Here is a 72,089-nt window from a genome sequence, read left to right as displayed (position 1 = left end):
ATCAGTCTGTTGGTTGATTTTATCTCCTATTAATGTATTCCAATTATTTGTGCTATTATTATAGTTATAAATATAACATCAGTATCACTGTCAGAATCAGAATTTGTTTCATAATCCATATTACTATTTAACCAATCATTGTCTATATCTCTTATGCTATAACCTTTATCATAATCTATATCTTCATAGTCCATGTTTCTTATTAGTGTGTGCCTGGCCTAAGTGTGAACAAGCAAACAAATGATGAACTGATAAACGTATTTATTCTATTTCCAAACAATTAATCATTACTAGTGAAACTATTACTAACCACCGGTATCCTTGCTATCGGGACCACCTCCTCAGGAAACTCCATTGCAGGACCACCCAAACACACGCCTGTTCATCGGCTAACAAAAAACGGGTTGACCAACGTGAAACTATGGTTTGCCAATGAGTCTTGAGGCTGACCAATGTTAACAAGGAACAAGTTGTGGCTATGCAGTAATATATGTTCCAAGTAATTTCTTAATTGCTTATGGTATCAGAGCCATGGATGGTAGATATATGAGTTTTATTTCTTTGCAATTAAGAAATTACTAGGAACATATATTACTGCATAGCCACAACTTGCTCCTTGTTAACGTTGGTCAGCCTTAAGACTCATTAGCAAACGATAGTTTGCGTTGGTTATCCCGTTTTTTGTTTGCCAACAGACAGGAATGTGTTTGAGTGGTCTTGCAATAGAGTTTCCTGAGGAGGTGGTCCCGATAGCAAGGATACCAGTGGCTAGTAATAGTTCTGCCAATAATTATTAATTGCTTGGAAATAGAATAAATATGTTTATCAGCTCATCATTTGTTTGCTTGTTCACACTTAGTTTAGGCACACACTAATAAGAAACATGGACTATGATGATATAGATTATGATGAAAGATATAGCATAAGAGATATAGACAATGATTGGTTAAATAATAATATGAATTATGAAATAGATTCTAATTCCGACAGTGATACTGATGATTATAACTATAATTACTATAATAGTAACACAAATAATTGGAATACATTAATTGGAGATGAAATCAACCGATAGACTCATAGACACAATAATAGTTTTTTAGATATAATTAATAAAAAATTAGAATCTTTAGAAAATATTGAAAGATCCATTATAGTAGAAAGAAAAAATGATTTTTTTTTTGGACCTCTATGAAAAAATGAAAGTTTTAAATTCAAAAAGAGAGAGAATTTGAACCTTATCATAGATCTCCTTTAACAAAGATCATGACAGATAATTGGCATAATAAAAGGAATAGTGTAATAGAAAAATGGCATATAAATAGTAGAAAAGATGATAGAGAATTAAAAACAATTCTGATAGAAAATAAACAAAATAGCTTTATAGAAATAATGCAATATAAAGAAGACAACAAGAAATACTTTGATAAAAGAAAAGACTATGGTCACATAGTGAAAGTAAGAAGTTCTATAGAAAGCCAAGAAAATGATAATAGAAAAGATGACATAATAGAAACAATACAAAAGAATCCTAGTGCTATAATACAAAAGAAGAAGCTAGATATAATTGATGAAGACAAAGAAGAGAAAGATAATAGTTCCAAGAAGAGTAATAGTTTAAAGGAAGAAATTGATGAAAGACTAAAATCAATTGAAAGAACAATGATATATACCCAAAATGATAGTTTAGTAGAATTGGCTAAAAAGATAGAAATGTTAAATTCACCTTTAGATATAGACAGAAAAAAAAGATATAACAATTTTAAATAATACAGAGTTATCAAATAATGAGAAAATTGACAGACATGTTAGAAATACTATTTATCATAAATGTAAATAATGTGGACATACTAAAAAACAATGTGATAGACATAATAAAATTGTTAAACAAATCAGTAAATTAAAATTTGAGAAAGATGTAATGAATGAATCAATGGAAATGTTTGATGTTAAGCAGAAAGAGATAAACCAAGTAAAGAAAAAGGAAGAACTAAAATCAACCAACCCACTTAAAGCCAATAAAAGAAAAAGAAAACAAAAAGACATAATAATGAAATTGATAGATAATCTACTCAATCACCTAAAAGATAAAAAAAACTATTTACTAAATTTGAAAGATTCCATAGATATACCTATTGCTTGTATTAAGTGTAGGAAATATGGATACCATGCTATGGATTGTGAAAAAGGAGAAAAAGCTAAGAAAGGAAAAGATAAGAAAGAAAAGACAAAAAAGAAACAAGATGGCGTAGATATAAAACAGTAACTCTACAAGACTTAATGACAGAAGCAAAAATAATAAAACAAGTAATAAAAGAAATTAAAAAAGATAATTCCATAGACATGGATGATCAAAATATTGCAGAAAACTTGAAAGATTTTCCTAAATCATTAACAAATTCTCCTGTAACAGGCATAATGATGGCAGACTCCCCTGATCCTCCTACAAATAAAGAGGTTACAGATGTTAATGTTTCAAATAATAATAAAATTGATAGCAATAGATAGAATTTATTGAGTTTAATTGACAGAGTAATTTTTCAAAAATGGCATACAGAAATCACTCTAGTGATTAATAAAGAGTTTTCTTTGACAAAAATTGCTTTAATAGACTCAGATATTAACATGAATAGTATACAAGAAAGATTAAAACCTTCCAAATATTATGGAAAATCTTTTGAAAGATTAATTCAGGCCAATGGAGAAGAGTTAATTAATTATAAATTACTTAATGTTTACATTTGTAATAAAGGTATATGTTTTGAAGTCATTAAAGACCTTTCTTCCAAAGTTGTTTTAAGAAATTCCTTTATGGTCATGACTAATGTACCTTTTAATTTCATCTTACCCTTAATCCCAAAAGAAATTGATTTCCTCAATAATGTTACTATCTTAAAAGATACTAATAAAGAAAGAATCTATAGAACTAAAAGAAGTTTGTCATCTTTAAAGACAGAAATATCACTTGATGACCAATTGATAGAAAATGACAAAAAGAAATTTAAACAAGACAAAGAGACAGAGTTTTGTTTTAATTCTCCCATTGCTTTTTTCTATAAGCATCGACATATAGTCCAACCACCTTGTGAAAAGAATTTAGTGGAAAAGACAAAGACATGAAAGATGGAACTATGCTATCTTTTAGCCAATATGAATGGATTGACAATTTGATAGATGTACCAAACAAAATAATAATAGATAACATACTTACACCCTTTATAGTATCCTCAAATGCTAATATAATAGATGTTTTATTAAAAGAAGTTTTAATAAAAGAAGCCTTGACAGATTCTCCATTATTGATCATTAAAGAAAACATTAATTGTGCTAATTTCTTCAACAAAGACAAATTTAATTTCTTCACGGGAAAAGTTAATTATAAGCTTTTGACAGATTTTCCCCAGACAATTACAGTAGTTGATGAAAGACTTTATAGAGAAGCTTTATTTCACATATTCTCGCAGAATGAGATATATAGTAATACATACATGGATAGAATCATGGTAGATATTGACATTTTTTTGAATTCCACTCACTTTGACAGACTTCATCATGACTACTCTAATACCACTACTACTCAGCAAGAGCACAAAGGTGTATAGAGAAAAGTTTATTTTATTATATACACTTTTGTACGGGGTTGGGCCCCAGGCCCCACAGGCCTCGGGCCTAAGCCTTGCGACACGTTATATGAACCTGTTCCCATTTTGGGCCTTTAGCCTTGATCCAGACACCTCAGGGCCCAATCTGGGCCCTAAAGTTGAAATAAGTTTGTGCTGGCTTAAATGCCCCAAGCAAACCCCTCCTGACCGTCTTTAAATTGGTCGGGGGTATCATTGCTCAGAGATACCCTATACTTGGTTGCCTGGTAGTGCCTTCGGGGATATCGCTACTGGGTAGGCTTTTGGGGGTGGGAATTAGTTCCAATACCACTACCACATTTCCACCAAAAAACCCACCTAGAGATGATGGAATTAGACCCCTATTCGCACTAGTATGGGGGAGTAATCATAACACCTCCACTTGTCTAAAGCTATAAATAGGAGGATTAAGGGAGACGAGGGGGCTGGAAAAATTCTGGAGAGAAAAAATGAAGAAGAGAAGAGTGACTAAACTAAGAGAGAAAATGAGCGATTCTGTGAGGTAAAGAGAAGGGTTTAAGGAAACAAGAGTGCATTTGGGTCACCGAGCATAGGACCACCCATAGTAGGAAACCCAAAGCCCACAATACAAGATTATGAGCCCAATAACCATATTTTGGATATGCACAATTGGCATTGTTTGTGGGAAATCTCCTACGAAGCTGTGGTTTTGCGGGGATGTGCATGAGAAAATGTCCACTGGTCAATCAAGGAGTTATTCTGAAAGTGGCTCTAGGAGGTCTTCTCGGGGATCCACATGGTGGGGAAGAAGGCAGAAACGGCGCGAAGATAGGAAGTATGAGGAAGAAGGGCAGTTTGGCATTGGAGAAAGGTCGTTTCAAACGTACTGGATAATGTCTGGTGCTTCAGGGCGCAATCGTTTCAACAGAAGGGATGAAGAGCTTGAGTGAAGGGATGAAGAACTTGAACGTCTATGTAGGTTGGTTAGGTATTTGGAGTTGGAAGCAAGAGGTAGGCATTGGAAAAGGGACCATGAGGAGCGAGGAGAAGGATCGGCTAATGTGGGAGGTCGCTATGGAGCAGGGTCCCACCAATTCAGATCTCATCGACACCGAGACCGCTCACGGGAATATGTAGATCGGGACTCGATTTCCCTGGAGGAGTGACGGCGTTGGAATGCTGCCATGGACACTATGAGCCACGCATTACATCGAGTTGCCCGATCACCATTCTTGAGGGACATTGAAGAGGCCCCAATGCTAAGTAGATTCACACAACCACCGTTCAACTCTTATAATGGAAAGACGAACCTGGTAGAGCACGTAAGCCATTATGTTCAAATGATGTACTTACACATTCATAATGATGCACTAATGTGTAAGGTATTACTTTCGAGTCTTAGGCCTACTGCTCAGAGGTGGTTCAATGGATTAAGGAAAGGCTTAATTCACAGTTTCTTTGAGCTAATTCAAGAGTTTGGGGTTAGGTTTATGACTTGCAGCCGAGTTCTGCAACCCATAGATGCCTTGCTGTCAATGAAAATGGGGGCCGAGGAAACCCTCCGAAGCGATGCTAACTAGTATTGGGAACTGTACAACAAGATTGGCAGGGGCAATGAAAAAATTATGGCAAGTACCTTTCGACTTGGAGTGCCCGAGGAATCCAAATTGCGAGAGTCATTGACAAGGAGGCCCCTCGAGGATATGATGCAGTTGATGAGGCGAATTGAAGAATATAAACGGTTGGAGGACGATTGGATACAGAGCAAAGGTAAGGCCTCGGTCATAAATTAGCCTCGGTCATAAATTAGCCTCGGCAGAGCGGTTTTCACTTAAGGTCCTGGAAAGATTTGAGGATCTAGGGGCCAGGCATGCAAATAAGGGAGGTGAATGTGACACTCAATGAGCCGGTGTATAGGATTGTGCATCGGATTAAAAATGAGCCACATTTTTAGTGGCCAAACAAGATTGGGAGAGACTCGTCAAGGAGAAATCAGAAACTATATTGTACTTACCATAAAGAAAAGGGACATACCACCGAACAGTGTAGGGTGTTAAGAGATCATTTAGAGCAGTTGGTGAAAGCGGGATACTTGAAAGAATTTGTGGTGGACCCTAGGAATCAGGAAGTTGGGCAGGGTGCTCGATCTTGAGGAAATCCTCTCCTACCCCCACTGGGAGTAATAGAAGTTATCCACGCAGCTTCAAGGGGTGTTGGCCATGGTGCCAATGGAAAGTTGTATGGGTAAGTAACCTTTTGAGAAGAAGTTGAAGTATACTTGGGAGCCTATTTCCTTTAATGATGATGATTTGGAAGGCACGATTCAACCACACGACGATGCTTTGGTGGTTACAACCCATATAAATGGTTTCAAAGAAAAGAAGGTATTGATAGATCAGGGGAGTGGTGCCGAGGTGATATATCCCGACCTGTATAGAGGACTTGGCCTGAAGAAGGAAGATCTATCCAAGTACGATACACCCCTGATAGGGTTTGATGGCTAGATGGTGACCCAAAAAGGCAAATTTCACTTCCCGTGAATATGGAAGGTAAGGAGGTGACAATGACATTCATAGTGGTCGCTTCGTTTTCTCTATACATGGTGATCCTAGGAAGGCCATGGATTCATACAATTGGGGTAGTACTGTCCACCCTGCATGTGAAAGTAAAATTCCACTCGGAGCAGGGTATTGCCATAGTAACGGGTAACCAGCAAGTGGCCAGGCAGTGCTTGGTAGCCGCAATTGGCCAAGGAATCAAACGAAAGGAGTCAACTGAGGAGGCTTCCTTATAGCAACTACGAGAACCCCAAGAGGAAGCGGGGACTAGCTGTGCTGAGGACTTAGTAAGAGTAAGGATATTACCAGATGATGATAGGAGTTTTCTGATAGGAGCAAGTGTGGAGGACAAAGAGAAGGTAGAGATGCTGCTGCTCCTTGTGCAGAATGTAAATATGTCCACTTGAAGCCCGTATGAGGTGCCTAGGGTGGACCTCGAATTCATAGTTCACAAGCTCAACATAGACCCTTTATACCCTCCCAAGAAGCAGAAGCCGAAGAGATCGGTCAGGCAAGAGGCTAAAAGATTAAAGGAAGCTCAGGCTATAAAGGAGATATTTTTTTCGCAATGACTTGCAAATACTGTGGTAGTAAAAAAGAAGAATGGCAAATGAAGGGATTGTGTTAACTTCATCAACCTGAACTGAGCATGTCTAAAGGTTCTGTTTCCAATGCCGAAGATTGATTAGTTGGTAAATGCCAGCTATGGACACCCGAGGATGAGCTTTCTAGACGCTTTTCAGGGCTATCATCAAATTGCTTTGGTTGCCGAGGATTAGGAGAAGACGGCGTTTTTTTTTTCACTTGACTCTAACTATTAGTATACTGTGATGCCATTTGGGTTGAAAAATGCTGGGGCCACATATCAACGGATGATGACGAGAATGTTTAGAGTTAAGATTGGGTGCATAGTCGAGGTCTACATTGATGATATCGTAGTGAAAAGCAAACGGGAGATGCATCATATTGGTGATTTCAAAGAGGTACTCAAAGTACTTCGATGGCATAAGCTGTGCCTCAATGTCGATAAGTGTGCCTTCAGAGTTGGGGCTGGCAAGTTCCTAGGGTATTTGATTAGTAACCGAGGAATAAAAGTCAACCCCGATCAGATTAAAGTAGTAAAACGCCAACCACCGAGCAATCCAAAGGAAGTTCAAGTACTGACCGGTATGTTAGCTGCCCTTAACTGGTTTATTTCCAAATTTGTCGATTGATGCCGTCCGTTTTACCAGCTTCGAATAAAATGGAAGGGATTCCAATGGTACGAAGAGTGTGAAAGGGCTTTCTGGGGTTTAAAGGAATATTTGACGCGAGCCCCTATGCTAGCAGCCCCAGAGCCTGGAAAGGACTTATACATGTACCTCTCGGTGTTTAAACATGCAGTGAGTGTCGTGTTACTAAGAGATCGGGGTATGCAACAACCTATATACTATATTAGCAAAACCTTGGTCGATGCCGACACGAGGTATTTGCCTTTAGAGAAGTTGGTGTTGGCATTAATTCATGCCCTGAGGAAGCTACCCCACTACATTTAGGATCATACTGTTTACGTATTGACCGAGTATCCTCTACAGTTGTTATTGAAGAGATCTGATTTCACGGGAAGAATAGCTAAGTAGGGAACTTGGCTAGACTATTTTGATATTAGGTACAGGCTTAGATACTCAGTGAAGGGTTAGGTCCTCACCGATTTCGTGCAGAGTTTCCACGAAGGGGGGGGGAAGGAGATGGTTTGCCCAGTAAAGGTAATCCTATGGAAGGTATTTGTGGACGGTGCATCCAGTGCATTAGGAGCCGGGGCTGGGATCATAGTCATCACCCCAGAAAGAATAAAGCTGGAGCATTCCTTTAGGTTAGTCTTTAAGGCCTCTAATAACGAAGCTGAGTATGAGGTTTTGCTGGCCGAATTGAGAGTTGTTTTAGATCTAGGTGCTAAAGAAGTAGAGGTTTATTAGGACTCTTGGCAAGTGGTCAACCAGGAGCAGTGAAGCTTTGAGGCCAAGGATCTCCGAATGATGGAATACTTACAGTTGGTGAAACAAACTATGGACTGCTTTCTGAATATTAGGGTGGTTCAGGTAGCGAGGGGGCAAAACCGGCACGCTGACTCTTTGGCCATATCGGTGTCATCATCAGCTGAGGAAATTCCTCGATTAATAAAAGTGGAGTTGGTAGTAAAATCGAGTTTCAATGTAAGAGTGGGTGTTTCGTTAGTGACAACGGTTGAACCATGTTGGATGGATCTGATCATCGACTTTTTAGTTGAGGATCAAGTGCTTGCTAATGAGAAGGAAGCACAAAAAATACTTCGAACAGTTGCTCGATATTGGTTATCAGCTGATCATAAGCTGTATCGAAGATCTTTTGACGGGCCTTACTTATAGTGTTTGCACCCCAGTAAGATTGAAGAACTCTTGGCTGAGCTATATGAGGGAGTGTGCGGCAGTCACGTAAGGGGATGTTCATTAGCTTACTAAGAAATGACTTAGGGATTTTGGTGGACGCGAATGTAAGGGGATGCTACTGAATATGCATGGAAATGTGAGCAGTGTCAGAAGCATGCCCTACTGATCCACAAACTGGCAGGGAGCTTAAATCCCATTAGTAGCCCTTGGCCCTTTGCATAGTGGGGGCTGGATATTGTTTGTCCATTCCCCTGAGCTATAGGAAACTGAAGGTTTGTTCTAGTAGCAGTAGATTATTTCACCAAGTGGGTGGAGGCAAAGGCATTGGCGAACATCTGGGATGTGGATGTTAATAAGTTTGTGTGGAGAAACATAGTGACGAGGTTCGGGGTACTAGAGTCCTTAGTGTTAGACAACGGGTTGCAGTTCGACAGCAGAGCTTTCCGTTAGTTTTATGGCAATTTTGGCATCACAAACCAGTATTCTACCCCGACATATACACAGAGCAACAGCCAAGCCAAGGCTACCAACAAAGCCATTATGAGCGGGTTGAAGAGGAGATTAGACGACGCTAAGGGCAGGTGGGCAAAGGAGTTGCCTAATGTTCTGTGGGTATATCAAACAACTCCGAGGAGGTCCACAGAAGAAACTCCGTTCTCTCTAACATACGGAGCAGAAGCAATTATACTGGCAGAAATAAACTTGTGCAGTACCCGGGTTTCAGGATTCAACCTCGCCAAGAATTTAGAGTTAATGCTGAAATAGTTGAACTTGTTGGAAGAGCACTGGGAATCAACGACTATATGGTTGGTAGAATATCAGCAAAAACTTGCCTGGAGATAAAACAAGGACGTGAGGAGAAGGGAGTTTGGAGCCAGAGATCTGGTACTTCGGAAGGTAGTAGGGAATATGAGAGATATCAACGCAGGGAAGTTAGCACCAACTTGGGAGGGACCATACAAAGTCACTGCCATTGCGGGTGCAAAGGCGTATTATTTGGAAGATTTTGATGAAAGTCCACTTCTCCGACCATGGAATGCCCACAATTTGAAAAAAAATTTATCACTGATTATTTGTACGCAGGGGTACAGATTGAGTGTAATGTTATATGTGCGTATTGTTAATTAATATGAAAGTGATGTTTATCTATTTAGGTGTATTTTTACTTATAATTTCATCGTTGTTAACTCATTAGAACCAGTCAACAAACATGAGGACTAAGGCAAATTATTTTAAGGACAGAAACCTATTCCTAGTTCGATCTTCACCACTAGACAGGTGGAAACCTAATATCAATTTCTACACAAGGATAGAAGCCTATTCTCGGTTCGATCTTCATCACTGGGCAGGTGAAAACCTACTGTCAAATTTTACACAAGGATAAAAACCTATTTTCGGTTCGATCTCCATCACCGGGTAGGTGGAAACCTACTGTCAAATTTTACATAAGGACAAAAGCCTATTCCCGGTTTGATCTTCATCACCGAGCAGGTGGAAACCTATTGTCAAATTTTACACAAGGATAGAAGCCTGTTCTCGGTTCAATCTTCATCACCGGGCAGATGGAAACCTAATGACAAAATTTTATACAAGGACAGAAGCCTGTTCTCGATTTGATCTTCATCACTGGGTAGGTGGAAACCTACTTTCAAATTTTACACAAGGACAGAAACCTATTCCTAGTTCGATCATCATCACTTGGCAGGTTGAAACCTAGTGTCAAAATTTTATATAAGGAAAGCAGCCTGAATCGGTTTGATCTTCATCATCGGGCAAGTGGAAACCTTATGCTGAATTTTTCCAAGGATATAAACCTATTCCCCAGTACGATTCTAATCATTCGGCAGGTGGGGCTTGTGTCAAGTTGTTTGAAGGATTGAAACCAATTTTTCGGGTCCAATCTTAGTCAACGTATGAAAAATTTTCCTAACAATGGCCTTACACTATATTTTCCTAAACAATGGAAAATTCTGTTCTCGGCTAGGCTAAATCACTTGGGATTCATTTTTATTAAACAAGTCAACGTATGTAAAATTCAATTTTTATTGCCAAGGAGTCAAGTCCTTTCAGATATAGACAAGCTCTTCCTGACTAGTCCTCGTCACTATGCATGTAAAGACATACTCTATCTTTTCAAAGACAAGTGAGAGAGTAGTCTTTATTACCTGACAAAAACAATTCTCAATTAGGCTACTCGATCATTAGGCGAGAAAAAGTAAAGCATGGAGAAAACAATAGGATAGAATAGCAACGTAAATAAAAGCAAAAGCTCAATGCCAATATGACATATATAGCTAAAGCAAGCATTTAGTCGCCACATTCGGGTGACTAATTAAATAAAGCAAATAGGACTAAAGGTCAAACCATTGTTCTATCACCACAACCCAGTGACTATAGGCAAATTGAGCAAATAAAAGGAAAAATCAAACAAAAGTAAAGACAAAAGTAGGTTAACAAGTTGACTATCAAACTGAAGGGTCGCTGGGCAGGAGATGGACTGCATCCTTGGCTCGCTATTCTGGAACGTCCTCGGTTGGCTGGTTGGTGGGAGGTTGCTAGGCTTGTGCATCTTCAGTAGCATTGATGCTGGTGACCTTCAGATCAGCGGCCTCTACATGGGTGTCAATCGTGCGCACTAGCTCCATCATGCTAGGGGTGTCCTTTTCATCAGTAGCATCACCTTGACTCTGAAAGGAGGGAAGAGGAGCCAGGTATGGAATCTGCTCTGGGTTCCTCAAGGGGGAACCTTCAGCCAGTCCCATTGCTTGAAAGGCTATCAGCTACCCCTCACCAAACCCATGAAGTCGGGCTTGCTGGACAGTAGGCTTTACAGAGTTTTCAACATCCACGAAGCCCTCATTGTACCACTTATCCTCACAGTTTTCAAGGGACACCTTTAAGTCAGCAACCTCGTCAGCTTGGGCCAAATTTAGGCTATTTGCCTTTGCCAATTTTAGCTCCGCACTCCCTAGTCTGGCCTTTACCTTGGTCAACTTCTTCTCCGCAACCAGCTAGGCTTTCTTAGCTAACTGTGCCCTCTTCTCTGCAGTCTCAGCAGCTAACTGACAATGCCGCAACAAAAAGTATAAGGGCAAAGGGAATACACAAGCATCAAAACTAACAGAGAGAAATGGATAGAAAGTTACCGCTATAGTGTGCCATTGCAACCGCTTGGCCAGCGACTCCTCAATCTCGTTTGAGAAAAATTGAATATCTTTAGGCAATAGGAGGCCCTCCACCAAGCTCTAGGCAACTCGCCCCTCATCGCCCTTTGCTCTTGTCCTCACGCTAGTGAATGTGAGCAAAGGCTTGTCACCGAGTTTGAAGGTGACCAGTCACCATGCCTCAGGTCGAGAGGAGGACGCCACGTTTGTCCCGACCTGGGCTGTTGGCCGGGAATCACCAGCTGGCTCTCGGATCATTATCTCGCTGGTTACTCGAGGAGGGGTCTCGAAGGAGCATCACTCAAGACCCTAGGTGGTTGATCAGCGACACGTTGTTTCTTTTTAGCACGGCCACCAGGAGAGGGGAAGGAGTCTGATCCTTACCTTGGGGATGTTGGGGCTGACTGGCTGGACAAGTGCCAGGCAAAAACCAGTCAATTGTCATTTCTCACCTTTTCACCATTTCTTTACCTTGAGCGGCTTTCGCGTCCGAGGAATTGACCAACTCGGCTGCTGCTGGCTCGACTACTTGAACAGGGGCTTCGGGTTCAATGGGACATGGACCCTACGATTTTGGGACGGAAGCTCAGCTGAAGTGTCCCTTCTTAGTGCTAGTTCATCCGCGGTTGTGTATCGAGGGCCAAGGTCACAGACTTTGCCTATAGTTAGCTGTGGGGGAAGAAAGTTGGTGTGCCGCACGTTGATGTACGACAAGAATGAGCTATCCACTAATAAAGCCAGCCCTAAAGGCTACCAAGTTGTATAGACAGGAATGCAGATGAGAATGAGCTGCGATGCTCGGAGCTGTCTGTTAGAGTTCACAAATATCTCGGACCGAAGCATGAAGTTTAGATCTGATGTCTGACCTGAACCTTTTCCTGTCTACATCAAAATAATAAAAAAGCTGGTTAGTGCCTATTTGAGCAAATCAATCACAAGTAAAACACGATTAAAGAGTAAAAGATGTTCAGTACTGACCAACATCATGTGGCGAGAGTAGGCAGGGGAGTTCATTGGCAAGCTAGTTGCCACTCACCCAAACATATTCCCCCATGGATTTTCGGTTAGAATCGGGAAGGCATGATATAAGCCTTACCCGTAGATCCCTAACTTTTAAATAATAGTTAGACCTAATATTGCCACACAAATTGTACATGAAATTTATGTCGTGGTGGTTCAATTGTAACCCGTATATCTGGTTTAATCTACTAACACAACTAACAACTTGGTAAAAATTAGGAGGAAACTGATCAGGGCATTAACCATAGAACCTAAGGGTACTAAGTAAAAGAGGGTCCACTAGGAACCTAACCCCTCCCTCTATGATAGCCATAAAGGGGAAAAATGCTGTGTTAGACCCAGAATGACGGTGAATGGCGATGTCACCCTCATGACAATACATCACCTCCACGTCCCCAGGGATATTAAAGACCTCCCTAATGTTAGCTAGAGACGCCTCAGAAGACAAAAGATGGGAAAACCCCATTCTTATACTCTAAAGCAAAGGCAAAATTGAAAGAAGAAGAAAAGAGTAAAGAAATTCACTCTAGGCTCTAAAGAGTAGGGGATCTTGATCAAAGGATTTAAGCATGTGAGAGGAGTGCTCAGCAGAGAGAGATTTTGGAGAGTTAGAAAGCAAAAAGTGATTTGAAGGAGGAACAGGAAGTATTTATAGGATAGGAGCATTTAATGAAGTGGAGAGGCGGGAAAACCCTTTTAGATCCTTTTTTGTAACCCTTACATGCGCAACCTCGATTTATGAACCATCAGGTTATGATAGCGGTTGATCCTAACAGCCTGGCGTAGTGCCCCTTTTTAGAGTGCATTAATGACCATCCCATCCGTTTAGTGACTGACACCTAAGCGTCTCGAGGAAATCTCAGGCACATGCCTTTCTTGATTCATGCCAAGGAACTAGACATGAATTAAGGGGGGCTATTATATGGGGCTGGGCCCTAGGCCCTATGGGCTTCGGGCCCAAGCCTCGCGACATGATATAAGAACCTGTCTCCATTTTGGGCCTTTAGACTCAATCTAGACACCTTGGGTTCCAAAGCTGAAAGAAGACATCATTGGCTTGAATGCCCAAAGCAAACCCCTCTCGATCGTCTATAACCTGGTTGGGGGTATTGTTGCTCGGAGATACCTTATACTCGGTTGCCCGGAAGTGCCTTTAGGGATGTCGCTACTAGGCGGGCTTTTGGGGGTGGGAATCAATTCCAATGTCATTACCACCTTTCCATCAGAAAACCCACCTAAAGATGATGGAATTGGACCCCCATTCACACTAGTAAAGGGGATTAATCATAACACTTCCACTTATCTAAGGTTATAAATAGGATGATTAAGGGAGAAGAGGGGGTGGAAAAATTCTAGAGAGAAAAAACAAAGAAGAGAAGAGTGACTAAACTAAGAGAGAAAATGAGCGATTCTGTGAGGTAAAGAGAAGGGTTTAAGGAAATAGGAGTGCATTTGGGTCACCAAGCATAGGACCACCCATAGTAGGAAACCTAAATCCCACAATACAAATAGATTGTGAGCCTAAGTAGAGGTTGAGCCCAATAACCATATTTTGGGTACGCATAATTGGCGTCATCTGTGGGAAATCGCCTATGAAGCTGTGGTTCTGTCGGACGTGCATGGGAAAATGTTCGGTAGTCAATCAGGGAGTTATGCTAAAAGTGGCTTTGGGAGGTCTTCTTAAAGATCCACTTGGCGGGAAAGAAGGTAGAAGGGACACGAAGATAGGGAGTATGAGGAAGAAGGGCAGTCTGGCCTTGAAGAAAGGTCGTTTCAAATGTACTGGACAATGTTTGGTGCTTTAGGGCACAATCGTTTCAATAGAAGGGATGAAGAGCTCGAGCGAAAGGACGAGGAACTTGAATGTCTACGTAGGTTGGTGAGGGATTTGGAGTTGGAAGCGAGAGGTAGGTGTCGAAGAAGGGACCATAAGGAGCGAGGAGAAGGATCGGCTAGTGTAGGAGGTCACTATGGAGCAGGGTCCCACCATTTCAGATCTCATCAACACCAGGACCACTCAGGGGAACATGCAGACCAAAACTCGATTTCCCTAGAGGAGCGATGACATCGGAATGCTGCCACGGACACTATGAGCCACGGATTATACCGAATTGCTCGATCACCATTCCGAATGCTAAGCAGATTCACACAGCCACTATTCAACTCTTATGATGGAAAGACGGACTCGGTAGAGCACGTAAGCCATTATGTTCAAATGATGTACTTACACACTCATAACGATGCACTAATGTGTAAGGTATTTCCTTCAAGTCTCGGGCCTATCGTTTTGAGGTGGTTTAATGGATGAAGGAAAGACTGAATTCACAGTTTCTTCGAGCTGATTCAAGAGTTTGGGGTCAAGTTTATAACCTGCAGCCGAGTTCCACAACCCACAAATGCCTTTTTATCAATGAAAATGGGGGTCAGGGAAACCCTCTGTAGCTATGCTAATTGATATTAGGAACTATACAATAAGATTGGCGGGAGCAACGAAAAATTGTGGCAAGTACCTTTCAACTTGGACTACCCGAGGATTTTGAATTGTAAGTCATTGACAAGGAGGCCCCTCGAGGATATGAGGCAGTTGATGAGGCGAATTAAAGAATATAAATGGTTGGAGGATGACTGGCTACAGAGTAAGGGTGAGGCCTCAGTCATAAATCAGTCTTAGCAAAGTGGTTTTCAGTCAAGGTCTTGGAAAGATTTGAGGATCTAGGGGCGGGGCGCGTAAACGGAGGAGGTGAATGTGACATTCAAGGAGCCGGTGCATAGGATCATGGATCGAATTAAAAATGAGCCATATTTTTGGTGGCCAAACAAGATGGGGAGAGACCCATTGAGGAGAAATTAGAACTTATGTTGTACTTACCATAAAGATAAGGGACATACCACTGAACAGTGCAGGGTGTTAGGAGATCATTTAGAGTAGTTGGTGTAGGCGGGATACTTGAAAGAATTCATGATGGACCCTAGGAATCAGGAAGCCGGGCAGGGTGCTTGACCTTGAGGGAATCCTCTCCCACCCTCACTGGGAGTAATAAAAGTCATCTATGCAGCTCCAGGGGGTGCTCAGGTGTCCAAGAGGAAGGTGGTGTTGGCCGTGGTACCGGAGGAAAGTTGCATGGGTGAGAAGCCCTCCAAGAAGAAGTTGAAGTATACTCAAGAGCCCATTGCCTGATGATGGCTTGGAGGGCACGATTCAACCACATGACGATGCTTTGGTGGTTACAACCCAGATAAATGGTTTCATAGAAAAGAAGGTACTGATAGATCAGGGGAGTGGTGTCGAGGTGATGTATCCTGACCTGTATAAGGGACTTGGCTTAAAGAAGGAAGATCTATCTAAGTACAATACGCCCCTGATGGGGTTTGATGGCCGGATAGTGATCCAGAAGGGCGGATTTTGCTTCCCGTGAATATGGAAGACAAGGAGGTGACGGTAACATTCATAGTGGTCACTTTGTTTTATCCGTACATGGCGATCCTAGGAAGGCCATGGATTCATACAATAGGGGTAGTACTATCCACCCTGCATGTGAAGGTAAAATTTCACACGGAGCAGGGTATTGCTATAGTGAGGGGTAACTAGCAAGTGGCCAGGCAATGCTTGGTAGCCGCAATTGGCCAAGGAATCAAACAAAAGGAGTTAACCGAGGAGGCTCCCTTATAGCAACTATAGGAACCCCAAAAGGAAGCGGGGGCTAGATATGTCGAGGACTTAGTAAGAGTAAGGATATTGCTGGATGATGACAAGAGTTTTCTAATAGGAGTAAATGTGGAGGACAAAGAGAAGATAGAGATGCTGCTGTTCCTTATGCAAAATGTAAACGTGTTCACTTAGAGCTCGTATGAGGTGCCTAGGGTGCACCCCGAATTCATAGTTCATAAGCTCAACGTGGACCCTTTATACCCTCTCAAGAAGCAGAAGTCGAGGAGATCAAGTAAGGAGCATGTCGAACTTGTCAAGCAAAAGGCTAAGAGATTGATGGAAGTTGGGGTTATAAAGGAGATATATTTTTTCGGAGTGGCTTGCAAATACTATGGTAGTAAAAAAGAAGAATAGCAAATGGAGGGATTGTGTTAACTTCATCGACCTAAACTGAGCATGTCCAAACGATTCATTTCCTATGTTGAAGATTGATCAGCTGGTAGATGCTAGCTATAGACACCTGAGGATGAACTTTCTGGACGCTTTTCAGGGCTATCATTAGATCACCTTGGTTGCCGAGGATCAGGAGAAGATGACGTTTGTTTCACCTGACACTAACTATCATTAAATTGTGATGCCATTTGGGTTTAAGAATTCTGGGGCCACATATCAATGGATGATGAGGAGAATGTTCAAAGGTAAGATTGGGCATACAGTCGAGGTCTACATTGATGATATGGTGGTAAAAAGCAAATGGGAGATATAACATAGTGGCTATCTCAAAGAGGTGTTCGAAGTACTTTGACGGTACAAGCTATGCCTCAATGTCGATAAGTGTGCTTTCAGAGTGGGGGCTGGCACGTTCCTAGGGTATTTGATCAGTAACCGAGGAATAGAAGTTAACCCTGATCAGATTGAAGTAGTAAAATGCCAACCACCGAGCAATCCAAAGGAAGTTCAAGTACTGACCAGTATGTTAGCTGCCCTTAACTGGTTTATTTCCAAATTTACCGATCGGTGATGTCCATTTTACCAGCTTATAAAAAAATGGAAGGGATTCCAATGGAACGAAAAGTGTGAAAGGGCTTTCTAGGGTTTAAAGGAATATTTGACGCGGGCCTTTATACTGACAGCCCTAGAGCCTGAAGCGCACTTATACATGTACTTCTTAGTGTTCGAAGATGCAATAAGTGGCACTTATATGAGGTATTTGCCTTTGGAGACGTTGGTGTTGGCATTAGTTCATGCCATGAGGAAGCTACCCCACTACTTTCAGGCTCATATCGTTTACGTATTGACCAAGTATCCTCTACAGTCGTTATTAAAGAGATCTAATTTCACGGGAAGAATAGCTAGATGGGGAATTTGGCTGGACTCTTTTGATATTAGGTACATGCTTAGAAGCTCGGTGAAGGGTTAGGTCCTTATTGATTTCATTGCAGAGTTTTCCCCAAAGAGGGGGAAAGAGATGGTTTGCCCAGTAGAGGTAATCCCAAGGAAGGTATTTATGGGCAGTGCATCCAGCGCATTAGGAGCCAGGGCTAGGTCATAGTCTTCACCCTAAAAGGAATAAAACTGGAGCATTCCTTTAGGTTAGGCTTTAAGGACTCTAATAATGAAGCCGAGTATGAGGCCCTGCTGGCTGGATTGAAAGTTGTTTTAGATCTAGGTGCTAAAAATGTAGAGGTTTACTCAGACTCTCGGCTAGTGGTCAATCAGGTGCAGGGAAGCTTTGAAGCCAAGGATCCTCGAATGATGGAATACTTACATTTAGTGAAACAAAATATGGACTGCTTTCTAAATGTTAGGGTGGTTCAGGTAGCGAGGGGGTAGAATTGGCACGCTAACTCTTTGGCCATATTGGCATCATCATTAATCGAGGAAATTCCTCAATTAATAAAAGTGGAGTTGGTAGCAGATTCGAGTTTCAATGTAGGAGTAGGTGTTTCGTTGGTGACAACGATTGAACCATGTTGGATGGATCCGATCATCGACTTTCTAGCTGAGGATCGAGTGCCTGCTAATGAGAAGGAAGCAGAAAAAGTATGCCAGATAGTTGCTTGGTATTGGTTATTAGCTGATCGTAAGTTGTATCAAAGATCTTTTGACGGGCCCTACTTACAGTGTTTGCACCCCAATAAGATTGAAGAACTCCTGGCCGAGCTATATGAAGGGGACGTTTATTAACTCACCGAGCAATGACTTAGGGATTTTGGTGGCCACGAATGCAAGGGGATACTGAATATGCCCGAAAATGTAAGTAGCGTCAGATGCATGCCTTGATGATCCACCAACTGGCAAGGAGCTTAAATCCCATTAGTAGCCCTTGGCCTTTTGCGCAGTGGGGGCTAGATATTATTGGTGCATTCCCCCAGGTTACATGAAACTGAAGGTTTGTTCTAGTAGCCGTAGATTATTTCACCAAGTGGGCGGGGGTAGAGGCATTGGTGAACATTCAGGATGTGGATGTTAAGAAGTTTGTATGGAGAAACATAGTGATGAGGTTCGGGGTACCAGAGTCCTCAGTGTCAGACAATGGGTTGCAATTCGACTGCAAAGCTTTTCGTGAATTTTGTGGCAGTCTTGGCATCACAAACTGGTATTCTACCCCGGCATATCCACAGAGCAATAGCCAAGCTGAGGCTACCAACAAAGCTATTGTGAATGGGATGAAGAAGAGATTAGACAGCGCTAAGGGCAAGTGGGCAGAGGAGTTGCCTAATATTCTGTGGGCATACCGAACAACTCTGAAGAGGTCCACGGTAGAAAATCTGTTCTCTCGAACATACGGAGTGGAAGTAGTTATACTGGCAGAAATAAACTTGTGCAATGCCCGGGTTTTAGGATTCATCCCCACCGAGAATTTGGAGTTACTACTGAAACAGTTAAACTTGTTAGAAGAGCACCGGGAATCATCGACTATACGATTGGAAGAATATTAGCAAAAACTTGCCTGGAGATACAATAAGGACGTGAGGAGAAGGGAACTTGGAGCCGAATATTTGGTACTTCGAAAGGTAGTGGCGAATGCGAGATATGTCAACACAGGGAAGTTAGCACCAACTTAGGAGGGACCATAGAGAGTAACTGCCATTGCGGGCTCAAGGGCATATTATTTGGAAGATTTGGATGAAAGACCACTTCCCCGGTCATGGAATGCCCACAATTTGATGAAATTTTACCACTGAAGCTGTCAGGCATGAGGCTAAGAGATTAGAGGAAGCTGGGGCTATAAAGTAGATATTTTTTTCGGAGTGGCTTGCGAATACCGTGGTAGTAAAAAAGAAGAATGACAAATGGAGGGATTGTGTTAACTTCACCGATTTGAACTAAGATGTCCAAAGGATCTGTTTCCTATGCCGAGAGATACAGAAACTGTTACTCGCTACCCAAAGGAATCCACCCAAGGGATAAGTGATAATTTAGACGAAATCCATCTTCTGAAAAAACACAAGGTATTTTTAAATTTAAAATTATAGTTTGATTTTTATTTGATTCATCCAAAAGGGTTAAATAGAGCTTGGAACAACCCCCCCAAGCATAGGAAAACAAAAATAATAATAAATACATTCACTTAAACTGACCAAAGTCTAATACAACTCTTGGGAACTTAGAAACACAATAAAGTATTTGTCTGTCTAGGAGAAATATGATAGGCCAAAAACGTATTGACCCATTGTGATGAATTAATTGATTAATTAGCCAAGTTTAATTAATTAATCAAATTAACATGCAAACGCGTGGTAGCACAAATAAATCACCAATTAAACTAAGTATGCAGCAGAAAATAAATTGACATGATGATTTATTTACAAATAGGGAAAACTTACACGGCAAAAACCCCATTGGGTGATTTTAAGGTCACCATTTTTGAAATTCTACTATTATCACAACAAGCGATTACAAGTAAAGGAATTCCAGTATCTTATACCAACTTACATTTGAATTCTTACCACAATACTCAATTGTACTTGTTCTGTAGTGACAATTTCTCCTTTTGATGCACGGCTCCCAGTATGTGACTAACCAATTACGCAGATCCCAGTATACGACTTCAATCACCAACTAGAGAAGGTTGTTGTCTGCAAAGTTTTTCAATTCATCCACAATGAAGATCAAGAAGATGCTTGGTTAAAACCCTATGCGCACAAACATAGCAACTTCTTCACAAGAACGATGAACTAGGACGAAACTCTGTCTCAGGTCATAATTTGCTTGAACAAACTTTGTTCAACACTTGTGCAATTTGTGTCCTTTTTGACGGCCCTTAAAATAATCATTTTATATGTTTAGGGTTGTGAGAAAAGAAAACTCAAACACATAATCATGGATTAGAGTTAAAACAGATCTGAAATTCTATTTTTCATAAACCTCGACAGATGCCTATCTGTCGAGTTGTTGTTGAATAACTGTCAAGCCACGGGGCTGGAACAGCTTCTTAAGCTCGATAGATGACTAGTTGTCGAGGTTTAATGACAGACACTTCTTTAGATTGAATCTTGGACAGACTTACACATCTTCAATACTTGATCTTTAAACACAGTTTCTTAAAGTATTAAACACATCCTAGATCTATCCAAATACAAGTAAAGTGCATTTTGTCAAAGGATTAGCCAATTACATAAAATAGTGACATATGTTCCTAACAAGTGAATTACATATATTCTAAAAATCTCCCCCTTTGGCAATCCATGACAAAACAACAACAAATAAATGAACATATGAGAGAAGTCATAAATCACTTAACTCATACTCACTTGTTAACTACAATAAAATCTATCCTAACATAAACACTTAGAAAATTTTGCAAGAAGAGAGTTCATGGAAAGTAGACTTTGACAACTTGTATTTCTAAAACACTTTAAATAAAACTCATCAACACATGTAAGGATAGGTAAAAAAAACATACATGAACATATAAAGAAGATAAGTACAATGTATGTCTATAATGGTCACAAGACCCAATGTACAATAAATAAATGTATCTAAAGTAAAGAAAAGAAAAAGAACAAGTAATCCTCACGACATCCCTTAAAGTATCAACACTCCCCTTAACAAAAATATCCTATACTAACTCTCCCTCTGAGAATGACTACTTTCATATCCAAAATGACAAAAGGTAAGAGTGTCAAGTAAACATTTCATCATAAAGCTAGCATCTCCATCATCATCAGAAGCATCATCGTCGTCGTCATCATCATCATCATCCTTAGCCTTAGAATCAGAAGCCACTGGAGGAGGTGGTGGAGAAGCCTCAGAAGCGAAGCCACCCAAGCTTGACCCTTTAATAAACTCTTAAATTAAGTATGGTCTATCAACATATAGTGGAGATTGGCCTACAAGCCAGGCGGGTCTGGTTGCCTAATACCTTCGCATTCTCGTACCATAACTCCAGACCCAATGTTTGGTGCGTAGACCCATGTAAGAGGCCCAAAATGGCCAATTTGGTTCTTGGACATAAACAAGGTGGTGACTCCCAAATGTTTGCATCTGGTCTATTCGGTTGAGGCATACTCCTAAAGGGCAGAACCACGTGTGTGTCCTACAAGAGGATGGTTGTGTAGACTTTCATCAATGATTTAAAATTTTGGTTCCTGGATTCATAAACATGTGGGAACTCATTTCTTGTCTCTACTTTAAAGACACCCGTGTACTCCTAAGCTAGTGTTGAATTTAAGTTCAAACCGTATTAAGGGAAATTGAGTATTGCTTACCCTGCTCGCATAATAGTGAAAGCCAACACGGCTACACGAAAAAAAGGGGTATAGTCCACGACGCTCACATGAACATTAATGATTTCATGTTGGCTTCTTAATTTAACATGAGACGTCACAAAGGTTAATATATCACATTTAACATTCAAATCACTTCGATGACAAAATTGATTATACCATGTAAGGGAATTTCACAATAAAGCCATCAACCCATTCCATCTATCTTGCCATGTAAGGCAATTTCACCATTAGGTCACCAATCCTTTTTCCAAATGAGTATAACTCAGGGCAAGGAATGCAAATTGTCATCGGGCAATGAAAGATTCATAGAGGTCAAATGAAACAACAAAAAATTTCCATTCTATTGATAAAAAACAAATGGTGCAGTCCTGTAGGATTCAATTAAAGGGCAATGAAAAATAAATAAAGAGAAGAGGAGTTCCTAATTGAGGTAGCACATGCCACTTTGAAGTTGGCGTACGCCACTCTTATTCAAACAAAATGAGAACATTGCATCAATAAACAAAGAACTTGGAGAATTGATTTGAAGGTAGCTTCTGTCGGTGCCAAGTAGCATATGCCTATCAAATCAGTGTACACTACCTTGGATAGCAAGTATAGAAAACACAAAATTGTATTTTTTTTTTTTAATCAATTCAAATGACTAAATTAAGTGCTTTTTGGGTGCATTGGACATATATATATATATATATATATATATTTTTTTTTTTTTTTGAACGAAAGGTAGAGAATTTTATTAAAACCATGCTAAGTTTATACAGGTAATGCCAAACTGATTTGTTTGGGTTTGTGGGAGATACTGCCCACATCTCAAGCGTATCTCCATGAATTACAATAAAGAGAAAAAAAAAAAAAATATCCGCTAGACATTGAAATGTATGGCTTGCTTGCTCACACTTGCTGCGCTGCCATGAGTGTTTGGTACTCAGTTATCAAACCTGTAGCTCTCTCCATGATAGATCGTGGCTCTTGCTGAATGTGCTCAAAGTAATATTTTTTCCTTGAATTCCATATGGAACATGCCGTGACTGCCCATCTATCCAGATTTGCACTCTCCAGAATGTGCTGCAGATGTTTGAAGAGGAGGAAGAAGTCCTCTGCCTCATTGCTGCATTTCTGAACTCGTCCCCGGATCAGTGCCCACACATTCCTTGCAAATGGGCAAGACCAGAGTACATGTGTTATGGTTTCAAGTTCGTTGTGACAAAACTCATAGGTTGCTTCGATTTGCATTTTCTTTCTAAGTAGGTTGTCCCTTTGTTGGCAGAAAATTTGAGCATGCTCTCCATAGAAAGGTCTGAACCTTTGGTGGGACGTTGAGCTTCTGGATTTTCCCCATGTTGCACCAGTGACTCGAGCCGAGGAAGGCCTTTCTGATGTTTTCAGTTGTAGAGCTACCTAGTAGGCTATTTTCACCGTGAATCTTCGAGTCTTATTCTCCACCCAAGTTAGGGAGTCTTGTGAATCCAGTTGGTTAAGGGGAATAGCTAGAATTTTTACACATGTCCGTGGGGTGTAGGTAGCGATTATTTTACCTCGGTCCCATTGTCTTGTGCTCTGATTTATCAAGTCACATACCTTCATATCCCCATCGGGCTCGTTTAAGAAGATTGGTGTATTTGGTAGCCATTTGTGTGATGTAACACCTACTATTTAGCCATCACCCACTTGCCATGTAGACCTTTCCCATATCATATCTCTTGTTGCCAAGTGTAGGACATATGTGATTCACTTGTTAGGAACATATGTCACTATTTTATGTAGTTGGCTAATCCTTTGACAAAACGCACTTTACTTGTATTTGGGTAGATCTAGGATGTGTTTGATGCTTCAAGGAACAAGAGTTCAAGTCTAGTATTGAAGCCATGCAAATCTGTCCAAGAAATAAGTGAAGAAGTGCTGATTTTTTTAAAGCTCAATAGCTGCTCGACACCTCTCGACAGCTAGACTATCTATCGAGCTCTTCAGCTATTTTTTATTGCAATCTTGACACCTTTCGACAGCTGGTGGATCGATCGAGAAAGCTCCTATCCCTTCGATAGCTTCTCGATGCCTTTCGATCGATCAAACTTTATGAAATTCAGATTTCCAGATCTAATTTTCGGCCCATGCTTATGTATTTGTGTAGGGTTTCTTTTCTCACAACCCTAGACCTATATAAGGCTTATTTTAGAGGCCATCACATAAAAGAATACAAGGAGAACATATGCAAAAGGTGACCGATGCTTATTCTCTCTGAAAGAAGCTATTGCGTCTTTTGCGCCTTAGGGTTTTGTAACCAAATGCTTCTTGATCTTCATTGCTGATGAATTGAAGAATTTTGCAGCCAACATCTTCTTCAAGTTGGTGTGTTCGTCATGTACTGAGAGCTGTGCATCTTCGATTAGTCACTTACTAGGATTCGTGCAAAAAGGGTGGCATTCATATATTGAAGATTTCAAAGGTTCTGAAGCGGTAGAAAGTTTCTGCTGTAAGTTCATCTACGGGGATTGTAGAGTCTAGGGACAAAGGTTTTGTACTAGATCTAAAACTTCTCTTTACTATAGTAGATTGCTTTTCGGGAAAGTTTTCTCCCAAGTTTTTCACTGTGAAACTAGTTTGTTTCATTAGTTTTTCTGGGTCATCATATCTTGCCTTTTTTTTTTTTCGCTGCATGATTTTGACATGATATTGATGTTTGTTTATTTTAACAAGTTTTATTCATAATAAATATAATTAACAACTTGGGTTTAAAACTTGTTAATTCTATCAACCAGAGTCTAAATTTCCCAGCACCAGGAGAGATCGCCAAACATATGATGGATTCGACCCCAGTTCTGCCATCAAGAAGCTGCAGTTTGGGAAGTATCTTGTCTTGTATAACCTATAGAATAGTGATTGATTATGGTGGATGAGCCTCCATGCCTGCTTAGCTAGCATTGCCAAATTGAATGTTGAGATGTCTCTAAACCCCATTCCTCCCTTTTTCTTTTGTATACACAATTTTTGACAATTTATCCAATGGATCTTCCACTCATCCTTTGTTGCCCTCACCAATAGTTTGACAGTAGCAAGTTGATTTTGTCACATATGGCCTTGGGAAGTTTGAATAAGCTTATGGAATAGGTTGGTATGGCTTTGGCCATGGTCTTGATTAAGATCCCTTGACTTGCTTTAGATATGAACTTCTCTTCCCACCCATTACCCTCTTGGTTATTTTTTCTTGAAGCTCTTTAAAGGTGTTAACCTTTGATTTTCCACTTGCCATCAGTAGCCCAAGGTATTTCTAACAATCAGACATAATTCTTGCCCCCAGCATCTACTTTTTGTCTATTAATTACTTAGCCTGAAGCTGCTTTATAAGTCCCCAAAATGTTAAGTAATCTTTGGCACTCCTCTACAATGACCTGACAAAATAAGAGGCTATCATCAGTAAACAAGAGGTGAGAAATACATACCTTATGTTGGCTAGATTTTATACCTCTCAAATAGTGGGTCTCTTCATCTTTTCTTATCATGGCAAATAGACCTTCAGCACAAAACATGAACAAATATGGAGAGAGTGGGTCTCCTTGTCTAAGACCTCTTATCGAGGAAATGTAGCCACATGTTCCCCATTTATTAGGACTAAATACGAGGCAGTAGTGATTGTCTTTATTGCCAAATGCACCCACTAGTGTCAAATCCCAGCTTAAGCCATAATTTGTTGCAGAAAGCCCTATTCCACCCGATCATATGCTTTGCTGATGTCGAGCTTGACAGCCATTTAACCCATCTTTCCTTTCCTTCTATTCCTAATCTTGTGTGACAACTCATATGCTACAGTAGTATTATCAGTAATAAGACAATTAGGCACAAAAGCATTTTGGTCATCAGAGATCACCAAAGGGAGTACATGTTTCAACCTATTGGCTAGTACCTTTGACACTATTCTAGAAAACACATTACCAAAACTTATAGGCCTAAAATCAGACATGTGTTTTTGCTCATTAATTTTTAGGACTAATACAATATGGGTAAAATTCATCTTATGCAACATGTGACCAGAATTTAAAACTGAAAGAACAGCTACTGTAACATCTTGACCGATTATATGCAAAAATTTTTGGAAAAAAAAAGGGGGACATACCATCAAGTCCAGGAGATTTTGATGGGTGCATCTGGAATAGGGCTTGCTTCACTTCCTTTAGGCTATACCTTTGGAGTAAGGTATTGTTTATTGTTGGAGTAACAAGGTGATCCACCAAGTTCAACACCCCACTATAATCTACCAGGTTGGATGTTGTAAACAAATCTTGAAAGTATTGCTCAGCTTTTTTTGCTATTTGGTCCTCGGATGTGCAGTATTCCCCGGTTTGAGAAGTGATCCCGAAGATGTGATTTTTCCGAATATGTTGGTTGAATCTTTGATGGAAGAACTTTATATTTTTGTCACCCGTTGGTAACCATATGGATCTTGATCTCTGACGCCGAAAAAGTTCATCTTGGTTGAGCAGTGTATTAGTGTCGTTTTTTAGTGTTTTGATTGTTGGTAGATTTTCTATGTCATTTTGTAGGGATAAAGCCTCCAACGCCGACTACTTTTCCTGAATTTTTGTTTTAAAATTCCCAAAAATATTACGACTCCATTGAACCAATTCAAGCCTACACCTTTTAAACTTTGTAAAAAGCTGAAACATAGGGTTGCCAGCCACATTCTCGGCTTCCCATGCTCCACGGACCAGCCCCTTACAATCTAAATGGTAAGCCCACTTTTCTTTAAACCTCATTGGTATTTTTTTCTTCCTGCAATTTTGGTTCAGTTGTGACAAATTGAGGAGCATCGGATTGTGGTCTAAATAAGTAGATTGGATGTTGATGACCTTTGCATGTGGGAAGAGCTCTGTCCATTCTGAGCTTGCACATGCCCTATCTAATCGTTCTTGAACAAAAGCATCCCTCAGTCGTCCATTGTTCCATGTAAAAATATTGCCTTGAAAGCCCAAGTCTAATAGACCACAATGGAGGAAAACTGACTAAAACTCCATCATTGGCTGTTGTTCTTTTGGTAAGCGTCCCTACTTCTCGGAGGAGTGTAAGACCTTATTAAAATCAGCACAACATAACCATGGGATAGAGAATCTTGTATGTAGGCGTTTAAGGAGTTGGCATGATTCCTGTTTCCATTGCTCCTCCAGCCATCCATAGAAGCCTGTCAATCTCCATGGGGGGTTTGAGTTGTTGAATATGAAGGCATCAATATGATTCAGTGAGTAGGTTTGTATGTGCAAGTCCACTTCCTCCTTCCATAATAATGCCAATCCGCCTCTCCTTTGTATACTTGGTACTATGCAACGATAAGGTAAATCAGCTTGGATTTGTTGCATCTCTTCCACTAATTGTTTCATTTCCATCAAAAACAACATCTTGGGATCTCTTTCCCTCACAAGATGAGAGAGTACACCGATTGCACTTTGGTTCCCAAGCCCCTGGTTGTTCCAACATAAGAGATTCATTGGGCTTGGCGGGGTTGGTCTATAGCCTCTGCCATTAGAAATTGTTTGACATTTGCAATAGCCAGAGTTTTGCTCCACTTTCCCCTTGAGTTGATTGTCTTAGTGATTTCAGATTTATCGGGCAACACTCTCCTCTTTGAGTTGCTGGAAACAAAGTCCCTAAGGTTGTTCGTCATGTGAGGTTTTTATGTTCTCTCTTTTCCATGTGCTTCCTCCCCCTTCACATGCGATGATTTTTTTTCCTTGGTCATGTGATATCCCAAATGGCTTTTTAATTATTTCGGGTGGGGTGCTTTGGGAAGGAGACAGACTCAAGATTTTCCCCCCACTTAATTCGCTCCTTAATGATTTGGCCTCGATCAATAATTGGGGATCCGTTGTCCAATTGTTTGCACCGTTTGCACTGTTACTGAATTTGGCATTGAATGCGCAATTATTAGGGTGTTTTGGCCTTTGTGTTATTTGAAACGGCTCCCTCTCGCTGCTGGGTTTCTCTGGTAAAGCTTCAGGTCTCGGTGCTTGCCACAGTTTAAAGCCTTTCCTCGTAGTACTCTCTTCCTTTCTCTAATGACCTGCCTTCAACCATTTGCTGTACGATAATTCTTCTTGAGACATATCTCTTGGTTTTGAGCATTCCTTTGTTTTGTGGTCGAAGAATCCATAGTGGAAACACAATCCAACCAAGCATTCATATTTGAATCTGATATCTTATCTCCTTCTCAACTTGAAACCAAACCCCCCCTACGGATTGTTTTGTCCAAGGGGATCTTTATATGAATTTTGATAAAACAAGCTTGTTCCGACATGAATGTGGTATCAACTTCCACCACCTTCCCTATCCCCTTCCCAATATCTTTGCTAGTCTCTTTTGTGATAAGGTCAAATGGTAAGCCCCAAATCTGAATCCGTATTGAAAGTGTGTGAAATTTCACCGGGATAGCTGTCATATCTCTCTCCCATCTTTGGAGTAGCAAAGGATACTTATCGAAACTCCACAGTACATTATTCATGACCCATTTCATCTAGCTCTCTAATGTAAATTTAAATTGAAACAAATCATCCCCTAACGTCGATTATCCTCAAATTTGACCCCATTTTCCAAACTGCCCTGAGCATTGACTTGGTAGCCCTTTGGTTGTACAGTGGAGTTATGAGAAAGCGTCCTAAAAGACTTATGGCTTGTTTGGAAGTTTAGAGAAGGAGGAGAGTAGAGGGGAGTAGAGGGAAGGGGAGTAGTGGGGAGGAGAGTAGAGGAGAATGATTCACCTCTACTTTATTTGGATGTTTTTAAAATTAGTAAGGGAGAAGGGAGTAATTAGCCATTCCCCTTGTGTAATTTTGTTAATATAATAAGGGTAAATTAGGTAATTTACTTGGTCAATAGTTTATGTACTCTACTCCCCCTCCAAATCTCTCTATTTTGGGGGAATTAAAATTGGGGGGCTAGAGGGAGTCCAAACCCCTCCAAACTCCTCCAAACCCCTCCCCCTCATTCTTTAAAAAACTTCCAAACAAGGTAATTGCATTACTCTCCCTCCCTCTACTCTACTCCCCTTCTTTTTTTAAACATCCAAACATGCCATTAGGGAGCATTCTTCCAAGATTTCCTTCCTTTAGGTAGCCCTGACCTGACAAACTTCGCCCTCCTCCTTCATCATTAATCCGTTGTAATCTTTTAATGAAGTCCCCATCCATATCGAAGAGAGTGAAGCTAGAATAAAGCAAGGAAATATCTCCCAACAGATAGATGAAAAACTCACCGTAAGTGACAGGAAAAGCTTACCTTAAGAGAAAATAAGGTTTAGTGATCATTCTAGCCAGCTATCTAACTATATTAAATTAAAAGAAATAGTAAAACATGTAATAAACAATTCATAGCATTCAAAGAAACTCTTGGAATGGACTTGATGGGGATATTTATAGGCTTATAAGAGAAAATAAGGTTTAGTGATCATTCTAGCCAGCTGTCTAACTATACTAGTTGACTAGATCAATCACCAAAATGGAAGATAAAGATTTTTCTGGTTTTGTCAGTGTGGCATACACCACCCTCACTCTAGCATACTTTGATATGTGAATGGCGTACGCTACTTTAGAGCGTTTACCACAAATCAGCTAAGAATGAGCTTTGATCTTGCAATATGAATAGTTGGGCTTCATCAAATGATGCCAATTATTTTGGTGAAGATCGGATGTTTCTTCCTTATCAAGATCGGGGACTTTGAGAATAGGCTAGAAGAGAATAAGGTGTCTACCCCCAGACACTTAGAGGCTGTTTGGCCAGCTTTTTTTGGTCACTCAATTTTCGTCACTCAATTTCCATCACTCATCACTCATCACTCATCACCCATCACTCAATACCCGTTTGGCACATCACTGAAATGCAATTACTCAACATTTTTCACACTATTTTGTGGGCCCAGCTCTGTCACCCACTGCAGCTTTTTTTTTTCTTTTTTTTTTTTAACTGGGTTCTGTGAATTTCCCAATGAAAAAAAATAAAAAAGAGGAAGAAACCAGGGATCGTGAACCCAGGTGGAAAAAAAAAAAAAAGAAAGAAAGAAGAAGGAAGAACAGGGATGATGAACCCAGGTGAAAAAAAAAAAAAAACCCAAAAAAAACCCAGCCAACGGAAACTGTGAAAGAAGAAGAAAAAAGGGCCAAACTCAGAAAGTGAAAAGAGAAGAAAAGAAGAAAAAAAAAAAAGAAAAAGAACCAGACCCAAAAAGTGAAAAGAAAAGAAAAGAAAAGAAGAAAAAAAAAGAAGAAGAAGAAGGAGAAGAAGAGGAGCAGACACCCAGCCCGTGAAAGACAAAAAGGAAAGAAAAAAAAAAAAAAAAGAAGAGAAAGAGGGAGCAAAAATCTGACTGTGGGCCCGGTTATGTGATGTTATTTACAAGTTTGCTATTGAAAACTGAAAACTGAAAACTGAAAACAGCCAAAAGCTGTTTTCAGTTTCCATAACTCATAACTCAAAAAGTAGAGAATTGAGTATTGGAAACAGAGTTATGGAAATAGAGTATTGGTGCAGGCAAACGAGTATTTTGCTATGGGTCCCACCATTTTTGAGAATTGAGTTATAAAAACTGAGAATTGAGTCATGAAAACACCCAATCCAAACAGCCTCTTAACAAGTGGGAGGTACTAGCCAGGCTCATGGCCTTATTCTCCCACTTGTCAAAGATAGTGGTAGGATCCTGACCAAGGCTACCATATGATCTAAAGAAGGAGAATACATGCATAAGATAAGTACAAGGAAAACATGAATTAAGGATCGACATGTTGATGCTACACTAGGGGTGATGAAAAAAAGGATTGGGATACAAACTTGGTCAACAATAAGGGAGTCCAGATGTGGTCACACAAACTCGTAGATTTTGATGTTCATGATTGCCCATTATTGAAAAGACAACATATAGGATAAAGATACAAATTAAGATTTGGTGCAATAGCTACCATGCAATACCACTCTTGATGGCCAAGATTAAAAGAAAAAAAAGTTACTTTTAATATAAACTCTTGGATCAATACTTTTGACTTTTAACCATTCGATTCAAATCCTAAAGATACGTTAGTAATACAAAATATATGCATAGTAGATGAATTGGTTGGGGATGGCGTCGAGCATTCAAATTTGGAAGGATATATAGCTATTGTCTCATACTGTTGTTGACACCCCATTTTGCAACCCACATTTAACCTCGTATGGAGGGTAAAATAGTAATTTCAACTTGGAGATAAGCATTTTAATTTGTGGCCATTAGATCCTTAATTTCATTTCATCAAAGTGATCTTAATATTTTAATGATCAAATTGATTGGTCATAAGCTTCAATCGAACTACCAGATTGAAAGTTATCATTAAATCAAGTTTTAATGACTAAGATGTACTATCACAAATTGAGTCCGACTATATGTGATTATGAACAACTGTTTCCAATTTGTTAAATAATAATTAATTTGAAATTGATGACGTGTCATAATTTGATTGGCTAGGACTATTTCTTATGGTAAGGTTGCACATACTTAATTAATTAGATAATTAAACATTAATTATTTAACGAGTAATTTGTGAAATTATCTTTTTAATTACGGTAAATTTGGAACTGATTAAGTCTGAAATGGAAGTAATTGGAGCCTATTAATGTTAATTGAAAACTAATTTGAAGCCTATTAATGTTAATTATGCTGAAACTATTTTCCAACAAATGACCTTTATTCACCATTTCATTGATATCTCTCAAAATATTTTGAATTTGTGAGTAAGGTTAATTTTGCTAAACATCTAGGGCTTCCATTTGAGCACAAGAATAATGCAATTTCGATCAAAATTGAGAGATTATTTTTTGAAATTAGCTCTGAAAACTGTTATAATAGCTATGGAAAAAACTGAGGTTTTAAACATTTTACTTACTCATCATTCCCACCAACTTCTAAATTTAATACACTAGTTTTTTCTAAGTACTGAAATAGGATCTAGGTTCATGATTCTCTTTGCTTCTTTGTCAACCCTCATTAAATACCATTCCATTCATATTTTCTCTACCATTGCTATATAAACCGTCTCTCTCCTCTATTCCAAAGCACATAGATTTACTCTCTCTTCTTCTCTCTTGAGTTCTAGTAAAGTAGAATAGTCTTGTCATATCTTGGTCTTTCTGTGACTTAAGGTATTTAGTGAGACTCACTCTCCCTCTCCTAATTGTTCTTTTTCTGTTCCAACCTTAGAACATTCGCTAAGAGCCTCCTCCTCCACTATGTGGATCTTGTATAGAGGTATAATTTCTCTCCATAACTTGTTTTTTATGTTTCTATGATGAGAATTTAAGATTAAAGCATGCCAGTAATTATTTAAAATCCTTGAATATGTTTAAATATGCTTGATATTCTTAAATGCTCATAAGCCTTTTTCATATGTTTTTGGTTATTCATTACATGTTTATGCATGACACTAACTTTGATCTTAAATCCACATCCAAAATATGATAAACATGTTAGTTTTATAATTACCTCAAATTCTTGAATCTAGAATATCACCATTCATACACATTCACTAAAATTTATTTTTCAATCAAAATGCAATGATTAATAAATGGAATTGGAGTTTATCACATGCACACACATTAAATTCAATATGCAAATTGATTGATAACATATTAGATGATATGATATGCATGTTGGCCATTATAGTTTAGAAGACTGGTTTCACTAAACAAGGTGCATGGGTGCCTAATACTTTCCTACCTTGTAACATAGCCTTCGAACTTAGATCAAGGGTTAATAAATTAATACTTATCCATGTAATTTTTAATTTCTAGATTGTAACTAGGAAACAAAGTCATTTACTTTATCTTAGATTGTATGTAGGACCAAAGCCATGTAATTTCCTATAATCAATGTAAATTTAGTTTCAAATTAATAAAATAATGAATTTTTCAATTACGATTTTCTTAATTTTTTCAATAATTAAATAAGCGGTGTCTCCATTGTAAAACCCTTAATCTAAAGGAGAAAATATAATCAATCGAACCTCTATTTTGAGAGACAATAACACAACCCACCCATTTATGTGAGTTTGGCCAAATTCTAAAACGGGCCAGGGGCGTGGTCTCTCATAATTGTCTAGAAAATAGTTTTCCCCATGCAGATGACTGCTTGAGGATATGGAGATTGCCATGCTCGTAGATTTTGAGACAATCTCTTAAAAGGAGATTCTAATTGATGAGAAATTCCTTCCCTACGAGGTTGAACTAATTAAACTTATTTCTCTTAGTCACTATAATGCCTAGTAGGAATTGATATGGACTTGAACAGTGCATGGAAGCTATATAGTGCGTAGTGCCTATCAAATGCAAGTGGAAACCCCAGTATTGGAAAGACGTAGCATAAGCACCTCCGAGGGATATCATAGTCTTCTATGGCGTTGGGTGTGATCTGCAAAAGTGCCAAATCATATTTAAGTGTTCATGTGGTGGGGATTGCATAATATTCTACCCATGAAAATGAATGGATTCTCCAAATGCATTATCCCAAAATATTCATACAATATTGTGGGGAGGAAGCAAAGATAGTCATAGTTACCATATTGTTGTGTCACGAGCCAAGGATATATGGAGTACGACCAAGTTGGGAAAGCTTAGGGATATTAAAGGACCGTTTGTAGATGTGGCTAGCTAGATAATGGACCATCTAAATAAGCAAAGCATTGAATTATTTTTTGTATGACTCCGTGGTTGTTATGGGATTGGAGAAATGAATTTGCGGTTTAAGGGGGAAACCATTAGGATCTCTCAAGTATCACATGACAAGCAAGAGATATGGTGAGGGAGTTTGAGGATTCATAATCATGTTCTCAACTGAGTGGCACTGCAACTTTGCCATTTACAAAATTGGGATGGGTCACTCTAGCTAGATTACCTTACAAGAAAAATGTGACTTGGGCAAAGCATCTAAACTTCATACTCATCTAGCTCAAGATTTTCATTTACGACTCAAGTTGCAAATGTATCGGTGCATATCAGTAGGAGCAGTGAGGATATATGCTGCTATGTATTCGAATGGCCCTTGAGTTTTCCTAAGAGGCTAGGACTTAGGCTTGTGATAGGTAAAGGCTGATTGCTACTCCCATGCAATCATAACGACCTTTAAGTTGGCGAACCAACTTTGAAGGGGGTTAGGCCATATTCTATTTGACATCAAAGTCTTAGTTGAGTGTTTTAAAACCCAAACACTTCCAGTGTTGCTATAGAAATTGTAATAATGCAGCATTAGCTCTTGCTCAAGATGCAAGGCACTATATTGATTCAAAGGTAAGGGTGACAATTTTTACCCAAACCAATTAACTCCCCATGACCCATTTAATTTGGGTAAGTTTTGATCCAACCTAATTAAAAATTTGGGTTAAATGGGTAAATACCTATTGAGTAATCTAATTAAATGAGTCTAAAAACCCACTAGGTAACCCATATTTATTTATTTTCACCCCTTAATGTTAATAAGGAAAAAAAAATGTCTACCCCTAAGAACCTAAACACATCTTCCAGGTACCCTTCCCTCTCCAAAGAGAAAATCTAAACCTTAACTAGAAAATTTCTTATTGATTTTCTTGAGTTTTCTTTTCATTTTTCCTGCTACCAAGCATATCCTAAGATTGTCTAGTTTCTTTAAGACGAACTGTCTATATTGTGCTATAAGATTGCCGAGATTCGCTTCTTGATCTTTAAGCATGGCTAAGGTGATGGTGTTGCAGACTATTGAGGTCCAAAATATAATAAGAAGCCAGGCCCATAAAAGAAAGAAAGACCTAACCTATAGAAATGAAAAAAGGAAGAAGGCTTGACGCTTAAAATGAAAAAGGGGGAGCCTAGCCTATAAGAAGAATAAAATAAGTCTTGGGCTTTGGATAAAGAGGATGAAGGAGGCTTGGCCCAAGGGCTTAAGGAAGTCATTATACCTAAGGAAGTCCAAAGGAAGAAGTGGGATCTAGGCCCAAGTTGCATAGGATCCACTACCCTTAGAGAGTAGGTCCTTAAGGAGAGCCGGAGGATGTCAACCAGGATGTGGACAACTCAGGATATGGCATGCTCATTTAAAAAGGAGCATGAAGGTCGAAGAAGGTCCTGTCAACATCAGTTTCCCACAACCCAAAAGAGAGTGATAGAGACAGATGGTGATTTCGGGGCTAACACCTGTTGAAGGAACCTAGGACCTTGGGCAAGGTAGAAAAGGTGAACCAAGAAGGAAGATGGCTAGGAGCCTTTTCGGCTACACCATTAGCAAGAAGGAATTTGCCTCATTTTAGGGAAAGAAATGAATTGTGAGAAGTCAACATCAAAGTTTCAGAACTTTGAGGTGTCCCTTTTAAGGTTTTGGACGAAGAACAAGAAGTTTTGACCTTAGAGAAGAATTTGGATTTACTAAAAAAAAATCTCCTGTAAGAGGAAAGTCAGCAGGTAGGCTTTTAGCTATCAATCCCTAGGAGAGTGAAGTGAGAGAAGAAAGGGGAAATGATTAGCCACCAATGCTTCAAATAGAACATTGGTTCTGGTACCCAGAGCACCAAAGGGATGATTTTTTTTTTTTTTTGAAGAACCTTCAAACAGCACTATAAAAGAGGTAAAACCCAAGCTAAGGGGACCGATTCAGACATAAGCACTCAAGATACAAAGAAACACCAAAAAAGAGTCTTGAGCTTTTACTTGAGATAGAGTGGGAAGAGTGAGGCATTGTAAGAGATCTTAGAGCAAACGTTTGAGGAGTCACTTGGATCAAAGGGATTCAAACTTTACAAGTCTTGAAAGCCTAAGTGGAACTATTCAAGTATGTGATTTTTGAACTTTATTGAGCCTTGTGGAACATCCCAGCAAAGTAGAACCTAATGTACTTGAACACTCAATATAATAAAATATAATACCACTCTATTTGGAGGATCTTTGTCACTCTCTTTGCTTTGTATTTTATTTGATATTCCTTAATTATTTACTCAACCAATATAATACATTATACATATATTTATATTTGTGTCGTGGGATTCATATCTTCTGCACAAATTGCCTCATAAACGACTCAATAAGGTTGCGGTGAACCAAGTCTAGTCTAACCAACAAGCAACCACCCACCCTGGAAGGCCTAGGATCCCTTGTCATTATTGGGCCTGAGTAAAGACCTATTGGGAAATCTAATTAAATTAGTCTAAATGGGTAAAATCACTAGGTAACCCATATTAATTTTCACCCCTTAACGTTAATAAGAAAAAAAAAAAAAATGTCTGCCTCTAAGAACCTAAACACATCTTCTAGGTACCCCTCCCTCTCCAAAGAGAAAATCTAAACCTTAACTAGAAAATTTCTTATTGACTTTTTTTTTTTAGTTTTCTTTTCATTTTTCCAGCTACCAAGCACATCCTAAGATTGTCTAGTTTCTTTAACCCTTTTTTTCCATTCGATGAACTGTCTATATTGTGCTATAAGATTGTCGAGATCCACTTCTTGATCTTAGAGTGTGGCTAAGGTGATGGCATTGTAGACCACCGTCGACAATGAAGTCACTGAAGTCCCTCCTTGCCATCACACTAAAGGGGTTCACTACGAAACCACCATTCAAAACCATGACTTCTCCTTTGAGATCGAATCTCATTGATGATGTGAAATTCGGTGAAGAAGCTTGAGTGTGAAATCAAAACTAAGAAATTTGGAGAGGTTTTATTTCTTATCGCTTTGTTTGTTTAATTTGTTAAGGTTAGATTTTTCTGTTTGGTTATTGAAAAATCTAGAAATTTCTCTCCTCTCTCTCTCTCATGATTAACTAAATTTGATTTTTGGATTTACGCAACCAAAGACAAGGATAGGAGAATTTTATTGGATTTTAAATTTTATGCCTTTGATCCATATGGTGGGTGTTTTGGTAAATTTGTTTTTGATTGGATATATTTTGCCAATTTTATAAGTTTTTGGTATTTGTAAGTATGTATATATAAATCAAATAATGAGTTAAATTGGGGAGGGGGGGTTGGTGATTGAATAGGTTGGGTGAGTAATGTGCATTTAATATTTATTTAAACAAGTAATAAATAGGTAAATGGATAATTATGTACTTGATCCATTTTTGACCATACCCAAAATGCACCCAACCCGCAGAATCCCCTATGCAGAGGTGTGGCAGGAGAACTCTTTCCCATGCACGGTTTTTGTAATGAATACCAATGATCAAAAGATTAATAAAACAATTCTATCATTTACTCTTCTTAAAAAAAAAAAAAAAAAATCTATTAAGCAACATGAAAAACGCTAAACACTTGTACCCTTCCTCTATATCTATCTATCCCATGGATGGAAGAACTTTGACCTTTGGTGTCTAACTTCTGAAATTTTCTATGCATTCACAAGTTAAGGACCCCACATATTAAGGCTTTTTGAATTCTCTCCTCAATATAAATGATAGAATAATAGAATCTAGCCTCAAAATTAGGTAGATAAAAGACTGTTGGGACATTAATAAGAGATTTTTATCTTCCCTTTTAGCTAAATGTCAATCACTAACATTACATTGTTTTCAGCATAAGATGCACCACTCTATCAAAAAAGAAAAAAGAAAAAGAAAAAGCATAAGATGCTCCACGACCCAATCATCTTTGAACCAAATAGCATAAAACCTTTTTCCATCATAGGCCAAGCTTAAGCCCATAAACACAAATTGGCCCTTTCTACAGCACTTTCCAAAATTGGTTACTTACAAAAGCCCATTCCCATCTCCACAAGCCAAACAATATTGAAAGCAAAGTAGAAAAAAGCAGCAGCAAAAAGCCCCATTACCATCTCTCTCTCTCTCCCCGCCATACGACTCTGCAGTCAGCACAGCAGCATATCACTCTGATGTAACTCTCTCTCTCTCTCAGTCTCTGGTACGTACTCTTCTCTTTCCCTCTCTCATTTCAACTTTCTCCAAACCCCTAAATTACTCTTCCACTTATTCCTTTTCTTTATTCCTAACTTTCTTATTGCGAAATTGGATTTTCGAAAACCTAGACCTAATTGCTTATATAACTCAATAATTAAAGACAAATGTGAACCTTTTCTACTAAGAGATGCGTTAATTTCGAGTGGAACTTCTAAAATTATGCTTCATTTTGCTTTTTAATATTTGCTTTCAATTCGCATTGTATTCGAATATGATTGTGTTGTAATATTAAGCTAAGAGAATAATTCGAATTTAAATCAGCTCGGTAACTAGTAATTAATATGTACCATACAGTATTGCTTTTTTTTTTTTTTTTTTCTTTTCAATAGTAAGTATTAGAAGCTTCTGTGATTTCTAGAGCTTGAGTTTTATTTGAATTAAGGGGTTTGTACTGTGTTATGGAGTGTGGGATTGAGAAATATTAAGCTGAGGCAATGTTTATGTGCTTTTTAGATTGAATTGTTTGGGGGTTTGGTTGGAGATTTAGTTGGATTTTGTTCAGAGAGTAAAACCTTAGGATATGGGTTCATTTGAAGTGTTCTATTCCCAAAACATTTTGGTTAATTTTGTAGGAGTAGTAGAATTTGTAACCTAAATTGAGATTGAATTGTGTTTGCTTTTGAGTTGGTGCTTCAATAGGTTCTTGTTCAGAGACTAACATTGTAGGATATGGGCTCGTTGGAAGTGTTTTATTCTAAGTTGGGTTGGGGTGTACATGGCTGTGGTTTATGGAGAGGCATCCAAATGGGTTTGGAGGCTTTCAGCCAATATACTTGGTTTGAGATTGGGGTGGGGAATAGAGTAAAATTCTAGCAAGATTGTTGGTGTGGGGACCAACCATCTCAACTGTCTTTCCCGGTTTTGTATGAGATTGCCATTAACAGAGAGGCTTCAATAGAATTTTTCTTGGCTAGCCAGGGGGAGGGGGAGAGGTGGACTAGGGATGTACGTTTTACTTGGAAGTTGGATTTAGTAGTGGATCTCTTTCATATTTTGGAATCCAATACACCTTCAATGGATAATGAGGATTGCATGAAATGGAAGTTGAAGGAGGATGGAGATTTTGATATCCGTTCAATTTATTATGAGTTGCGAGTACCCCTCTCCATTGTCTTTCCTTGGAAAGGTATTTGGAAAGTTAAGACTCCTCGGCAAGTTTCCTTTTTTGTTTGGGTTGTAGCTTGGAATAAGATACTCATGGGTGATAATTTGAGAAGTAACGGTTTTGATTTTGTTGATTGGTGTGTTATGTGTTGTTGTTGCGGGGAAGCATTCTTTAGACATTTGGAATTTATTTCCGTTGTGTTTGATGTGGTGTATTTGGAGGGAGTAACAGGCGGACGTTTGAGAATGTGGATAGTTCGGATAACCTGCTGCTTCTTTTAGTGGTCCTTTTTTTGTCTGGTCTTGAGCTTGGGGATTCACATCTAGTGAATCCCTCCCTCTGTTTATTAGTTCTCTTCTCTCTTGTAATTAAGTTTTAGTCTTTTGTATATATATCATTCTTACTTATCAAAAGAAAAGAAAAGAAAAGAAAAGAAATCTTGCTTGGTGATTTTAGCTATATTGGTATGTAAGAACTGAAAACAAAATTTAATGAAGACTGCTACTTGTGTTAGTCAAAGTTGTGTTGATATCAGTTTCCAAATGTTGAAAAATATGTGTTTCAAATTTCAATTCTTTGTTTTCCTGCCTTTTGGGTTGTAATTTTGTGTTTGTTGGAAGTGATATCCTCTTTAGTGTTGGTGGTCATTTTATTTTAGAGAGCTTATTGTAGTGCAGGATAAAAATTGTATATGGTGCCTTATTAATTTATCAAATTTCTAATGATCACGATAACTCTTTGGTGGGTTTTTAGGTATTGAGTGTAGTATCAACTCTTTTGCTAGTATGGATGGGAACAAGCGAAATTTTTTCAATAAACGCCCCAACATCCAATTTAAGAAGAAAGGAAATAACAGGAAAGGTAAATGGAATAATTCAAGCCGTGAACAGTCTTTAGGGAATTTTGAGTCTGTTGACACCGTCTACCGTATACTCTGCCCCTCTAAAAAAATTGGTGGTGTTATTGGGAAAGGTGGCAGCATAGTCAGAGCCCTAAGAGAAGAGACACAGGCGAAGATTACAGTTGCTGATTCTGTTGCTGGAGCTGATGAGAGAGTAATTATTATCTATAGTTCTCCTAACAAACTTTCAAGGAACCAAAATGATGAAGAAGATTCAGCTGGGGAGAATGAGTTGGAGCCCATGGAGCCTCATTGTGCAGCCCAGGATGCTCTCTTAAAAGTTCATGACAGGATTATTGAGGAAGATCTCTTTGGTGGAATGACATTTGATGATGATAATGAGAACAATGTTGTCACTACACGACTTCTAGTTCCAAATTTCATGGTAGGATGTCTTCTTGGAAAACGTGGAGATGTTATTCAAAGATTGCGAAGTGAGACAGGTGCAAATATTCGTGTTCTTTCTGCAGATCATCTTCCTACATGTGCTATGAGCACTGATGAATTGGTACAGGTAATATTTCTATTGTTTGATTCTTTTATTTCATATTATTCCTGCTCTGCTTTTAGCATATGAAACAATTTTTCTGCACCAGAATGTCATAGTAAGCATGCTCTTATTTTACCTTTAATTTTTTTTTTTTTAATTGGTTGGAATTGAGGCTTGATTGAAGGATATGATTGTATCCATATCTCCCTTACAAGCACCCCACTTTGCTGAGCCTCAATAAAGGCTTGGTTCGACTTAACTAATAATACCTTTCTTCTGCAACAACCCCCAACCCCCCCCCCCCCCTTTTATTATTTATTATTTTTTAAATTTAAATTTGAAATGGAGTGGTTTGGCTTGATGATCACTTCTTGTTTTCTTCATTTGAGTTGTAACAAAGCGAGTATTATAGGCTTTTCTTATGCTTGGGAAATTGTAGCAGTTACTAGAGATATTTTGCGTTAATGTGCATGCTGATTTTCTCTTAAGTTATGACATGGTTACCTAAATAGAAACAACCTTTAATATTGGGAGTCAAATGAATTTGCTAGAGCCATTGCATTTGGTTTCAGAATTACTGTCAATAGTCAATTCTTGGCATTGTTTTCATTTACAAGGTTCTTAAAATGGGACCAGACTTGCCAGTTCAATCAGTTTGATTGTGAACCAGCTGGTAGTCCAGTCTGGTTATGCATATGACTGAAAAATTAAAAAAAAAAAAAAAAAAGGTCCAGGAATAATTGGTAATCGCTGGGTCAACCAACAAAACCAAGAACTAGAGTGGTTAAGCCGGTTCTAGTTAATGATTGAAAGCGACGGAAAAAGGTGTTGAGCTCAATGGCAATGACACCCAAAATGCTTGCAACAATGTTGATATGGACTTGGAAGGTTTGAGCTTGCCAGGAATCTCCCTTAAAGGTTATTGCAATGGTTAACTTTGGAAGCTCATTGTTGTCTCAATGATGGAGGCTAAAGGTTTTCATTGTGTGGATGGAGGCCAATGGCTTGAGAGGGTTTGGATGGGTGACTGCAAAAATCAGGCTTGAAGCTTTTGCGGTTGTGTAAGGGGGTGCCTTTGAGAAAGTTTGCTTACCTCTTTTTATTTATTTGTAATTTTTTTTTGATAGGTGAAGAGAATATATGCATTTATTACACAAAGAAAAGGAATGGTCCACTTGTATTGCATCTAATTTGGCACCCTTTATTTTAGAATTAGTTTCTACAAGAAAAGCCTATTATTCCTGTTAAGTTGAGGGCAGTTCAATTAAATCCTTTATTTTCAATTACAATGTAAAAAAAGGATAAAGGGAAAAAAATGATAATAAATTATTATTATTTTTGTAAGTTAATTTGATTGTATCTTTTTTTTTTTTTGTTTATTTTTTTAAATTTTTTTTAAAAAAAATTTAATTATAAGGTATGAAACCTCATTCAAAGCTGTTTATATATATTTTTGATTTTTTTAGTAAATATGATGAGTTATTAATATTATACATTTATTTTAATAATTTCTATATTTGTATAATTATTGATTTTATTATTTATGACATTACCAGTTCGACCATTGATTTGACCTTGGTTGGACTAGAAAACTAGAGACTAGTCTCCTTTCCTGTTCTCTATCCATTCTGGTTTCTAAAACCATTTTCATTTGATTGTGTTTTTTTTTTAATTTTTTAATTTTTTTTATTTTTTTGATAATGCAATAGTTGGGGGATGGGGGATTTGAAATCTGGATGTCAAAGGTGCCAGTTTAGCTATAAGACTCTTGGCCATTTGATTATGTGTTCTAGGGGAGAGGAATCTTATGACCAAGGGCTTGTCAGTAGGACACTTGTGTGGATCGAGATGAGTTCCATGAAGTTTGGGGAAACTTGAGGCATGTAGAGCTTCTTGATAAGTGTTGAAGATTTGGCTCATTTCCTTAGTTTTGTAGGAATGTTTAGTGATAGAGTTTATCAAGAAGTCTCCCTAGTTTTTAGGAAAATGATAGGGTAGGTGATGTTATCAATTGTTTCATTTGTTTTAGTTGCATTTCATTATTATTAGATTGTATTCAATTATTGGTATTGTTATTTAAAGCAGCAGAAGATGAATAAGAAGAAAAGCTTAATTACTTTTTTTTTGATAAGTAATTCAATTTTTATTGCTATTGAAAAATAGAGTCACCCAAGTATCCAAAGAGTATATAGTTGGGGGACCATACAATCAATCACACAAATTATATGAATCTATCAAATCACTAATGGACCATAGACACTAACTATGCAAAACTGACATCCAATCCAACAAAGTTCTAAAGAAAAATAAAATTTGAGATCAGACATAGTTCTTTCCGTGTTTTAGAAACTCCTATTGTTCCTCTTCCTCTGTATACATCACATCAAGCAATGTGGAGCAGCCATCCACAAATGACCATTCTGATGATGGCAAAAATGACCTGGCCAACAAGCTAACATCTCAACAGCTTAATCACCATCAATCTCAATCTCTCTCTCTCTCTCTCTCTCTCTCTCTCTCTCATTCTTGGAGGTTAGTCACCATGAATCTGACCAAATTTCTATTCAGTCCATTAAATACAATCGGGTTACATCATTTTAGTGTTATGACCCAATTCTGTCAGGACAACCTAGGGGCGGATATGGATGTGCAGTTGCATGAATAGCATGGACTCAATGATGGATTGCATGGATTTACACATTGGCACCCAAATTGGATAAAGCCAAAGCTATGCTTGACTGTTTAAGTGCTTGGCTGGTTCTCCTTATTGTTGTAGGATTGTTTAGCTGTTAGTTGATAAGATTTGTCAATAACGAGATAGGAGATAAAGATTAAAACTATTGTCAGTAGCTATTACAATGTCAAACAAAAAAACAAAGCAAGTCTTGGAACTCAAAAATAGAATTAAAATGTCTTAAAACCCTACATGCAAGACTAATCAAACAAATATTTTTACTCATATAAAAAAAAATCAGTAGCTAATTTCATTTAATCGTGTCAGTATTTATTTATTTTTATCAGGCTTTGGCTTCTTGTGATCGTGGTCGCCTTTATAGATCGTAGTTTTTTTTTTTTTTTTTTTTTTTTGGAGCTTTGAGTTTTTCATTCACATGTTTAACTTTTTTTAATCTGGGTGGGTTCATGGTCTTAAGTTTTTGTTATTGCATATGTTTCATATTGAACTTGCATGAAAATTCATGTTTTAAGCATATCGATACATCGAGTTCTTTCTTGATACCACCCCGAAGCATTGAGCCTCATTTCTTTTTCTTTTTCTTTTCTTTTTTTTCTTTTTTTTTTTCATGCATTTCAGACCTAGGTTTTCTCTTTTTGGGAAATTTTTTTATTTTTTGGGTTTTTTTGTGAAATTTTTGGGTTGGGTTTTGTTGATTTGTTTTCACATGCTTATGCATTGAATTCTCTAGCATTATAATCAATGTTTCATGCATTCTAGGATTGTGTGTTTGATTATCTCTTGTGAGTGTTGTAGTTTGGATTTGGTTTTTGCCCATGATGCAATTAATTTTGAACATAACATGCTCATGCATTATCATGCATTGCACCTTTGTTTTTCTTCTTTCCTGAGCCTTGTCTTCTGCTATGTTCTTTTCTTTTCTTCTCTATTTAGTTTCCTGTCTGTGGCATCCAAGAAACATGTCCCTTCTAAGAACCCGATCTCATGTCGTGGTTCTTCTTCTTCTTTTTCTTCTCTTGATTTTGTTAGGTTCCATGATGAGAAGGCCTAATAGGACTTCTATGAAAATTTTTCTAACTAGGTAATTCATTCAAAACGCTAGGTCATTCTATCTTTTTTCTAGACACTCCTCTTCCTGGTGCATTTAGCTCTCTCAAGGTTGGGCTTCTCTACATGAGATACCCAAGAGGTATCCTAATGTGTTCATACAGGAGTTCTACTCCATTATGCACACCATTGATACCTCTGTTCCTAGGTTTACTACGGTATTCCGAAGCACACATATCGTAGTCACCCCGGAGTTCAATTCCAAGGTACTACGTGTCCTTAGGGTAGATCGTTTGGACTACCCTAGTCACATTATCTCCGTTCTATCTCTAAAGATGAGATGACCTCACTATTTTGTAAGAAAACCATGGTGATGGGGGGAGAAACTCTAAACTTTTCCACAACTGAGTTTGCTAAGGTTCTAAGGATCCTTAATATGGTAATGACCTTTGTTCTCACACCACAATCACACTATAGCACTATCATTGAGCCTCGTACTCATTTTCTTTTCTCTCTCTCATGGAAAATATTTCTATAGATTTTCCTTCACACATGATAGAATCTATGATAGATACCTATTGAGACACTACTACACATGATAAATTCATCTTTCCTTCAGCTATCACACTCATCCTCTCACACGTGCACGTCACCATTCCTCCTTCTACTCTTTTCTATTCCATGGGTGCCATCATCAGATTTTGGAGATGATGATAACAATGATGCTTCTAGCTTTAAGACTAATGATGAGATGGCTGCTTCTTAGTGATTCACCCTTTTTCACTGGTGACAAAAAGGGAGAGTAGTTTTGTATATAAGAGTAGTCATGTTGTTAGGGGGAGAGCTAGCATAAGGATAGACTAGTTAGGGGGAGAGTTCATTGAGTGATGTAGTGAGATTTTGATGTATCCTTCTCACTATCATGTACCATGGTCTTGTAACCACTTTTACATACATTGTTGTACTTCTTGATATGTATGATGATGTCTGTTTCTTCACCTTTATCTCACATGTGTTGTTTCTTTTCTCTCTTTAAGCACATGTTTCTTCTTTTATGTAACTTGTCTACATTTCACACTTGATGCCTTGATGGATCTTGTTTAAGTGTTTCAGATAAGATAGGTTGCAAGGCTCTCATGCCATGATCTCTTTCCTTACAAAGTTTTTCAAGAGTTCATAGAAATAGTTCGACTTTTTTTCTTTTTTCTTTTATGTAATAGTTATGGAGATTGTTGTTTATACTTCTCTCATAATTATACTTGTAGTTTTGTCATGGATTGCCAAAGAGGGAGATTATTAGGGTCATATTTTATGTAATTAGCTAATCTTTTGATAAAATGCACTTTACTTGTAATTGGATAGATCAAAGTTGAGTTTAATACATTAAGAAATATGTTGTTCAAGCATATCAAGTGTCTTGTGTGTGATTATTTCTCTTTGGTGTATATTTTTTCTATATTTTTGCATCTCCCAGGTCTGGGAATTTTGTACATATTCCGATCAATTGGTATTAGATCCTAGGGTTATGTTTGAGTGGGAGCAATGGTAGAGGAAATAGGAAAGGCGTCTGGAATAGAAAAATTTGATGGCATAGACTTTGGATTCTGGAGGATGCAAATCAAGAACTATCTCTATGGGAAGAAGTTGCACCTGCCGCTTTTAGGGGAGAAACCTACAACTATGAAAGATGATGAATGGACTTTTCTTGATAGATAGGCACGGGGAGTTATCAACTTAACTCTATCAAGGTCTGTTGCACACAATGTTGTGAAGGAGAAGACCACAACAGATCTAATGAAGGCTTTGTCTGGTATGTATGAAAAGCCATCAGCAAACAACAAAGTACATTTGATGAAGAAACTATTCAATTTGAAGATGGTAGAGAATGCATCAGTAGCTCAACATCCAAGGTAGTCAAAGGCAAAAGGCACCCTTAAGGCGCCAAGGCCTTGTATCGCTGGAGGCAACGAGGCGCCAAAAAGGTGCTAGCCCGAGTGAAGCAAGGCGTCAAATTCTAAATATTGTTATTTTACATATAGGGTTCCAATTTAATGTATTTGATGTATAAGAATATTATATAAATAAATCTGACTCCATTCCTAATGTATAACAGTTGGTCTATAAAACTAGTTTGTGGGTTTGAATCCCAACTAAAAAATTAGTCTCCATCCAAATATCAACAGTCAACTAAGTCTAGATAATTATCAAATATCAACTAAGTTTGAATATTAACCATAAATCACCATTTAAAAATTAGTCTCCATCCAAATATCAACTAAATCTGAATATTAAACTAAAATATTGTTCATAACTTCATATTAGAAAGAAGAAAACTCCTAACAAAACATTGAAGATTGAACTTCATGACTATCCATGACAAAACAAAAGCATTTGAAGATTGAACATTTTGCCTATTAGATTGAACATTCTGCCTTAGCCTAATTAATAGCCTGGATGTAGTTGTTAGTTTTAATTTAAAGGTCATCATCAGACTCTTCACTTAAGTTTCCATCACTTTCAAAGCCACCTGAACCAGATTTATAACCATCAACATTCTCTTCCTTGGTCTCATCAGAATCAACATCTTCCTCTTTAATATTTGGTTGTGATGTTGAGGCATTTGAGCTTGCCCTTGATTTTGTTTGGAATCTAGTATTCTTCCTTAGTTCTCCAACATCAACAACGCTTGCCACTACACTCCATGTCAAACCATCATCATCAAAAACCAACTCATCTTCAACATTCATAGATGGTTCAACACCCATTTCCCCTAACAACCACTCATTACTTTCATCTATATCATCTAAGGAGATGGGATCAATAACATCACGCTTATCGTATCGTGCCTTCATCTTTTGATTATACTTCACAAAGACCAGATCATTTAGTCATTTTTGTGCAAGTCTATTCCTTCTTTTTGTGTGAATCTACAAGCATTTATGAAAACTAAGTATTAGACTATATTGGATAATTAAACCATTGGAATTTTCTATGAAATAAAGCAATTCATTGAAGGATAAAATCTACTTATTATATTTAAAAACTCACCTGCTCAAACACACTCCAATTGCGCTCACAACCACATGCACTACAAGTCAAGCTCAAGATTTTTATAGCTAACTATTGCAAATTCATAGATGAGCTCCCATACAGACTCCATCATTTAGCTATATTAAAAAAATAAGTATGAGTAATGATATATGATATATCATAGAAGTCAGATTTTTTATTTGTAAAAAGTGCCACTGTTCTAGTCATTATAAGTTAGATATAAATGCTTTCTTATCTGGAGCCCTTGTCTTTCTTGATCTTAAAGCCAATTAAATGCCAAAGAGTCCTTCAGCTTTCTTATACGTGGGTAGCTTAGCCATGATCTTATCCTGAATTTCAGTACTTGGAACTAGTCTTTATATACAAGCATACAATCCTACTATAATTTCATGATTTGTTGCCATGTTAGGATCGAAATAGAAATACTCTGGATTCAAGAAATGACTCGCTGCATGCAAAGGCCAATGTAATTAACATTCCCATCTCTCATTAATGATTTTAAAAATATTTGAATATCTTTCTTCATTATCATTAAAAGGTTTTATAATAGCTTCTTTGGCCCTATCCATTGCCTCATATATGTAACTCATAGTTGGTTTTATCTCATTATCAACAAGGCGAAGAACTCGAACAAGAGGGCTCATAACTTTAAGAATGTAAACTATAGTATTAAAAAAAGAAGGCATCAAAATCGTTTCTACTACTCGTTTAACATTTGCTTCCTTTGCCCATCTACTACAAACCCACTCCTCAGAAGTAAACATGGCACTTAGGTTATGCTTTTGCTTATGAATGGATTTTATTGTAAGATATGAAGTGCAAAACCTAGTTTTCTAGCCCTAACTAGCTCTCTCTGGTTTGTGCATTCTCATCATATTTAACACATCCCCATGGTTGTAGATATATCTAGTCAATTGAATGGCTCTTTCCAAAGTTTTTGCAATTTTAGGAATTTTCCCAATGTCCTCCAATATAAGGTCAATGTAGTGTGCAGCACATGGAGTCCAATACAAATTTGGCCTTTTTGCTTCCAACAACTTCCCAACCAACACATAATTAGATCCATTATTTGATACGACTTGGACTACATTAGCCTCCCTAATCTGTTCTACAAATGAATCAAGTAATTCAAAAGTTTTTTCCCCAGTTTTCATAAAAGATGATGCATCAATTGACTTCACTAACATGGTTCCAGATGAGCAATTCACCAAAAAGTTCATCAAGGTCCTATTGGTTCTACTAGTCCACCCATCAGACATAATAGAATAGCCATATTTCCTCAAAGATTCCTTGTGATCACTCAATAACTCATTTGTGTAAGCCACCTCCTTTTTGAGAATTGGAGCTCTTAACTCATGGTAACTAGGAGGCTTCATATTTGGACCATACTACCCAATAGCTTCAACTGCCCATTTAAATTCATCTAAGCGAGCAACATTGAATGGTGTATCGGCTAGATAAAATAGCCGGCCAATATATTGACAAGCTTGTGCTCTTTTCTCTTTATCAAGTTTATCATTGATGTTAGTTTGCTTCATCTTACCATATTTCCTAAGCGCAACCACTTTTTCTGGCTTTAATGTTACGAAAGAATCCATGGGACTTTTCAATTTTTTAGACTTTGGCATTAATTTCACAGTTTTCACTTGGGTGTTACCGCCAACCCCTCTCTTACTAGAGCATGATTTTTTTCCCTTTTTGGACAACTTCTACTTCCTCTACCTCACTATCATCTTCATCCTCAATTTCAATCATATTATCTATATCATCAAAATCAGGCATCTTGTCATGGTTCTCCTTCTTACTCTTCTTCTCTGCCATATATTGCGCAAGCTCTTCTCTAACATGATCAGGACATTTTAAACACTTTGTACTATTTTTAAAATTTCCTATTTGGTGCTGATTTGCTCTATATATCCCTCCCTTTGTGACTTGATTACAAAAGAGGCAAGTCATTGCATTTTTTTTTTCAACATTAGCTAAATAATTATATTTCCATCCTAGATCTTTTCTCCTCCCATTATTTGAAGCCATTCTACATATAAAAAAAATAAAACCCAATACAATACATATAATAGGATTCTATATTAAGCTAGCTATGTATCAGTTACTATGGTTTAAGCTCTAAAAATTGAGTGAAGTGATGAATTCGAGAAAAAGATAGGGGACAGTTGATGCAAGACAGTCAAACTAGAGAAGGGTAAAGGAAAAAAAAAAAATAGAGAAAAAACAGAGAAGGAAGAGTTGCTAGAGATAGTCAAAGTCCAAGAGATAAGGGTAAGGGAAAAAAAACAGAGAAAAAATAGAGAGGAGAGAGTTGCTGGAGATAGAAAGTCCAACAAAGAAGAGAAAAAGGGGAAAAAAATAGAGAAAAAATAGAGAGGAGAGAGTTATTGGTGACAGAAAGTCCAAGAGAAAAGAGAAAAGCGGGAAAAATAGAGAAAAAAAATAGAGAGTAGAGAATTGCTAGAGACAGAGAGTCCAAGAGAAAAGAGAAAGGGGGGGGGGGGGAAAAAAAAAAAAAAGCAAAGAAGAAATAGAGAGGAAAGAGTTGCATGCTTTGAAAGTGTGTACAAAATTACCAAGGCAGTGTGAGAGAACTCAAGAAAAAAAAGTGTAAAAAAAACTAACTACAACATGCCATTAGTGGCTTTAAATTGCAAATTTACTCAGGTGCTCACTCTCGCCTCTTGTCTAACAAAATATATTTGGGCAAGCACATAGGCTCCAGAGGCAAGTGCCTCACTAAAGGCGCCTCGCCTCAATGCCTTTGAGGCGCTTTTTTGGCTCCTCGCCTTGCTTGGGCGCCTAGGCGAGCGCCTGGAACGCCTTTGACTACACTGGGTTGATGTGGGAGGAACTAGCCGGGCTGATCAGTTGGTGGGATTTTCTATGGTGCTTAGGAGGTGACTTTAATATAATCCATTTCCCATCAGAGCGATTGGGGGCTGCTAGCTACTCTCGGGCTATGTATGGATTTTTTGACTTTATCTCTCTTCATGGGTTGATGGATATACCTATGGAAAGGGGGCCTTTACACTTGGTCCAATACATCCTCAGCTTCTCGTCTAGATCGGTTCATTTTCTCTCCGCTTTTGGCAGATCACTTCACATAGTTTACACAAAAAAGGATGTCTAGAGTACTTTCAGACCCCATTTTCCTATTTTGTTGGAGGATGGGAGTCAGTGAAGAGGTAGAATTCCTTTTCGTTTTGAAAATATGTGGTTGAGGGTGGAAAATTTTGTCGACAAAGTGAAGACGTGGTGGGCATCCCATTTGTTCCAAGGAAGCCCAAGCTTTATACTAGCTAAGACGTTGGCTGCCTTGAAGTTGGATTAAAAAAGTGGAACGAGATGGAGTTTGGCAATGTCACGTATAAGAAACAGGACCTTTGGAGCAAGTTGAATGTTTTGGATGCTAAAGAGGAGACACATAGATTATCAGCTGAGGAGAAATTAGAATAAGTTAATCTTCGTATAGATATTGAAAAGTTGACTCTTTTAGAAGAGATTAGTTAGAGACAAAGTCTAGGGTGTTACAGTTGAAGGAAGGGGACGCCAATAGTAGATTCTTTCATAGAATGGCTAATTCTAACAGAAAAAATAATGGTATTGAAAGCCTAATGGTTAATGGTACCTTGTCTTCGGATTAGGGTATGATTGCAACCGCATTACTCAATTCTTCATGAATTTGTATTTTGAGCAGCAGGTTGATCGACCATTTCCAGATGTGTTGGTTTTTCCAATGATATTCGGCGATAATGCGGATTGGTTAGAGAGACCTTTTGAAGAGGCAGAATTTTTTGATGTCGTTCTGAGTTTTCATGGTGATAAATCTCCCGGACTAGATGACTTCCCAATGGCTTTTTTAAAAGCTTGCTGGGGGATTGTGAAACCTGATCTTATGGCCATATTTCATCATTTTTTTGCTAAAGGTCAGTTTGAGAAAAGTTTAAACGCAACTCTTATTACTCTCATCCCTAAAAAACATGTAGCAAGTGAGATTATGGATTTTCGGCCCATTAGTATTTTTGGGGGTTTGTAAATTATTGCTAGTCTTGGCAAACCGACTCCACACGGTTATGGGGGATATAATCTCAGCATCTCAGAATGCTTTTGTGAGGAATAGATAGATCCTTGATCCTGTTTTTATTGCTAATGAATGTCTTGATATAGATTGAAGTCTGGGGTGCTGGGGTGGATTTGTAAACTAGATGTTGAGAAGGCTTTTGACCATGAAAACTGGAGTTTTCTTTTGCAGATGTTAGAAAGAAGTGGGTTCTCTGCCAAGTGGAGACAATGGATTTTCTTTTGTCTATCTACAGTCCGTTTCTCTATTTTGATTAATGGCTCTCCTTGTGGATTTTTGATAGCTCCAAAGGTTTGAGACAAGGTGATCTATTGTCTCCATTGTTGTTTGTTTTGGTGATGGAAGCTCTTGGAAGAATGTTGGATGAAGCAGTTCATGAAGGACACATATCAGGATTTAGTGTGGGTAACTTGGAGGGAAGATCCTTGGCGGTGTCTCATCTTCTTTTTTCGGATGACACTCTACTGTTTTGTGAAGTTGATCTAGAACAGATTTTGATTCTCCGTATGATTCTTATTTGGTTTGAGTCCGTGTCGGGTCTAAAGATAAATCTAGGCAAGTCAGAATTGGTTCTGGTTGGAGTAGTGCATAATACTGACTTATTGCTGAATGTTCTTGGCTGCAAGCAGGGTACTCTTCCAATGAAATGTCTAGGTCTTCCTTTGGGTGCTAAATTCAAGGATAAGATTATATGGAATCCGATTTTGGAGAAAATGGAGAGGAGATTGGCGGGTTGGAAACACTTGTATTTATCTAAGGGAGGTAGAGTCACTCTAATCAAAAGCACCCTATCTAATTTATCCACTTATTTTCTATCTTTATTTCCTACACCTGCTAGTGTGGCTAACCAAATTGAGAGGTTCAGCAAAATTTCTTATGGGCAGTTTTGGTGATGAACCTAAAATTCATTTGGTTAAATGAGCTACTGTTTGTGCTCCTATTTCTTCGGGTGGCTTAGGGATAAGGAAGATAAGGCTTTTCAATGAAGCTTTACTGGGAAGTGGCTATGGAAATTTGGGATTGAGAAGGATGCCCTTTGGAGACAAGTGATAGAGATGACATATGGATGTGTGTGTGTGGTGGGGGCTGGTGTACTAGATTTGTGAATGGTCCTTATGGTGTTGGTTTATGGAAAAGTATCAGTTTGAGATGGCCTTCTCTCTCACACCATATTCTGTATGATATTGGTGATGGGTCTAGGGTGAAGTTTTGGCTAGACCGTTGGTGTGGAGTGACATCTCTTGCTGTTAGCTATCTTGACTTGTTCCAATTTTGTAGGAATAAGAAGGCTGGTATGGCTGAGCTTATGAAGTCCTACAATGGAGTCCTCTTTTGGGATGTGAGCTTCTTTAGGGGTGTGCATGCTTGGAAATTAGAGGCTATGTTAGGTTTCATGGAAACCATATATGGTTCTTCAATAAGGGGGTTTGGTAAGGATAAGATGTGTTGGTTACCTAGCAAAGATAAGGGGTTCGTGGTTAATGCTTATTATAGAATTTTAGTTGGCCCTACTATCTATGGTTTTCTTTGGAAAAGTATTTGGAAGCAAAAGATTCCCCTAGAGTAGCTTTCTTTGTTTGGACTGCTGCCTTAAGGAAATGCTTGACGATTGATAATTTACGAAAAAGGAAGGTGTGGATTTTGGATTGGTGCTACATGTGCAAGAGTAATGGTGAATCGGTTGACCATCTCTTCCTTCACTGTCCCGTTGCTATGGATTTATGGTCTATGGTTTTGGGTTTATTTGGAGTAACTTGGGTTATGCCGCATACTGTTTTGGAGCTTTTAGGGTGTTGGCAAGGCAGCTTTGGTTGTCATTGAAATGGTTATATATGGTCCATCGTTCCTCATTGCTTAATGTAGTGTCTTTAGAGGGAGAGATAGTAGATGTTTTGAAGATGTTAAGAGATCTATTTTGGACCTCAAGCTTTTCTTTTTTAGAACTTTATTGGATTGGTTGTTTGCTTTGCAAAAACAATCATTCCCTTCTTTTATTGATTTCCTAGATTTTTGCAATATCTGTATTTGATTTGTTGACCCCTTGTACACTCCTTGTGTACTAGGGTGTTCATTTTTTATATCAATAAAACTTATTACTTATCCAAAAAAAGAAAAAGTGCATTCTTTTAGCTATCAAACCCTAAATCCATACATACTTTCTTCTACCAAATAGCAATCAAATAACTCATCAAACCACCTTATAATTCCAGACACAACATATAACACTTTCTAAATCTTAGATCCTTAAATTCTCCACTCTAAACCCACCACAGGCAAAGGTAGACAAATTCCTCAATTTGTCCTATGTCACCCTGACCACCTATGCGATATTGAGGAATTCTCCATTTGCAAGGGGTTTCATACTTACATTTCAGCACTGTTTAGTAGGTGGTTTGATGGAGGAGCTCCTCAGTATTGTTGAGCCTAAGGAGTATCTTATGTAGGAAAGTTGGTGGATTATTATTGTGAGGGCTTTTGGAATAGTGGAAGGGTTTTATAGGTCTTGTTATGCAGGTATTGTGGAAATAAGGTGCTGGAAATTTTGGACATCAGTAACCAAAAAAAAAGGCTTGTGGTGGTGGGTTTGAGATGTTAATTTGGTGTGGGAAGGCTGGGATAACATGTAGAATTATAATTTGTGGATTGAGTGGGGATGACATGAAGGAATGTAGAAATTGGGTTACTGGCAATTGGGCACTCAACAGTGACGAGCAGTAACAGAAACATTTTTATTTTGTAGCTTGGCCTTTGTTGCAGGATATGTTCCTTGGTTGGAACAGTATTGGGCTTTGTATGATTTCTATGGCAATAGGGAGTGGATTCCTATGTGAGCTTGTAGTTACATAATGAAAGGGTGCAGAAAATTAGAAAAGGACAATAAAGTTATAGAGAAGAAGAGAACTTACAATAGCACATGATAAGTAATCTCAAGCTGTAAATCTCAATCTAATATCCACCAGATAAGAAAAATAATAACACTTATTTTATAAAGCTTAGCCCTAATTATAAAGCTGCAAAGACTTAATTTAATTACTTAGGGCTAAAGTATGGACACTTAACCCAGGACCAAAATAGCCTCTTAATCTGATTGAATCTCTCAATTGGGGTCAGATTCAAAGCCTTCTGAGCTCCTTTGCGGTAAACTTTTCTCAAGCCATTTTATGGTTGTTGAGTTTTTCATTCTGGTTCATCCTGCATGATAAGATTTAAAGGTTTTGGTGGAGTCTTAGTGAGTTGGCTATGTTACTTGATTGGTTGTTGACTTTGGAACGTTTTATCTCCAGTGACTGAATTATGTGGTGTGGTGACATTATGTTTCACCCCAGTTTGTGATATTTTGTCCATTCTGAGTGTTCAATGCAGTAAATGTATTGGTTTTTTTTTTTTTTTTTTTTTTTTTTTTTTTTTTTGGGACCCATTTAGTTGCATTGAATATAAATAACTTTGTCAAGAACCTTCTAGGTCAATTGGAACCTCCTTGTGTTTCCAATAGAGACGTCTTGGCTTCAAATCCCCTCTCCCTCATTATAACTATCCAATTATATATATATATATATATAAAATAAAGAATATAAATAACTTCACCTAATGCAACTTTCAAGAAGGTTTTCCTTTAATAGTTCTGAGCTTTAGGTAAGTTCTGGTTAAGCCTGAGTAGGTTCAGTGGCAGTAATATAAGAAGGATTTCCCTGGAATGAAGGTTTGAGAAGTATAGAACATTCTGGGCATCTAACTAAGAAGGAAGATGGTAGGACCCTTTTCCCTTTATTTGTTCACTCTAGATTTTTGTCTTTTGTAAGAGTCATTGCTACTGCCTCTGAATATGTATGATGTATTTATATATATACACATGCACATATATGAAGTGAGGTTTGCTGTTGCCAAAATGTCTTTTTGATATGAAATGCTGTTATTGGGATTATGATCTCTTACTTTGCCCATCTCTCGATTTTAACTATTTTTTTGGGTGCTTTTCCTTGTCCATGTTCTTGCAAGTCTCTGTCATTTTTATTTCTTCACCCCATTTTTTTTTTCATTTATTTATTTATTTATATTTTAAGAACATGCTCTTATTTGGAAAATTGTTTGGATAATCCTAATTTTTCTTGGAACTCCCTACAATTTGTAATTTTTGAAGGTATGTTGCAGATATCTGGAAAACGAGATGTGGCAAAGAAAGCACTTTATGATGTATCAACTCTGTTGCATCAGAATCCACGCAAGGATAAACCTCCTCTGACTTTCCCTATGCCTTTTGGAGGCCAAGGATTTCATCCCCCTGGAGCTCCCTTGCCTAATATGCTTCCACCTGGAAATCCAGTGTGGTCCCATCGGAACTCTGATTCCCATGGTATGCTGCCAATGCCATGGATGGGGGGATATGGAAACCGGCCTTCTGAGTTTGTACCAGGGGGTTTCAATGGTGTTCCTCCTGGACCTGTTGCTGAAGCTTCAGCTGAGTTCTTTATGAAAATTCTTTGTTCAGCTGGGAAAATTGGTGGGGTGATTGGCAAGGGAGGTTTTAATGTAAGACAGTTACAGCAGGAAACAGGAGCTGGTATATACGTTCAAGAGGCATCAACTGATTCAGATGAACGTGTGATTCGGGTCTCTGCTTTCGAGGTCTGCCTTTTCTGTGACCCATTACAATTCCCTCTTTTACAGCTCTTCACATAGTATGTAATCATTATTAATATGGGCATCCTGTTGTATATGAACTGTTGATGTCAATGGTGCTGCATTGCTGCTGTTATAATAGTGGTGGATCATTGCCCATATGTTGTTTCAGGCTATCTGGAACCAGAGATCACAAACCATTGAAGCAATTCTTCAGCTTCAGAATAAAGTCAGTGAATACTCTGAAAGAGGTAATATCATTACTAGGCTTCTTGTCCCGTCAAGTAAGGTTGGTTGCATTCTTGGACAAGGAGGTCATGTTATCAATGAGATGCGAAAGAGAACCCAAGCAGACATTCGTGTTTTCTCTAAAGATGACAAGCCTAAGTGTGCAGCTGAAGATGAAGAGCTTGTGCAGGTGATGAGTTGTGACATGCATTTTTATAATCTGTTTTGTAATATGCTACTGTTACTAACTTCTTCTATCCTGAGTTTTTATGGTGTTCTGATTATTATAATTTTTGTGATATGCAATTTTCCACACTAAGTCCCTATGCCTTTGGTCATTCAGGTATCTGGAAATTTTGGTGTTGCTAAAGATGCATTGGCAGAGATTGCATCAAGACTCAGAGTGAGAACTCTGCGAGATGCAAATGCCGCTGCAGAAAGTGCTCCTGTTGGTCCTTCCCAGGGACTTCGTCCTGCGGGAAGCATACCTGGTGGAGGGCTCCCACAATCTGGCACAATGGGAGCTGGTAGCTCTGGTAGATATGATCCTCTAAAGGTACTCTATTAATCTGTTGCATGCTTGTCTCTGAATATTTTTAAATCCATTTGCTTTAAATAATCATTTATTTTTAATATGAAAATACCGTATTTAATAAATATCTTCTGATCTTTAATGTATTTGTAAATAATGCTCCTACTTAGTGGCACCCTGTTATAAATGTTTGAGGGCATAACAGTCTTAAATAAAACTCATAGGCGATTCCTTCTTACTACCACTTTTCATTCTGTTGTAACCAATATGAATGCTCAAACCAACCCCGACCTGCCCAAAGCAGTCCTACCCGGCTAGAAACAGTTGGTAATGAGTTTAATTAAATAATACCCAGCGGGATATGAGTGGGTGTTGGGTTTTCATAATGGATTTTTCTAGGCAGACCTGACAGTATTTGTGCCAGGGCTCAATGGCTGCCACTTGTATAAAAAAAATATTAATGCAAACTATTACTTATTCTTTTTTTTTTTTTTTTTTTTTGAAGGAAAACAATTTTGATGATGTTATGCAATGTATTTTTTAATATATTAAATTAAATCCTTTGGTTTTTTTTAGGCAAGTTAAGTCGTGCATGGCACAAGTCTTGTAATATCAGCTTTCCTGAGAGACATGGTTGCTTTGGTTATTTTGTTGTAGGAACAATTGATTTGTTGTGTTCAAACTCTGTTTATAGAAAAAAAAAATTGATTTGTTGTGTTCAAACTCTGTTTATAGAAAAAAAAAAAAAAAGAAAGAGCAAATTTCTTCATATTACTAATTATGTTAATTCTATGATTCCTTGCCTTGATAACTCAATTATACTTGATGCTCTTGAAGGTTGAGGGATATGAATATGAACCACAGAGCTATCCAGTTCCAAGAGCTGCTACTGGGTAGTGTGCCATTCAAATCATTGTTTTATGTAAATTTCATGATTGATTAACATAATTGAGATGGTGGCTATCTTTTTGTTCCAGATACCCAAATGTCAATAGTGCTTCAGATGTCAAGATTCCAAGTATTGCAGTTAGTTCGGTTATTGGATCAGGAGGGAGCAACATTTCCAATGTTGGTGAGGTATGTTACTGCAACCTTATGGCCTCCCAGAGGGGAAGAAATTTGGTAAATGGCTATGACTGTCTGGGGATTACTTTCCTGGGTTGTATTGTCTACCCTTAGAGCAATTTTTGACTTAACCAAAAACTAAAAATGAAAGTAGATTACCCTAGTTTTGGTTCTAGGTTTGAAGAGAATTTTTGGAACTGAGTCTAAAGAGGCTGAAATTTGGTGTGGTTATCAGTTTACTTGATCTTTCTCCTTCACACACCCTGTAGTCAGTGTCCTATTGAATATTGATTTACTAGCATTTCTCCTTCCCACATTCTGCAGTTTTACTGTCCCATCTTTTTTCTAAGTTGATTGTTTTTTGGCTGCACTTTGCCATTTTTAACGTGTTATATGTTAGCTTCTCTTTTGGTGTATATTTTACCTCTTTACAGAGTAAGATGTTGGAATCGATGATGTTAATTTCGTTTCAATATTTTGTACTAGTTATAAAACCTTACACTTAATCCCCATGTTCCACCTTATCTTTAAAAAAAAAAAAAAAATCCCCATGTTCCACCTTAGCTCATATTTTAGTTTCTTTTGGTGCATTGTGGCCGATATTTGCATTTTGGTCTGGAACAAGTCAACACTTAAAAAAAAAAATTGCTCTTTCTCTCGCTCTCATCTAAATAGATCTTGAACTCAACCTCACCCTATAAGCTGAGGAGGAGCTATTACAGCTAGAGCTCATTGGGACAAGCTAATCTCTCATTTCTTCTTCTTCTTCTTCTCTCTCTGTAAGCATCTCATTTATCTCAAAAAAAAAAAAAAAAAAAAAAAAAAAAAAAAAAAAAAAAAAAAAAAAACCATAAAAAAAATATTGTTAATGAAAACTAAAACTTTAACTTTATCAGAAGAGAGCTTGCGTCATCATAATGGCCACATTTTTTTTGGATAAGTAATGCAAGTTTTATTGATAATGAAGAAATACTTTATGTTCACGATGATGAACACAAAGTATCATAAAAAATACCAGAATGTCAAATGGAAGAACTAAAAGAATTTTGGAACTCTAAAGTGTAAGAATAGTGTGTAAAACCCCAAACAGGAGACAAATCAATGTGAGAAGAACTAGCAAGGATTTCAATTGATCCAAGGATCTCTCAATATCTGCACGTGTATGACTATTCTGTTCCACACAATCTACATCAGACATGATGGCACCAAGTTCCATACACCTGAGTCATGTTTCCGAAACCAATTTCTCCAACAAAAGAATAAAGTTGAACTGTCCCTGACATTATTCAATGATTCCCAAACATCCTAACACTTCACCTTACAAAGCAGAAGCAACATCAAAATGGATTAAAAGATGGTGTACCGTCTGTTTCTTCAGCACATACAACACCAATTTAACAATGACACACCCCTCTTGATAAGTTTGTCAATGGTAAGAATTTTACCCAGTGCTGCCACTCCCACTAAGTCTCCATGTCATCCTGTCATCCCCCTCCCCCTTGGGTATCTGAGAATAAGTGAAATCAAGGAAAGAGACAGCCTCCATCTCCCAATCGTGAATGCTTAGGCCTATTTTTTAACAATTCATGTCTAAATTAAACAGCTTTTCAAAATAAATTATGAAAACTGAGTTCTATGGCAAACTTGGAAAAAAATAAAGGTGCTGGGACCCACACTTATGACCTGTCTACCTTAAGTCAGAACCACATGCAATGTTTTGTATTCACTTTTTCAACACTCACTCTCTCTCTCTCTCTCTCTCTCTCTCTCACACACACACACACACACACACAAACCAGAAATTTCTGGTCTCTTTCTCTCATCTCTTGTAGTTTCCACTAAACACCTCCACCACTCCCAAGCCTGTACATATCCACCTCTCCAGCTCGTATCATCTGCTAGATTTGCCACGGGATCGATCAATGAAGAAGCAAGGTAGGGAATTGGATTTTTGGGTTTATGGGTTGAGATCGGTGGGTTTATGGGTTGTTTATGGTGTTGTTGGGTTTGTGGGTTGTTTATGTTGGCGTTGAGATCGGTGGTTGTTTAGTTTTTATGGGTTGCAGTAGTTGGTTTCTGCATTTAATGGTGGTGAGTTTGTGTAGCGGCTGGGTTGATTGGTGGTGGTAGGAGGCTGGGCAGCTGGGTCAATTGGAGAGAGAGGATGGTGGTTGTTGTGTTTTTGTAGCTAAATTGTTCTATACTGTGGTGGTTGGGTTTGGCTTCTTTGGTTCCTTAGTGGGTTTGTCTCAACTGTGGTCTGTGGGTTGGTTTAGTGCATCAAGGTGTTACATTAAAGAGGAATCCAGCCTTACAGTTCACCACCTGTCCAATTTCAAGAACACAAAAAATGCAATATAAGGACAATGGAGCAAGGTGAGCATAAAGCTAATCATGGAAAAGTCAAGAACAAGGAAGATATTGATGTTATTCTATGGATAATTTCAAGAATGATTTTAAGCCAAAATCTTTCGAAGGATTCATTTTATCATTCCAAAAGAATTTGATGATATTGTGGGATTACCCTTAATGCTTCCGTAGGTAATTGAAGAGCCTGTGCAAGTTTCAGATTCAATGATTCTTATTCTTGAAACATTTTGAAACTCTAGGCTGAGTTGTTTCTGAACGGTTTTAGACCCCTTAACCCAACCAGATTAACCTAGTTAATTAGCCAAGTGATTAACTTAGTCAAATTATCCAAATCTAGGTTATCACAAACAAACAATCATATCAAGATATAAAGCAGTAGAAAAATAAATAACACAAGATATGATGACCTAGGAAACCACACGGTAAAAACCTGGAGAGGATTTGACCTAACTATCTTCAAGGTAAACTTGAATCCATTATATGAAAGAATCGAAGTTCAGACAAAAGGACTTACAAGCATCCACGCTCGACTTCCTGATGCTACCCACCAGTAGAACTTATTGACACAACCACGTGCAAGTTTCGAATTCACGGACTCCTTCTTTCTTGGATTCTCCACAAGATACAAGCACTCCTGCTTGTGTTTCTTTAAACTCCAATGGCAGCAACTGAGTTGATCATCAAGATGTTGAAGTAATCTTTACCTTGAGTTTCTGCAGCAACTGAGTTGATCATCAAGATGTTGAAGTAATCTTTACCTTGAGTTTAAAGAAACTCAAGGTAAATTCTTCTCCAACTACTACGATCTCACCACACCGCCACACAAGGCAAACGCAATTCCATCTCTAGTAGCCGATCTCATCTCTCTCTCAATGCCCACTATCGCAGCCATACGCCTCAGCCATCGGCTTCATCTTGGCTCTAAGCCATGACTACATCCTTATGCGAAATAACAGAGGCTTCTGTTATAGGGATGAGTCCAAGAAAATTAGAGATAGGTGGAGAGAGCAAGCAAATGGTGGCTCATGGCAGTGAACGGTGAGGAGCAAGTTGTAATCCTGACCGGGCTCTCTCTCATCCTCTTTGATGAGACATAGGGAGAGAGCAAATACTTGGAATCTCTCTTTGATTTGGGTTTATATCAGGTGGGTTTTATTTTTTAATATTATTATTATTTTTTTTTTGGCTTTGATTTGTTGAGCTAGTGTGATTTTGGCGAGGGAGAAATAAAAAAAATCCCAATTTTGGGGTGGTTCATGGTTGGTTGTCCAGAATAAGGATTATATTTTCTTTCTTTGAAATTAAAAAAAAAAAAAAAAATACTCATTCATATGGTGATGTGTAATTTTTTAAAATTAATTTAAGTTTTCAATTATTACTTTGATAGCCACATAAGCTTTAAATGTACCGTGTATGGTGTTAGCCACGTAGACATTTTCCTTAGTGACTTAACGGTAAGAACCAAACTGACTGTAAGTTGAAAATAAGAGGGACTGAATTGATTGCTACTAAAATGTAGGGACCAAATTGACTGTAATCCCAAAATGTAGGGACCAAAATAGTATTTTCATCAATTTATTTTATGGTGCTCATTTGTGAAGTCCAATTGAAATAGAAGTTATGTGATTTTAGAGGTCTAGTTATTTGTCCTTGGGCTAAAAGCATCCCTTAATTTGGATTTTATGTAACATGTTTTGGTAAATTTTTATTAGGGGCATTTGCTAGAGTGGACAAATGCTTCGGGTGTTTTTACTTTTATTAGTTATTACCTTACTAATTTTTTAGTTTGCTAGTCAAACTAGAAGTCTTAACACTACTAATACAGGAGACACTATATATGTTTAATGTACTCGAAGGAGAGATAGAGTTGATTGATAAAAATAGTGTTGTTTTGAGTATTGAGGTATGTTCTCCTTCATGTGGTTTTTTCTCCTTTTCTTTTCTCTCTTCTCTTCTTCTCTTTCCTAATATTGTTTATGGAACCCTCGAAAATTTTATTCTTTCCTTCTTTCTTACTACCTCAAACCATGCCCTTCCTCTTACCTATCAAAGTCCTAAATCCACCACAACTACACGTGAAGAAATTCCTCAAATTGTCCTATGCCACACTGCTTAGGCACTATCATGTTTAGAATCTAGTCCAGTGGCTGTGCGCCTTAAACAGATTGTAGGCGCTTGAGGCGAGAGCATCAATGAAGTTTGGCAAGAACCCTCTATACTTGAAGAATCCTCCATGGTACAAGAAGATCCATAGCTTTATGAAATCGAAAAGGTTGATATGCCAAACCCACGCATTAATTTTGTGATTCCTGAAGAGTTTAGTGAGCTGGAGTACAAGGTTTATGTATTCTCAATGCTCCCAAAGATGATTGTGAACAGAAGCAAGTATTATGTGTTGAAATCCTAATCCTTCAATGTTTCAAAACTTGAGGTTGAGCTTTTTCAAACAAGGGGGAGTATGATGTAGGGACAACTATTTTTTTTTTTTTTTTTTTTTTTTGGGAATTTATTATTTCTGAATTTCTTTATCTCATAGGAAATTGGATTATTTAAAAACTTTTATTTTTATTCCGCTTGTTTTTGTGCTTAGTGTCATATATTCTATTCATAGCTGGTCCCAAGCTTGGGAAAAGGAGGGTTGTTGATGGCCAACGTAAAATATAGTCACACTTTTATGAATAGATCCACTACAGATACTCATTGTTGTATTAGTTTTTAGATTAGCTTTTGTTTTTAGCTAGGATTATTTTTTATTTTTGGAAGTTCTATAAAGGAAAAAGTTTAAATATAAAATTGGTTGTAGTATAAGGTTACAACCTTACTTAATATTTTTTTATTGGAGGTGAATTTTGACAAATTCACTATTGGATTACATATTTTTCTTATATTCTCCATACTTACAAAATTTCTAGAAATTTAAATATCAATAGCCATGACATCAATAAACTGTTAAAATTGCAAGTTTTTATAGTTTAAAATTGTACATAAAATATAAGCTTATATATCATATAGTAAATAATATTTGATTGATACAAAATTTGACATGTGTATTAAGAGCATAAAGAACATGCAATTCAACGGTTAGATATTCAAAATATGTAGTAATATTTATTTTATTGAGTAAGGTTATAGCTTAAGGCTGCATCTAATTTTGTAGTTAAACTTTGTCCTTCTATAAAAGGATTCTAAGTGGTTTTATTGAAGATTGATGTTTTGATGAATAAAATTGAAATTGGAGATTTTCCAAATTGTTGGTTGTTGATTCCTAATAGCTTGGACGTCAATTCCTAAATTTTCTTGCTTCGTGCTGATTTCAGGCAACCCCTAAGTTCTAATTGTTAGGGTTATCTTTTAATTTTTGTTCTTTTTATTTCATATTGATATTGTTTGATATTGTCTTGCATCACTTAAGTTTTTTGACATGATAATTTATCATGATATCAAAGTAGGTGATTCTAAGTTCGAACCCTATTTCCACTTTACCTCTCATTTAAAAAATTATAATCCCACATTTTGGGCCTTCCTTATTAAGGGATAGTCTTGGTTTACAGGTGAGGGCATGTTAGAATAATAGTTAAATGATTAAATTCACAATTTTTTAACAATTTAAGCTTTTGAGACTAGTAGTAATTTGTCACCCGTTTTTTCTTTTTCAAATTTTCCATCACTCTTTCATGGACATGCATGCAATTGTGTCCCAGGCGTGCTCGTGTCTGATGACTTTTTGTTGTGTCCTTGCTTTTTAACCTGATACCTGTGGTTTGTGGGTTATCCCAGGTATTCAGAGTTTATCCTGTCCTACTAAGTGGGATGTGGGTGTTCCTTGTCATTTAAAAAAAGAAAAAAAAAAAAAAAGAGAGAGTAAGCTTATTGCATCATTTCATACAGGAATGTTGTATTCATAGTTACAACTTACAAGTTTCTTTAGTTTTTTTATCTTAAAAAATGTCAGGCTCAAGCCTTGGTTTGTGCTTTGTACCTAGGCTCTTTACACTTTCAATGTATCTTGTACCCTGGATAACTCTAGTTTCGGTTCCATTCCATGTAAAGGTGTCAGTCTAGTAACATCAAAATATCAAATGCTATAAAATTGAAAAACAAGCATTTTCCTCTTTGTAGAATGCCAAATTTGGCCATCATATATTTTCAAAAATTTTGAATTGTCAGCTTGTTAGGGATCTAGGTTTTCAACTTCTATGGGCTTTCAACTTGTTAAGCATGATGCAATATCATATTCAGGACTTCTATATTCAAAATTCATAAAAATTAATTTCTTGTTCAGGTTGTTGGGGCAAGAGTGAAGCTTCAAGACTCTCATGCTGGTGGCTCCGGATGTGTTGTTGACATCCGAGGTTCTTCTGAGCACTTGAATGCAGCAGAGAGTATCCTTCAGGCCTTCATGGCTTCTGGTGGACAAAATGTGAATTCTCAGAACTTCCAGAATATGAATGCTCAACAAGGCCCCTACCAGAACATGAACGCTCAGCAAAGCTACCAAGGCTCCTATCAGAACATGAATGCTCAGCAAAGCCCCTATCAATCAAGTGGCCAGCAAGGATCGTACCCCAACATCAATGTACCGCAGGGTGCTTACTACAACATCAGTGCCCAGCAAAGCTACCAGTACTAACTCTGATTTTGCCGATTTTGTACCATAATTAATTCTTGTGTTTAAATTTCTTAATTTAATTGATCAAATTAGCATACTGACAGGGGGATTAGAGGTCTAGTTATCTCATGACTTACGAGGGTTATTTAGGTGTGAACTAGAAAAAACATTCTGCTATGCAGTGCTGAATGGAGTTGTAAGCATCCTCACAAAATACAAGAAAATTTACAAATTGTTATTTATGAGGATTGCTGTATAGACAATTCAAATGTTGGAGTATCTTAAAAATTTGCTCAAAATGTGTTGTAAGGCTGTAACATCATGTGGATACCCCCAGTTGAATCGAAAGTAATTTCCAGGAATCACTTGAATGTTATGGCTTATGCACTTAGGCCTACAATTTTTAATGTTTGAATGGCTTCAATATGAATTTGTATGGATATCAACCTGGCACATTAACATTGTCACGCAAGCAATGACAGCCCTCTGTCAATATTTATTTTTTTAGTGAGAATTTCTTGACAATTTTACCCCTTTCAAATCATCCCCGTCTTTATAGATAACTTACCTAACCACTGATTTATCTTTTTGGTAAGTGAGCTACTGATTCTGCATTTGAATTAAGTTGAAGCTCGCGAAACCAAACTTGCAAACTCCAAGTTGATGTAACAATAAACATGGTTTCCGAACCTGCAAATTATAAAAGGGTTTGTTTCAATATTTTGGCGTAAATTCAATCCGGTATTTTCTAACAATTGTCTCTTTAAAATTTCCATTGCCGTTTTCGTTTTAAAGCAAGAACCATTTAGTCTCTATTGAACAGTCCAATTCTAAAGCCCGATTTTGAGGAATGGGGAGCCCACCTCAAAGCCTAAATTCGAAAGGCTGCCTTTGTTGAAAACATTGGACTATAATGAGTTAAAGAGTCCCATCACCACCCATCTTTCTTCTTCTTTTCATTTTTTTTTTTTTTTTTTGGGTTTCTGGGAAAAAGTAGTACATTTTTCCTTCCGAGACAGTCGCAGTTGTAAATTTGCAACCCTATATCTAAACTAGAATTTGCTTTCAGCAGAACTACAAGGTTTTATCTTTTTCCTCAAAACTAGACATGGCAAAACGGGCGGGTCGGGTCGGGTCGGGTTCGGGTCGGGTCAATCGGGTTACGGGTCACGGGTCAAAAAACGGGTCATTTTAAGCAGGTCAATCGGGTTGCAGGTCGGGTTGGGTTGACCCGTATTTTTCACGTGAAATTTTTTTTTTAAAAAAATTTTATAAAGAAAACAATATGTATCTGCTATTTGAAAAGTTATGCAACAAATTATTTGATGTAAAATGCATTATTTTGAATTCACCACTTATATAAAAAATGAACTCAGTTAAATTTATTAATACTTATTCAATAATTTTAAAATTATACAAATCCTAACATTACTATCTAAAACAAAATAACACAAAGATAAGTAAAACAAATATACAAGTTTTATTTCTACACAATATCAACATTCCAAAATATAAAACAAAATTATAAATGACTTATTGGATAACTCATTTGATAAAGAATAAAAACATATAAGAAATTTACAATCTTGAAAATTAATTTTATAATCTATTATCAGTTGTGGTTGACACTCTATTTCAATTTGAGATATACTCTAAAATTTGATTGCTTACTTATTTATACATGGTCTCTTTTATGAATATCATATTATTGTTAAGCAACACACACTTTAGGAAATATCATAATTTATTTTGAAAAGCCGTTTATTTTGGACATAAATTATTAAAAAATAGGTCTAATTATTTATAATTTATGCTAATTTGATACTTTAGCTTCATTATTTTCACACTTGTGAATGTTTCTCACATGTCTACAATTTTAAATCTATATTTTTAACTTTACTGTAACCAGATTATCTTGGCATGTACTTTGCTATTTGACATCTAAAAATATTTACTCATTACAGAATGTTCAACCATTTATCTTTTAATTAACTTGCATGTAGTTATGTAAATGTATCAATTGTTTCCTTAAAGTTCACAATAAACAATTAAACCAATATTGTCTTAGTTTTACTATTTTTTTACCCAAAAAAAAAAAAGTTTTAAAAAAAGGGTTCGGGTTCGGGTTGGGTCGCAGGTCGGGTCGGGTTGACCCGCAAAAAACACAGGTCGGGTCACGGGTCAACCTGTTTTTGCTTCGGGTCAAAAAAATCGGGTTCGGGTTCGGGTTGGGTCGCAGGTCGGGTCGGGTTGACCCGCAAAAAACACAGGTCGGGTCACGGGTCAACCTGTTTTTGCTTCGGGTCAAAAAAATCGGGTTCGGGTCGGGTATTTTTCGGGTCGAGTCGGGTCGAGTCAGAAAATTCTGACCCGTTTTGCCATGTCTACTCAAAACCATGTTATCCAATCTTTTTAAAATCACCTTTGAAAAATTTACATGCCTTTTTTCATTTCCAAATCAAAATTGTCGTCTGCTTTCACCAAAATGCTAAAATTGTTTGGCCGAGCTTTTAGAATAAAACTAGGAAGTTACCTGTGCGATGCACGGATAATGTTGTAATGATATATGTAAGATGATTTTGGAAAATGTTTGTAGAAAAGGAAAATTCCCCACCTATCATAAGCTGACACATCATACTACCAACTCCACAAAATACAGCCAAGCCTCTAGAAACCTCAACAAATCACAAATCAACGAAGTTCTATAGATCAAGCCTCTAAAGCACCGGAGAACTTCCACCACAAACCTTCAAATACGAAGAACATTCAAAGAGGAATCATCCAAATCATATTCCTAGATCTCAAAGTTCACTGGAATCAAGCTCAAAAGCCTCCAGAAACCTCACAAACCACAAATCAACGAAGCTCTACGGATGATTACAAAAGAGTGATCATTTGATTGGATCTCCTTGAAAGATTTGTTAATTTGGAATTGTGGTAATATGATTTTAATTCGAACACCAAATACTTCAATTTGGCTGAAGAATGAATTGAAGATCTTTGAAACAGAATTACAATGAATCTCTGGTTATGAGCTTGTTAGAAATCCTTTGTTCTTCATGTTCTTCGTGTTTTTCATGTGTTCGTCCCTTTTGAAGGTTTGTGGTGGAAGTTCTTTAGGGCTTTAGAGGCTTGAATTCGTACAGCTTCATTGGTTTGTGGTGAACTGAGAAATTTAGTCATCCACAATGTTGTATAAGTATTATAACATAATTGTTATAGAACTTTATTTGTAATGAGTTTATCATAAAAAACAACAATTATAAGTTGTACACATATATCCATTATAATCATTCAATTGAAGTGATGAGAAATAAAAAATAAATAAAAAAACTTTGGAGGAATATTATAGAATAAAAATTGATATAAATTTGTTTTTGTCTTTCTCCTTAATTCTAGAACAAAATACACATCTTAAACACCTGTAGTCAATCATATCATTTACAAAACCCATAAATCCACAACGTCCAACCTTAGCATCAAAATAGTAATTGTTGTTGTTATTCAATATAAAATGCAAGGCCCCCTTCTTTGGTTGTAGTCAACTCATATGGTATAGGATTAGATAAAACAACAATATTAGGGCTTGAAAAATTGAAGGTAAATGACATCGTTTTTGGTATGTGTATTTGACATAGAATGATATGAAGGGTTATGGGTAATTATATATAAAGGAATAGAAGTGCAAGATGTGAAAATGGTGAATTAAAATGCAAAGAGGTTTGTGGTATGTGTGAGGGATGAAAATTCTTGAAACATTAAACCAAAGGATACAAAAAATATTTATTTTTTAATTAGAAAAGTATTGAAACATTGAATCAAATGAAACAAATAGTCTATATTTAATTTGTTATTATCTTGAGATCATTTCTATTCTTTTTGCATAAAATGCGCCACTTGGCAAAATCTCATGCTTTTCCACATGAGGTCTCTGCTTATATATATATATATATATTTTTTTTGATGTTAGAAGTGCCTTTTCTTCTGAAAATTTCACCTTGAATTTTAGTCTTTTAGCTGAATCTCCTAAAAGAACATCCAACTTCTTCAAAATTTGCTTCACGAACCTAGTGTGATTCCAAAAAAGGGCCAACTCGATAGAAGTTAAACCTATTCAAATAAATGAAAACTATTAAAAAGAAAAATATGGAGAAGATTATAGAGAGAAAGAACAAAAATGATTGATGTGATTCGACGTTAAAAGACTTATGTCCATAACGAAAATTGTAAGTGCTCTAGTGCACTTAATGCGGATATGTGATAAATTTTAGACACGTGTCCATATCATATCGCGTCCAGTGAGCTAATATATACTCTTTCAACAAAGCTTTGGTGACAACTTGCGTCCACTATAAATGCAACTTTGAAGAACGACGACAACCATGGAAGAGCACTATGCGTATCCATGGTTGACTTATATGAAGTGGTCTTCTAATTGGTATGCAAAAGTACGACTTCTATAATGTGTGTTATGACAATGCTTGTCGAGGAATTGAGACCATTTTACACATGCAGTATACAAAAGGATAAAACGCGCGCATGGTACTTAAAGCAACTCATAATGAAGCACAGAAGAGTTTCTGATAGATGGTCATTTCAAATCCTCTATAAAGGAAGTGCTCCTTCCACTTCGCCAATTATGAGAGAACTGATATTGGTGGTGTGCCCTGTTGAAATCTATTGTTGTTTGCCTTATCATCCCCAGTATCAATTCCATGGATTTCCAGGAGGGCACTTTCCATTTTATCCATAAAGGTTTCTATTTGAAGCACTGGCTTATGGTTGTCATTTCATTGATATGTATAACTCTTACCGCACCACAGAGAGCAGCACTATGTTTATTAAGCACTTGACAATTTGAGTGCTCCAATTATACCATGCAATCAAAATTGTCTACTTACCTACTCAAAAGATTAGCAAAAGTTCCTGTTGGGACGTAGATGTCTTCTGTGTTTCCTATAAAGGAAAACATGTCTTTTTTTTTTTAATAAGCATGTAATAGTAGAGTTTGTTGAGACTGGCGTAGTAATAAAAATATATTGCTCGATTTTTTCAGGAGTTAGGATTCCACCAATTTCTACCTTGGTGTGTGCATGGATGATTCTGCGCATTTAAGAGATTACTCTTCTGGTTTGTTTGATTGTAGGATTTAAAGAGAGAGAGATTTGAATTTTGATCTTTAGTTTATACTAGCATGTAATTCCATGCAAAGCATGGATGTATTTAAAATTAAACAAAATTTTTATTATAAAAATATAAATAATTAGTCAAATTATTATTAAAAAAAAAACATGCAACACACGCATTTATGCATATGTGTAGATACATTTAAAATTAAACAAAATTTTTATCATAAAATATAGATAATTAGTCAAACTATTTTTTTTAAAGTAAATATAATTAGTCACATATTAAAATTTTTATCTAGATTTAGTACTACTTATGATAATTTTTTTTTAAAATTTTATAGTTCATTAATATTAGATTTTTAATATTTTGCACACATTAACTCACTTGATACAAAGATTAAAAAACCTAAGTAGACACATGACACATGCCTACGTGGATAATTATAGTGCAGTCCCCACATAAATTTAGACATATGCAAAATTGGATTATAATTTCAAATTCTAATTCAAATTTCTCTAAGTTTTACCTATTAATATATATATATATATATAAATGACTTATAAATTTGAATTTTTTTGGTTATATGATAAATTTAGACATATGCAAAATTGGATTATAATTTCAAATTCTAATTCAAATTTCTCTAAGTTTTACCTATTAATATATATATATATATATATATATATATAAATGACTTATAAATTTGAATTTTTTTGGTTATATGATTATGTTTTTTATGGTTTATTATATTGGACTCATCATTTTCTACACTAAATTAAATAATTTGGCACAAAAATTTAAAAATTTAGATGAGACACGTGGCGTAAAATTAAACTCTAATTAAAATTCAATTTTTACTCTAAATTCACTCACTCGGCACAAAATTCTAAAATTTTGATTAGATGAGACACGTGGCGCAAAATTAGACTCTAATTGAATTTTAAATTAAAATTTAATTGGATTTTCTCTCTACTTTACCTATTATTATATATATAGATGACTTGAATATGACACTAAATCAGTTTTTTTTTTTTTGGATGAAATTTATGCCAATATTTGGGTTTTCTTAAATGTGGATTTTAAATGAATACATGCAAGGTGTTATTTCAAATCTGTAATATCACAAATATTTTAGCTAAAGTAAACTCTCTGTAGTTTACATTATTATGTATTGACGTTTATGTTTATATTTATACTATATATAAGAGGATTTCCCTATTTCAAATGAACTTTTATATGGTTCAAAAATACTCTGGTTAATAAAGGGTAAATTCTTTTAGAAATAAGGTCATAAATATCAAATAACAAATTTCATTTTGAATTAAAAAAAAAAATAACTCCTAAAATTTAGGATTTTTTTCCCTTCACGTTCATCTTTTTATTCCCTAAAATTTAGTTTTTGTTTTTTATTTCTTTATTTTTAATAATAGATGCAAATTATTAATATTTACAAAAAATAAAAATAAAAAAGCCTCTAAGCACGCGCAATGCGCATATTTAGAGACTAGTGTGTGTGTGTGTGTCTCTCTCTCTCTCTCTATATATATATATCTATATATTTTGAGATAGTTTGAACCTATATATTTCAAATCCCTTGATTTTAAATTTTCAAATCCAAACTTGACCATATTTTTAAATGGATTGCTAACTTCCTCAGAAATAGGGCAAAAACTAGAATATATATATATATATATATACATACTTCAGTTTTAATTTTGGACAAAGTTTATCTACAAAATTACTTGTAACCTAAGGCTACAAACTTACTCAACATCTTTTTATTAGATGTAAATTTTGACAAATCTACTATTGGATTACATCTTCTTCTTATATCCTTCGTACTTACAAAATTTCTAGAAAATTAAAGATTAATAGTTTTGTTATCAATGAATTGTTTAAATTGCAAGTTTTTGTAGTTTAAAATTATACATAAAATATAAACTTCTAGATCATATAGTAAATAATATCTAATTGACACAAAATTTGATATGTGTATTAAGAGTGTAAAGAATATGCAATTTAATAGTTAGATTTCCAAAATATGTGGTAATATTTATTTTATTAAGTAAGGTTATTGTCTAAAATTACAATTAATTTT

At 37.2% G+C, this 72,089-nt stretch overlaps 1 protein-coding gene across 2 annotated transcripts; it reads left to right on the top strand.

The window, feature by feature from the left end:
• Nucleotides 1-37,839: 37,839 nt before the first annotated feature.
• Nucleotides 37,840-65,223, top strand: LOC112039896 (KH domain-containing protein HEN4). 2 transcript variants are annotated; one of them, XM_065771063.1, is made up of 8 exons: nucleotides 37,840-38,005; nucleotides 39,920-40,581; nucleotides 55,590-56,063; nucleotides 56,200-56,475; nucleotides 56,629-56,841; nucleotides 57,655-57,710; nucleotides 57,795-57,894; nucleotides 64,535-65,223. In XM_065771063.1, the coding sequence occupies exons 2-8, from the start codon at nucleotides 39,952-39,954 to the stop codon at nucleotides 64,880-64,882; spliced, it is 2,097 nt and encodes a 698-aa protein (XP_065627135.1). In that variant the 5' UTR covers nucleotides 37,840-38,005; nucleotides 39,920-39,951; the 3' UTR covers nucleotides 64,883-65,223. The 2 variants fall into 2 exon arrangements, with proteins under 2 accessions (XP_065627135.1, XP_023928570.1); XM_024072802.2 differs by having other exon boundaries at nucleotides 37,852-38,005; nucleotides 56,230-56,475.
• The last annotated feature ends 6,866 nt before the right edge of the window (nucleotides 65,224-72,089 follow it).

The sequence above is a fragment of the Quercus suber genome, unplaced genomic scaffold, assembly GCF_002906115.3.
Source record: "Quercus suber isolate HL8 unplaced genomic scaffold, Cork oak 2.0 scaffold_39, whole genome shotgun sequence".
Taxonomy (NCBI): domain Eukaryota; kingdom Viridiplantae; phylum Streptophyta; class Magnoliopsida; order Fagales; family Fagaceae; genus Quercus; species Quercus suber.
Note: the sequence above shows the minus strand (reverse complement) of the source record. Positions and strands in the feature narration are given on the sequence as shown.

What these genes read in the sequence shown, in the direction of transcription:
- LOC112039896 (XM_065771063.1), top strand. Translation starts at nt 39,952, where the DNA reads ATGGATGGGAACAAGCGAAATTTTTTCAATAAACGCCCCAACATCCAA. An exon ending in AAGATGAAGAGCTTGTGCAG is followed by an intron (nt 56,476 to 56,628) that starts GTGATGAGTTGT and finishes TTGGTCATTCAG; the next exon opens with GTATCTGGAAATTTTGGTGT. An exon ending in GTTCCAAGAGCTGCTACTGG is followed by an intron (nt 57,711 to 57,794) that starts GTAGTGTGCCAT and finishes TTTTTGTTCCAG; the next exon opens with ATACCCAAATGTCAATAGTG.